Source organism: Natator depressus, chromosome 13 (genome assembly GCF_965152275.1).
Source record: "Natator depressus isolate rNatDep1 chromosome 13, rNatDep2.hap1, whole genome shotgun sequence".
In the NCBI taxonomy this organism is placed as follows: domain Eukaryota; kingdom Metazoa; phylum Chordata; order Testudines; family Cheloniidae; genus Natator; species Natator depressus.
In genome coordinates this window covers 10,797,273-10,869,361 of record NC_134246.1, presented here as the reverse complement: position 1 = coordinate 10,869,361, position 72,089 = coordinate 10,797,273, and the positions used below count along the sequence as shown (strand labels likewise).

At 41.6% G+C, this 72,089-nt stretch overlaps 1 protein-coding gene across 1 annotated transcript; it reads left to right on the top strand.

Moving 5' to 3' along the window:
* Positions 1 to 19,939: 19,939 nt before the first annotated feature.
* Positions 19,940 to 52,950, top strand: ZNF831 (zinc finger protein 831). The gene is made up of 6 exons (XM_074969765.1): positions 19,940 to 20,349; positions 34,239 to 38,593; positions 39,655 to 39,800; positions 45,174 to 45,346; positions 48,713 to 48,882; positions 49,877 to 52,950. Exons 2-6 carry the CDS (start codon positions 34,271 to 34,273, stop codon positions 50,726 to 50,728), a joined length of 5,664 nt encoding a protein of 1,887 aa, XP_074825866.1. The 5' UTR covers positions 19,940 to 20,349; positions 34,239 to 34,270; the 3' UTR covers positions 50,729 to 52,950.
* The last annotated feature ends 19,139 nt before the right edge of the window (positions 52,951 to 72,089 follow it).

Sequence of the window (72,089 nt, the reverse complement as noted above, 5' to 3'; positions counted from 1 at the left end):
TACTAACATTGGAACCACTCTACTTCACTCCCGTGCAGGACACAAAACATTACTGGTGGCTTTCAGCCTCAGATTGCTCCCTCAAGGCATCCCTAATCCTTGCAGCCCCGTGCTGGGCCCCTCTAATAGCCCTGTTCTCTGGCTGTTCAAATTCAGCCTCCAGGTGTTGAACCTCCGAGTTCCAGGCCTGAGTGAATCTTTCACCTTTCCCTTCACAAATGTTATGGATATAACCGCGGGGATGTTGTCATCGGCCAGGTCCAGCTTCCCAGACAGGAGCGCCAGCGGCCCATTGAACGGCCAAAAGCACACTCCATAGTCATTCTGCACCGGCTCAGCCTGTTGTTGAACCACTCCTTGAGGCTGTCAAGGCTCCCTGTGTTGGGTTTCATGAGCCACAGCATTAAAGGGTAAGCAAGGTCTCCAAGGATCACAATGGGCATTTCGACTTCCCCTGTGGTGATCTTCTGGTCTGGGAAAAAAGTCCCAGCTTGCAGCTTCCTGAACAGGCCAGTGTTCTGAAAGATGCGTGCGTAATGCACCTCTCCGGGCCAGCCTGCGTTATGTCAATGAAACGCTCACGGTGCTCCACAAGCGCTTGGAGGACCATCGAGAAATACCCCTTCCGATTAACGTACTTGGAGGCTAGGTGGTCTGGTGCCAGAATTGGAATATGCGTCCCATCTGTTGCCCCTCCGCAGTTAGGAAAACCCATTTGTGCAAGGCCAGCCACGTCATGCATGTTACCCAGAGTCACGGTTCTTCTGAGCAGGATGCGATTAACGGCCCTGCAAACTTGCATCAACATGATTCCAGTGCTCAATTTTCCCACTGCAAACTGGTTAGTGACTGATCGGTAGCTGTCTGGAGTTGCCAGCTTCCAGTAGCCACCCGCTTCTCCACCATCAGGGAAGCTCTCAGTGTTATGTCCTTGTGCCGCAGGGTGGGGGCGAGCTCCTCACACAGTCCCATGAAAGTGGCTTTTCTCATCCGAAAGTTCTGCAGCCACTGATTGTCATCCCAGACTTTGCATCATGATGTGATCCCACCACTCAGTGCTTGTTTCCTGAGCCCAAAAGCAGCGTTCCACGGTGGTGAGCATGTCCGTGAATGCCACAAACAATCTCATGTTGTATGCATTACTCGAGTCGATATCATCATCGGAGTCCTCACTGTCATTTTGATCTTGAGTAACTCGACTGCCAAACGTCAGCATATTCCTCAGCAGTTCGGGCTCCATTCCTGCAGACTGAAAGGGAAGACAGAGCGCGCAATACAAAAAACATTGAAAGATGGTGCCAAATGTGGACGGAAGCACAGGGATTGCTGGGATGCGAACCGCTGCATCACGGGGCATTGGGACAGGACCCAGAATGCCTCCCATCCCCAACCCACAGCGCCAGAATGGGAAGAGGTGCTCTGTGGGATAGTTGCCCATAATGCACTGCTCCCAATGCCACTGCAAGTGCCGCAAATGTGGCCATGCCAGTACGCTTGCAGCTATCAGCGTGGTCACACTGCAGCGTTTTCCCTACTGCGCTCTCTGAAGGCTGGTTTAACTCAAAGCGCTCTACATCTGCAAGTGTAGCCAGGCCCTAAGTTCCCGCTCTCTGGACAATTAAAGACATTATACTTGAACAGTTGCAGTTCTTTTTAAAGCAAAGTTAGCCATTATTTGGATGTAACTGTTTTACATTTGCATTGCCTTTATGTATGGTATAAAATTCTTTAAGTGCATTGCAATTACTGTTACTGTGGTGAACAATAGAAGACAATTAAATATGTTAATACGTTGCCTTACTGGCATACTCAGTTAGCGTCTGAATTTTTTTTTCTGTCTCTGATACAGTACTTCACACTAGTCCTGAACAGCAAAATTGCCCTAGCAAGATGCCAGTCATAGCTGAATGTTTTCTACACAGCCAACACAGTTCAGTGAAATTCTGTTAAGCAAAACAGCAGGAGGCTTTTCATGTGCATTGCTTGCATTCTTTTTTTCACAATTTCCCCCTAAATATAGTATTTGGCCCGCCAAACACAAAGGGCTTTGTTGTGCCTTAATTAGGCAGAGCTGCAGAGAGAGGGAAGGGACACCACACAAGTATCAGTTCCTAGTAATAGCCTCAGAGAAGCACATAAATACAGAATGCTTCTGGTGACATTGGGGGAGTATATTCAGAGGCAGTTTTTCCTCCCCACAGGAGCCAGTTGCAGTGCCAGCTGGGGTGAAAGTTTGTCACGGCTATGGCATAACCATTTTAGGATGTCTGTCTGTTTTCAGTTTTAATGCCCCTGGTTCCTAACACTAAGGGGACACACAGATCAGGATCAGGCCCATCCCTGTGTAGATGTTCCGGGGAGGTTCCTTTTGTTCTTCCCCACGTCACTCATCCAGCTAGGTCCAGCCGTCTCTGGATGTTAAAACAACAAAATAAAAATAGTATTTGTTCACATAGGGTCAGATTTTCAAAGGAGCTGTAATATCTTAAGATACCTATAGTTTCCTAATCAGGACTTTAGGACAACTAAAGAGACTGTTTCTAGAGAATCCAACTCAGATTTTTCATAGAGACCAGTTTTATACTGGAACAGGACTTTGAGAGTTTAGTCAGTGCTATGTGGCACTCACGCAATACACACATGATCAGTAAAGCTCAAAGAAAATGCATCTGTCACATCTCATTGTAGTAATATAAGGAGCCATGAGTAACTTGTGAAGATCAAGGGCACATAAAATTGTCCCCACAGTTTTTGCATGCACTAATTTTTAGCATATGCAGAAACCTAAATTTAAAAGTGAAAACAGAGTGCTTTCTCCTGTAAGTGTTAACTGATTTCAGAGAGGGTTTGATGTACAGAGCCTGGGTAGCTAGCCAGATTTCTTAGCATGTGCAAATATGGGATCATGCATGTACAAACACATGTAGCTGCAAAACTACGGATGTAATTTTCAGTAGCTGGGTTGTAATAACTAATAAGTGCTGATAAATTAATGTCATGATACTGTTACCTTAAAATACTAAGGTTTCATTGTAGCTATGGAAATGAAAATCTGGACATTAATGCACAACGGGGAGAAACCCAGTGTTTCCTTGACAACTGATGAAAGCACAACTGCATGAAACCTAGGGAGACTGACATTTACAATCACATTTATTGAAACATAACCCCTGTGCAGTATCATATTTCAGTGACTTGCGAGATACCGTATAAAGCATAAATAGGTGAAAATACTCTACCTGCAAATTATCAAATGTTTTTATTCACATGATCACTTAAATTTTCTAATATTAAAATTATGCAGTGCTATTCTGTGCCATTGGTTGTGTTTCATAGGTCATCTTGGGGAAAAAGTAACATTGTAAATACAGTTAACATTTTAATATTAAGATTTATCACAATATATTTTCAGACTATTTGGCTTTGTGATGCTATCTAACAGACATTTTTCTCCCTTCGGAAGCCATTGACGTGTTAAGGGATATATGTTAAAAGAGGCACTCAGTGATTTCAATGCATGGCCACTTTTGGAATTTTACAGAGTGAGAACCAATGGTCATTTGAAGATGAGAGAATCACCAGTGTGAGAAGACAGGAATAACAGAACCTGGTGGATTAAGTCACTACTCTTCTATTTTTTTTTTTATTATTTGATGGTCTCTTCCCTACCAAAATATTGTAGCTTGCAGAACAACATGAGTTGAAGGGAGCTATAAGTGGAAATTTTCTGTCCCTTGGTTCCCTGCTGTGCACAGGTTGTCTGGCTGTATATAGTACTCTGCTAGAATTTAATCCAGTGTATTTGACTTAATCAGTCTCTGTCTTATTTCTCATCCCACTCAGCATCCCACATGCTGTTCTGCTCTGTTGTGACCTATTACCAGACACTCAAGGAGGGTCTAGTCCAGTTTTCATTGGCTGGAAGGAGGATAGTTGTAACATACTTGAGCCTTAAGAATAATGGGGTAAAAACTGGAGGGAATGGAGAGGTGAGTGTTCCACAGAGCTTTGTAAGGTACCAAGGGAGGGCAGCTATGGTGTAAGGGATTAATTGAAGGGCCAAGAGTCAAAGGTACCGAGGGAAGGCAGCTATGGTGTAAGGGATTAATTTAAGGGTGAAGAATCAGAGGCCTAGGTTTTATTCCTGATTCTGCTGTATGACTTTGGATAAATCTTTCTTGGCCAAATTATGGTTGTGCAATGGGGAGAGAAAAACAAAGAATCAAATAAATTTGTTAGTCTCTAAGGTGCCACAAGTACTCCTTTTCTTTTTGCAAATACAGACTAACACGGCTGCTACTCTGAAAAGAATCTTTTCTATGCCAAAATATTCCCGCACAGAAGGCAACTATGATTTGGCGGTCTGTGCTCTGTGAGCAGAAGGGAGGCTAGCTAGTGCCACCACCAGTATGCATCATTCAAGAGAGAGTTGTTTGCTTGGTTGGGGTGTAGCCAGGGCCTTACACAATGACCAGTTTCAAGGCTGGGAAGCACAGACTACACATGTCGTCGTATGGGTATCATAGGGGCCCTCATTGACCATGCTCTCCTCAGTGCTACAGGAAACATTATGCCTGCTCCTAATTTCAGCAAGCATAGTGTCTCCAAGGGCCCCTGCTTGAGCACTGCACTTTCCTAGTATACGCAAAAAGAAAAGGAGTACTTGTGGCACCTTAGAGACTAACCAATTTATTTGAGCATAAGCTTTCGTGAGCTACAGCTCAGATGCATCCGATGAAGTGAGCTGTAGCTCACGAAAGCTTATGCTCAAATAAATTGGTTAGTCTCTAAGGTGCCACAAGTACTCCTGTTCTTTTTGCGAATACAGACTAACACGGCTGTTACTCTGAAACTTTCCTAGTATGGCTCAATTTTTAATACATTTCATGGCAGAAAAGTCATGGAAAGCTCACCAAATAATGTAGTTTTTGCTACATCAACATAAATACACAACATACACAAGAGTATGGGGGGGTGCTGAAAGGTGAGACCTTAGCGGGTGTGGATGCTGGTGAGCAAACTCACTCCACAGCTGCAGCTCCTGTCCTACTGGGCTGGACTCCCCCTTCTAGGTGTTGTGACCTGGCGCACAGGGTTGCACCACCACTTAGATTTGGCCCATCCACCCATCTATGGGTAAACGGGCCAATTCGGAGTGACACTCTGATCCCATGTGCCCGCTCAGGACACCACTTGGTTTGGGGGCCTAATCAAATGTATTCTGATAGCCATTTCCAAGATTTCACAGACTTTATTCAAATTCACAATTTCCATGATAGAATCATAGCCCTAATTATAACAGAGCTTGTACTCTCTGTGCTTCAGCTGCCTGTAAAATGGAGCTAATGATTTTACCCAGCTTTGTAAGGCACTGTGAGATGTACAGATGAAAAGTGCTATATAAAGGCAAAATATTATGATGTAGTGCACAACTTGGGATTACTATGCAGCATGTGGCATTATTAATTGTGTGCTAGATGCTTCTCAATAGAGATAAAAAAAAATCCCTGTTACAGGAGAGCTGGCAGACTGATTTCAGATAGGACAAAATGAGGGAGGTAGTAGGATAGTATTGTGGGATGCAGACATAGGAGAGGGGCAATATCAATAAGATCACAGAGTTATTCATCAAAGATTAGTTCACAGCATGATGGAACAATGATTTAAAAAAAAAACAGACGAATGAATAAGTAGAAGACTTAACTGTATGCAGTATTGCAGCTATGTTGGTCCCAGGGTATTAGAGACAAGGTGGGTGAGGTAATACCTTTGATTGGATCAATTTCTGTTGGTGAGAGAGACAAGTTTTCAAGCTACACAGAGCTCTTCAGGTCTGGGAAATGTACTCAGTGTCACAGCTAAATACAGCATGGAACAGATTGTTTACCATAAGTAGTTAACACATATTTCAAGGGACCATATTTCTTGTAGGCCCCACAAAAGAAATGTCTTCAAAAAGTGTCATTCCTTGAGGCAAACCTGGGTCATAGTACTGAGGGCACCAAATCAGACTGTTGGGGAAGTAGATCAATTACCTTTAAATCCTAAATTGTCTTTGTGGCAGTATAGAGCTAAACATTAAATTGCAAGGGGAGAGGTTAAGTGTTTTCCTAACAACTGAGAAAAAAACAATGCATGAAAGTGAAGTGTAAAAGTAAAAGATGTAGCTCAGCTGGCTGGTCAGGGGTGGGAACCATGGATTGGCAGATTTATATAGGGTGGCTTGCACCACGAAGTCCTTGCCCTTAGGGAGAGCACAGTGATTATAAATCCTTGGTTCTTGCATGTGGGACACAACGAGGGAAATGCACCTCTCTGTGCAAGGTCCAGGCAAAATCTGTCCCTTTAATAAGTTTCAGTTATACATTTTTGTGTTTAAAAACAAAAAAACCCAACAACAACTGAAAATGAGCTTAAATCAAAACCCTGGATCTGAACATTGTGATTTTTGAATTCTAGATCTGGACTTTTCAACTTGGCCTCACCTATGTTAAAAATGGTTCAGGAAAAAGTATTGTCTGTGTATTGAACCTTTGTGTTTTTTAACACAACAAGAAAAGAACTTCTCGGTAGTAGAGAAAATGAAACGAGGGAAAGCTTTAAGATCAGCCTACTAGTGCCAAGTGACAGCAGCTCAAAAGCTGTAACAGAACGTGGCAACCCTTTGTTCTATAAATTACTACAAGATGAAGGAATAAAGCAAGTAGTAGTGATTTACATACATGATAAAAGCAATCAGACAGAAGGATTTAGTGACTGTGGGCTGTAGGACAGGTAGTTACCATAACAATGAACTTATGCACAAGAAAACCATCTTAAAATACCATAAGCAGCTGAGTCATGATAGTTACAGTTAGCTGCTCTGCTAATCTTTTATTATGAAGATGCCTCTGACACCATGAATCAGGTTCTGTATTTAGGGCTTGTGTATTCAGGTAAATTATTCCAGAGTAAAATAGGATGTGAATTTAAAGCGCTATAGCAATTCTGGAAAAACTCCCTGTGTGGACACTTTTATTCTGGAATAAGAGTTTCCACATGGAGAGTTATTATGCACTAGCTATTCCAATCAGTTTCCCCATGTAGACAAACCCTTACGAAGTTTTAAATCGGTGTACTTGAGTTAAATGGTGTTTCACTTGATTTATCTGAGGCACATTACTCATGTAGATTATTTAATATTATTTACACAATGCCATAGGTGTGAATGTGTGTTTGACTAAAAAAGACATAAAGATAAGGAGAATCCATCACATCTTTGAGTATCTGTATATGCAGATCCCATTCTTGGAGTCCATGGACCCCATGTGCAAGACTGGAATCTTTTGACCAGCATAGTTGTTTGGAGCTGCACATTGTGTCTTTACAGGTCTGCATGGGACCCCATGGTCTTAGTATCCAGGCCAATTTCTGGTTTCTCCATTAAGAACTGGGGACAAATCTTACTCCAGACAGAATTCTGCGCCCATTTGGGAGCGGAGAATTCATATGGCCTGCATATTTCTGTGCCCCCCATGCAGAAAAACGCAAAATAAATCTGGGGGGACACACGCCTTTCTTCCCCGGCAGCCTAGGCAGCACATCTGTTCCAGCGTACCTGGAGCAGCTTCAGAGATGCAAATGACTGCCATGGGAGGGGGGCTGGGCGTGCGTGCCTGTGGGGAGACACTGATCACCGTCAGGGGGCAGGGCTGTCCAACAAGGGAGAGAAACTCTGTCCCGCTCTCTTGATACTGCAGCTCAAGGGGTGTGGAGGAGGGTAGATCTTTTTGTTATGCGGGAGGAAGGCTCTGTCCCCAAGGCAGAAGTATAGCAGCCTACCTGCCTAGCAAAATGTAACTTCTTGAGAACTGAAAAAACACTTAATAAAATATTAGTATCATGTTACTGAAAATTGTTTGTTTTTAAGTTAAAGAAAATAGCTTATTTAAAAAAACCCACATTATGTGTTGCTGTTGATGTGTCACCAGCAGGAGAGTGGGGTGGGAGGAGGTATTGTTTCATGGTGTCTGTGTATATAATGTCTTCTGCAATTTCCACAGTATGCATCCGATGAAGTGAGCTGTAGCTCACGAAAGCTCATGCTCAGATAAATTGGTTAGTCTCTAAGATGCCACAAGTCCTCCTTTTCTTTTTGCGAATACAGACTAACACGGCTGTTACTCTGAATACTGAGTGAAAGTGATTTCACAGAGCATCAGGGGGACACCATAGTAGCTGTGGTATTTTCATCTTCTTTGAATGAAGCAGTGGTGATATCAGTCCCTGTTATGATTGATGACTTTAACGCAGTTCAGGACCTCATCAAAAGGATGACATAGACCCTTGAGATTCCTTTAGAACTCATTCAAGAGATGACATACAAATTATTTGATATTCTCTATCTGGTCTTTCAAGGTCAAGTTGCTATGCCTATAAACAAGGGAATTTTGGACCCAAAGATTTATGGGCTACCCCAGTTTTAACCTCTGCCACATCAAAGTGTGCAAACCACAGGTATCGAGTTCTGTTGAGGGAACGCAAGTATTTTTATATTCATCCTACTCCAGGCACCTTAGTTATGACAGCTGCTAATGAGAGGATGAGAAAATCTGACCCATCTAAATCTACCCTAAAGGATATACTGTCACAAAGACTGTAGCTTTCTGGTAGAAAAATCTACTCTTTGGCCGGTTTGCTGTTAGGAGAGCCAACTCCCAATCTCTCCTACCTAAATATGACTACTTTCAATGAGATAGAGTGGCTAAGTTTATGGACAAGATCAACCTCAGCAAGTCAAATCTACTTCCAGCCCAACTAGTAGAATTCATAGGGGCAATTCTCAACTCAAAGACAGTGAAAGACTTCTTGCCTCAAGAAAGGTTTTGTGCCATCCTTTGAATTAGAACAGATTTTCAAGATCACCCATTAACATCAATGAGAACATGCCTCAAGCTGGTTGGAGACATTTCAGGGATGGCTGAGGTCGGTCTATCAACCAAATAGGCAAAGCATGAAGTTGCCAGTATTTGTTCCAGGATTCTTACTTGCATTTTTTCATTGGTGGACAAATCAGAAAGATGTCTGTCAGGGAATGCCATTGCTACCCCAGTGCCAGCAAGACGCTGATAACAGATGCTTCCAGGAAGTGTTGGGAGTCCCCAAGTACATTGATACCTCCAGCAAGCCAATCTGCCTAAAGGCCAGCACCTGTGCCTTGCTTTATCTCTGAAGGCTCTGAACAGTGTACTGCAGTTGTTACCACACAGCTCTCTCTAAGCACGCAAATTTATTCCTAAAATAAAAGGATTATGGAGAAAATATTAAAAAAACCCAATAAATATCTTTATACACTCTCTAAATCAGGGGTGGGCAAACTACGGCCCGGGGGCTGCATTTGGCCCTCCAGAAGTTTTAATCCAACCCTCAAGCTCCTGCCGGAGAGCGGGGTCTGTGGCTTGCCCTGCTCTGGTGCTCCAGCTGGGGAGCGGGGTAGGGGGCTTGCCCCACTTCGTGCAGCTCCCAGAAGCAGTGACATGTCCCCCCTCTGGCTCCTACACGTAGGGGCAGCCAGGGGGCTCTGCATGCTGCCCCTGCCCCAAGCCCTGCCGCCACAGCTCCCATTGGCCGGGAACTGCGGCCAATGGGAGCTGCAGGGGCGGCGCCTGCGGACAGGGCAGCCCACAGAGCCACCTGGCCGCGCATCCACATAGGAGCCAGAGTGGGGACATACCGCTGCTTCTGGGAGCTGCTTGAGGTAAGCACCACCCAGTGCCTGCACCCCAATACCCTGTGCCCCAACCCCCCGCCTGCCCTCTGAACCCCTTGGTCCCAGCCTGGAGCACCCTCCTGCACCCCAAACCAGAGCCCACACCCCTGCTGGAGCCCTCACACTCCCCTGCCCCAGCCCTGATCCCCCTTCTGCCCTCCAAACCCCTTGGTCCCAGCCCAGAGCACCCTCCTGCACCCCAAACCCCTCATCCCCAGCCCCACCCCAGAGCCTGCACTCCCAGCCGGAGCCCTCCCTCCTGCACCCCAACCCCCTCCTGCACCCTGAACTCTTCATTTCTGGTGCCACCCCAGAGCCTGCACCCCAGAGCTGGAGCCATCAGCCCCTCCCGCACCCCAATCCCCAATTTTGTGAGCATTCATGGCCTGCCATACAATTTTCATACCCTGATGTGGCCCTCGGGCCAAAAAGTTTGCCCATCCCTGCTCCAAATATACCAGGAGTCACCAAGCACTCTTATGGGCCCTAGTAGGCCAAAGACTTTCCAACCCTTCCACAAAGGTCGGTGTACCCCTTGGACATTTGCTGGATCGGAAAGAAAGCTCTGCGTCAGTTTAAATACAGCATTTCTATATTAAAAGCCCTTTCCCTGCTGGTCTCTGGAAAACACAGTTTGAACCAGTATATAAAAGTCTTCCCATGGGATGGCACATTTCGGGAGCTGTTTACAACCTATGTGATTCACCTTAATCACCCCTCCACTGGTTTAGGTTCCGGGAGGAGTGGTGGTAACCTTTCCCTCTGGAGTTGCATACAAAGCCCTGCTCTCAGCCCCAGTTCAGCCAACAGCGGGAGCCCCCCGTCAGCCCAGTGTTCCCGCTGTCAGTCCAGGGCCCCCGCTGTCAGCTGTGGGCCCCCACTCTCAGGCGGGCCTATGGCGATTGAGAGCGGGAGCCCCCGCTCTTAGCCTTGGGCAGCTGACAGTGGAAAATCACAGAAAACTAATAATGGATTTCATTACCACAAATAATAAGGTCCATTATTACTTTTCCACAATTTTCCATGGTTTGTCTGCAACTCAGCTGCAATTATTTGACAATCATCCTGCAATTAAAGTAGGGACTTTTTAAATAATTTTTCAAAATGTAATTGACTGCATAAAGTTAGTCGAGTAACCATTTTTTTTTAAATCAGTGTTGTCGTCATCCTTCTTGTCCCATTTTCTTTGTTTGTTGCACTTGTTGTGTCTTCTCAGACTTGCTTGTAAACTTTTGGGGGAAACAACTATCTATTACAATGTCTTTGTATAACAACGTCTTACAAAATGGGGCCCTCAATTCTGGGCACTATCAAAAGACAATCTTGAGAAATGGGAGTGAGGGCTTTTTTGTAATATGTTTTTGATTATCTATAATTCCCGGTTGATAACAGTTCTTAAAAGCAGGTTAAAGTGCTATGTTCTGGTTGTTGTGTTTAATTGCCTTAATCTCTGATTTTATACATTGCTATATTGTAAAGTGCTCTGAACATTTTTGTTACACTATCCATCATTTTGTATTTCCTTCCAAGTGATAATAAGGGTACATAGTTTGTAAGTGATAGCACAGTTTGTTTTTTAGCTTCTTTATTTACAACACTCATATATGGACATTTTGTATTCACTCTGATTATTTGTCTAATGGTCAGTGATCTAAGAAGTGAAAGAAAGGAAATTCTTCTAACATTGGTCTCCGTGACCCTTGCTTTGCTTTCTTACTCCAAGTGACATATTGACCTTGAGCATCAGAATCAAAGAATGTTCTTAGTCTTCAGAGATTGACTTACTTTTTTTTTTTTTGGTAAACTGATAATCCTTCCTCAACACTATTTATTTGGATTATTTTCTCTTTGAGCAGTATCTGTCAAACTAAAATTAGCCTTGGTGATTCCCAGACACAGTGGTATAAAATGGACTCTGCTTTTGAGTTACCCAGATCCAGATCTCACTTTTTCATTACATGAGCGAGAAAGGCAAAATAAATTTGCTTTGGATATTCCATTTCTGAGGTCCCAGCCACAAATTTTATTTTAGAACTAAGCTTTTTTAAAAAAGAGTTAACACAATCTTTATGTTAGAACCTGATGCTGCATTTTTTGCTAATCCAAAAGTTAATTGGGCCTTTTTTTACACAATTTTACCTATATTTAGAGGGGTAATGTTCAGTGAAAATCAGATACTTGGTATCGAATTCTCTCTTTTGCACACTCCTTTCCCCCCATGATACTTCAGAACAGAAAAATCAAAACTTATTAGGGTACATACCCTGGAGTATTAACCTTTGTAGTGGATACAGCTGAGATTACTCAGTTTTGTGAAAGCATACATGCTCGAGAGAGGGAAATAGGACACAGAAATATAATTAGTAATACCAGTCCTATGTCCCCTTGAATTTTCATACCTTGCTAAATGGGTGATGATTCAGATAGGCCCAAATTTTCAGTGTCTCAAAATCAATTGTATCTGAGCCCTAATATTTCCCACTTTACAAGCTACTGTTAATCACCTCCTTTTTATCTTGTACCAATATCACCTCCTAACTTTGTCAAAAGAGAAGACGGTAGTTCTAAACAACCTCCTTCTCATTTATATCCCTTCTTTTAAAATATACTTCTGTCACAAAGGTCTTCAGTTCTGATCTCTCCATGAGATCTGCATTGCTTCTAGTCTAACCCATCATCCAGTATTTTTGTGTCTGTACTGAATTGTCTATATCTGAATTAGACTGTAGGACATGAACCGCAATTTCTGATATAGCAAAAAGAAAAGGAGGACTTGTGGTACCTTAAAGACTAACAAATTTATTTGAGCATAAGCTTTCGTGAGCTACAGCTTTTCTTTTTGCGGATACAGACTAACACGGCTGCTACTCTGAAACCTGAATTTCTGATACGTTTGTAAACCGCAGACATGTGGAAGATACTCAATACATGACAAACGATGCTCCAGTGAGTCTCCAAATACATACCACTAAGTTTCTGTAGCAGCAGTTTTCTAGCACAAGAGTACTTCAGAGTTAGTATGTGTCCCCAGTACCTCCCCCCTTCACAGTTTCAGTGTAGGGGTGGTTGGTGCAGAAAGGGGAGTTCTTCATTATAACCCACATCCTCTCTGCTCTACCACTGAAGCCAGCCTCAGCTCTCTGCTTCCTCCACTTATCTTCAGTTTTCCTCCATGTTGCCCTTTAGCCATGAAAAATTGATTTAGTCCATAAAGGTGTCCTTCTCCAGACCCTCTTGTACTGTGAGGTCTAAAGGAAAATGCAGCTAACAGTAGTTAAATTGGGAATTACAGATATGCATTTAATTATATATTTTTAAAAATTTAATGATTCAGAACCATTAAGTTATGCATATAGGGCCTCATCCTAAGGCCTACTGAAGTCAATTTAAAAACACCCATTGACTGTAATGGGAGTTGGATCAAGTCCACAGCTAGCCGATAGAAACACATCCTTCTTACTCTTCCCCTCCTCCTCCTTTCTTGTTTCACTCCTATTGTTTGTTACATACTTTTTTGTGTCTTGTTTTAAATTAGATTATAGACTCTTAACATTAGGGACTTTGTCTTCCTATATGTTCTCACAATGCTTAACACAAGGTGGCTTCAATTCTGATTGGGATGTTCAAACTCTACCTAAATACAAATAAGTCAGTAAATAATAGTAATTAATAATAATAAATTATTCAATGAAGAAAAATTACATTTTAATATTAAGGTTCTGACAAACCTAGAAAAGCAAGAACACGAGTGGTTAAGAATTAAACATCTAGTATGTAGGCAGTACAGACCTCAGCTAGGGATTTTAACAAGAGATTTGAATTTTGATCCTTAGAGCCTACGGATGAAAACTTGGCCCCCCTGAAGCAAAGAGAAGGTGTTCCAGTTACTTCAAAGTAGTAAGGATTTTAGCCTAAATTTTCAGGTTGGCCTCAACTGGGCCTTTACTTCTGAACCTGCAGTTATTGCAGGTGTGATTAGGATCACTTTGACATCCAAGCATCTCATTACACTGCAATGTGAACCCAGGTCTGTGGGACCCAGGCTTGTGGACTCAGTGTTTCTAAGGCTGCACTTCAGCATTCATGCTGCATTGTAAACCTGTGTTTACAATTGCTGGATCTGGGTCTCACAGCTGTACTAACACATTCATATAGCACTATGAAGATCTTCTGACTTGGGCCTGTGGCTTGAGCTGCTTCCACACTGCAAAATGATAGGGTTTGGACCCAAGTCACAGCAGAACTGGGGCTCTGACCCATCCCCCTTAGCAGGGTCCTAGGACCTGCATCCTAGGAGCTTGCTGAGCTGAGTCAGACTGATTTTTGTGTGGACAGAGCGGGAGCCTGGGCTTAAATCTGAGGCAGAGTCTGGGCTTAGAGTGCAGTGTAGACATACCCTAAGTGACCTTAATTGTGCCTGCAAATAATTTCTGGTGCAAAACTGTGTCCGCAGTTATTTGTGCAGGCACAAAAATGGAGGTTATTGTTGAAAAATGTGGCTCTGAGTGTGAATTTACTTTAGTTTTCGTAGATATAAGTGTAAACTTTTATATTATCTAAATATATATAATTTTCTTTTAAAATGATGAATGTACTGAATTGTTTAAAAATTTACATATTTTTCATAAAACACGAGGGCTTTTCCATTAAGCCCAAAGATTTATGGCTAGCCTCGTACATATTAGTTATTATTATTTACTCTTACAGGTCCCAAGATGAGGGCCTCTTTCAGAATAGCTTGAAAAAATCATGACTTTAGTATCCTTTTAGCAATGACAAATGAAAAATTAGTTTAGTAGAAATAATGAACTTTGAAACCCTTGTAGTTCCAATAAAATAATGTTAAAATAATAAGTAACTATAGCAGAAGAAATTTGTGAAAAGTGGTTTTGGCACAGTGAATATTCTAACAGAGAAGGCAATTGGAAATCAGGACTCCTGGTTTCTGGTCCCAGCATTGCCCCTGCCTCGTGGTTTTGGTTAAATCACATACTCTTTCTTCCAGTTAACTCAGTTTACACAGCTGTAAATTGGTATAATAGAACAAAGATGTGGGACATCCTTAATTTTTCTCTGTAAAGTGCTTTGAGACTCTTACAGGAGTGCATTAGAAGTGCAAAGAATTATGGTATTAATGGAAAAAAATGAAAACAATCAGAATTAAAGTGTAATAGAATAGCATTTGGTTTTGTAGTGTGCTCTTCCTATTCTCCCTCATCAGGTTACTTTGTTACCTAGTGGGATCCTAGAATAGTTTGAGTGAAATTAAATTTCAATGGTTAGAATAAGTTACCAAGTGGGGGAAAAAAAGAAGAAAACAACTTATTGCTATTTATATCTCTATGAGTTTTTGAATTCTAATCAGGAATAACTGAATCTAATCTCCAAATTTTTTACCTTTAAATTGTACTACTACTCAACATTTTTTTGTCATAAGCAATTAAAGTGCTAATTTACTAATTTTTTATATGTGGACAAAATATTAACAGCTTGGAAGTTTGTGCAAATGGAGGAGCTGTATTTAGTTCTTATTAAAGTTTAATATTAGTCTTTATTTGTTGCTATTATGTATTAGTAATATGAGGGTACAGATAGCTGTCAGTTTACTGGGGTATGTTCATTTCTCCTGCTTTGAATATCTATGACCTATTCAAATTCCTCCGTCTTCTTAATCCTTCCTTTAAAGGTTTTCAGTCAACTTACAAATGAGGCAGGGGCCATTTAGAAAAATAATACATAATCATGTAATATAAGACTGTATCATACTGTATATGCACAAGGAGGCTGAATTAAGGTTGCATGGGCATTTCCTAAGTTTTGTGTACCTGATTTTGCAACCATAATATTTTTTTAAATATGGTTTAACATCCATTTTAGTAGCATAATTTACCTAGCATTTTGAAACAGCAAACTGAAAAACAGAAATTACATCATATGGACTTATACTGAGTCCTATACAGTTCATTAGCAGGGTTGGATTCTTTAGATCAGGGATCAGCAACCTTTGGCACACAGCCCCTCAGGGAAATCCGCTGGTGGGCTGGGACGGTTTGTTTAGCTGCAGTGTCCGCAGGTTTGGCCGATCGCAGCTCCCACTGGCCACAGTTTGCCGTTCCAGGCCAACTGGGGCTGCGGGAAGCAGCGGCCAGCACATCCCTCAGCACACGCTTCTTCCCACAGCCTCCATTGGCCTGGAATGGCGAACCGTGGCCAGTGGGAGCTGTGATCAGCCGAAGCTGCGGATGCTGCATGTAAACAAACCGTCCCGGCCCCACCAGTGGATTTCCCTGACAGGTCACGTGCCAAAGTTTGCCAATCCCTGTTTTAGATCCACAACACAGACCTCTGCCACTTGAGCTAACAGAGTAACTGACAGAAGTAATAGGTTAGAGAGTCAAGGTGGATGAGGTAATGTCTTCTATTGGACCAACTTCTGTTGGTGAGAGAGACAAACTTTTGCAGGATCCCAGAGCTAACATCTACATAGCAATTAAACTGTCACCTAGCCTGAGCCCCATGAACCTGAGACAGCTGGCACTGGCCAGCAGTGGGTTTTTAATTATAGTGTTGAGATAACCTTACAGGTTCTGTAGGAGAATGTGCTGTTGTGGGCATGAACACTTCTGCCGCTGTTCTCCAAGCCTGACCTCTTTTGCCTGTGTCCCCTCCAGCCTGTCCTTGTGCTAGTCCTTTCTCTCCACACCACCCAGGTCCCCATCTTAGTCCCCTCCCCGACTCCTTGTCCCAGTCCCCTCACCCAGCCAGTACTTTTCTCCCCCCAAGTCCCAGTTTTGCTCCCATCTCAGTACTGTACCTGATGCAAGATTCCCTACTTGGGTTCCGCACACCAGTGTTCTTTCTTAACCAGTCTCTATTTCCCCTCAGAGCCATGTCCTAGCTCCTCCTCCCCAATCCCTCTGGCTCTGGCTCTGGCTCCCTTTCCCAATTTTTCCCCCCTCCAGGAGCTGCAGCACAGATTTTAACCTCAGAAATCCAAGTGGTTTTGTCATGTGAAATGTCATTAGAAGATGAGGACTTTTAGGACATGTCGTGAGGGCTGCAAGATCTCAAGGACCATGACACAAAAACTGCTTAATTGGTCAGGAGTTTCTGTGTTGAGCAGTCTGAGGCAGTCCCTTTATCTACACAAAGATTACATTAATGTTGAAAGGAACAGATAAGTTAAGAGATACGAGTCTGACTCGTTGCTTCTGCAACACACATGGAGTTAGAGCGCTAGGAAATCTACAATCTTAAGTGAATTGACTTAAGCAGTTTCAGTTCAGAGTCCATATTATACTGTATTATCACACACAAACTTGTCAGAGTCTACATGAATGTAACACTCTGCTGGGAACTCTGTATCTTTCACCTCTACACAGGGAACTTTTTTATTGTCAGTACTGACGCCACTGAGAGCTTTGTCTGGAACTGGCAGATTCATAACTATAAAGATTCATCAGCTATTCTGTCTGGAAAAGTTTCATTAGAGTTGGCTATAACCTGCTATCATCTGTCATTAGAAGAGTCTGAGCATCCATTGCTGCCAGACCCTACACCATCACAAGCACACTCAAGCTGGTTCTTTTATCAGCACTAGATATTTTATGGTATGTTCTACCAGGAAGATATGGAAATGAAAGTATTTTTAATACATCATAATGTAATTCATTTTTAATAAATGTATCTCATTCTGGCTTTCTATTTTAGAGGGGTGGGTTAGTAATCTGGCACCATAGGCCTAAACTTGCAATTTTTACTCATGCATTTACTTCTGTTGACTCAATAAGATTACTTGCAGGAGCAAGGAATAATCTTGCAGTATCAGATTATGAGGATATGTGTATTATTACGTTAAACCTGTAGCAAAAAGCCAGGCACGAAGAGGTCTGAGAAGCCTCCTAGACAGAATCTCAACTACGAAGCAGAGAGACAGAGTAGCTTTAGGGGTAATGATTTTGCCTTACTCCAACAAAGTCCCATGTTCTGTGTTAGAAGAAAACAACTCTTTCGGTGAGGCTTCACAATGGTCACATGAGTGAGGTTCTTGGTTTTCTTAGTGCCTGCTCTCAAGAGCTTACACCTTATCTTCCTGTACGTGGACATTGCTTAGCATGTGATGGGTGCTAATAAAATACAAACAATAAATAACAATAAGGTGTGAAAACACTGACTCCTTGGAACTATAGATTCCAACTCCAGTAGCAGTGAGTGAACTCCTTTGGAGGCAAATAAACTGAACTCCATAAGGTTTCTTTTTTGCCTGGGTCTTTTGATGAGACTTAAATCACCAGCATTTTGTCTGTTATGTGAACTTGAATGTTCCCACAGTTCTTAAGAGTAGGGGTCTTTGGTACCATTGGCCAAAATGTCCCCTCTCCACTACTGTTATGCAGTGTCAGGTAGCTGCATTTCTGTGGGGCTATATGAATATAATTTGTAAAGCACTTGGGGATCCTGTGATGGAGTGCCCCACTCATGGCTAGTGTAGCGCTTCTTCCTAGCTGCTCTGGGGATTAACTCCGTGAGGTCAACACCCCCTCTCGCCGTTGCCCATTGTTACTCTCTCTCTCTCTAGTCTGGAGCTCCTCTCTCACTCCAGGAACTGCAGTGTTCTCTTCATGACTCACCCTTCTCGCCAGGTCACTCAGTTTCTCCCCATTTTGGGGTATATTCAGTTCTTTCCTTCAGCAGTCCTAGGCAGTCTTCCCATTCACTGACTCAAGTAGGAGGTTGGCAGGGGAACTTGGGTCTGCTCTCTACTCTGTATTCAAGTAGAGGGACACACAACCCAGTAGTTCTGGGCTTTGCTCTCCCAGCTCTCACTGCTCCTTCCCTGGACTGCTGGTTCCCCCTTCCCTGGGAGTACCAGTTCCAAACCCTCCTCCCTCTTCCCAGAGAGTGTCTGCTCTTTCCCAGTAGCAACCCATCTGTTGCCAACTTCTTGGTTTTATAGGCCCCGCCTATTCCTGCACAGCTGAACCTTATTGCAATCAATTCCCTGCTCCTTGGCTTTTTTTCTGGTGCAGCCTGTGGAGTTAATAGGCCTACCTGGCCACCTTAACCCCCTCCCGTCTTGTGTGGGGTGGACACCCCAACACAGATTCTTTGGGATAAAAGCTACAGCACAGTATAGAGGGTGACAGGGTGATATAGTGGATAGGGCACTGGACTGGGAGTGAATAGATGTGGATTCTTAATTCAGTTCTGCCACTAATCTGCCATGTGATCGTGTACAAGTCACTTTGCCTCTATTCCCCCCTCTCCCCCCCGACCTTTGTCTATCCACTTAGATTGCAAGTTATTTGGGGGGAAAGAGACTGTATGTGCGTTTGTACAGAGCCTAGCACAATAGGCTCCATTCTTGGTAGCAGTCTCTAGGTGCTGCTGTAATACAAGCAATAAATAATAACAGTACGAAATCATGTTAACAGCACATGAAAATTGGGCTCACTGCATTGCATTTTTGTGTGCCAAATGCTTACATTTTTTCTAAAAATCTGGGTGTCATACTCACACATGTGATAGTGATGTGAAGTGATAAATTGCACTTTTGACTATCGGAATTAATCACTCTTTCTTGGAATATAGAGTAGTTCCAGTGGCTAGTGCACTCCCTCTCCTTGCAGAAGAATAGCTGATGAATCTTTATAGTTATGAATCTGCCAGTTCCACCCCTTCCATAGGGCACCTCTAAATCCCCCCTTCATGTTGAAGCGCAGGAAGCCTCAGATAAAGCAGAGCTCTATGTGTGAAGGCAGTTTGGATCTCCTGCACAGTGCTTAAATTCTGCCACCTATTTTCTACTTGTCTGACTGAATCAGGGGCCTCTGTGTCCCCAGAAGAGGGGGCAAAATTTGGCCCTTCAGAGTCCTGTTCAATCAAATCTCAAAGGGTTACTTTTATATTGAATAAAGCTCTGTATAATTTAAAACTCTGTATGATTAAGTCACTGAAGTGTTTTACAAGGCATATGTAAATGATGCTACAGAAAATAAAAATTATTCTGATAAGGAGTTTTAAAAAGACTAACTTCTTGTAATCCCTTGAAGAGTGGAAATAAAGATGATAGTGAAACATTTATTGCAAAACACAACCAAGAATCTTCCTAAATATTTCAGCTACATTCTTTATTTTATAGGCCCAGAAGGAGAACTGGATGGAATGAAAGGGCATTAGATCTATTAAGTCTTTAAGGTTAAAAAAGAAGGCTCCTTTAAAAACCAAGAGAGAATATAAGAAAGAAAAAAATAATTTTTCATTTGTACCCGATGGTTTTTTTTTTTTTAATCTGTTTGCAAATGTTCACTGTAATGGTTTGAAACCCAGTCGTGTCATTTCTTTACGCCCACACAGAGCTGCAGTAGTGCAGACACTGTAACAGGCAAACCATATTACCAGCAACAGCCATTAAAACTCTTCCCACGCCAAGCATGGGCTGAAATCACCCCCACCTCCACACACCCCACTGCAAAACCTTCAATGATCAGTTTAAAAAAAAAAAAGAAAATTGAAAAAGGAAACAGGATGCTTCTTTTGTTTCAACGCTATTCCAGAGAGACCTGTACCACTCCACCTGCCTATGGACTGACCGCCTAAAGGTTAGCAAGTGCTTTGTTGTTACTTTATGTGGATAGAAATTCTATGCAGAATGAGATAAATCATTAAGTTGTGCTTGTTTTAATGCAGTAATTATTTAAATTCGAGATGAGGGAAGCTTTTCTCCAAAACATAGAGCATTTTAGTACCAGTCCCACGTCTGTCTGAGACAGCTTTATAATCAGTATTTTTACATCTGTTAGTCCAGCCTCCAAAACTTTAAAAGCTGGATTAAGGTTATTATTTTACTCTTAGTGCAACCTGTTGATTGCAGACTCTTGGCTGAAGGTTGTTAACTCTTTCCTAGCATAGAAAATGCACAGTGAATTTGATGATGCGACAAAATAAAAATACAAACTCCCTTAATTTTTTTTGTTGTGCAACTAGAAACGTCCTATTTTTCTGGTCACTATAGAGCTGCCAACAATGTGCAGGAATAACAGATGTATTAAATGTGTTTCCCTTTTGAGAGAAATAAGCTAAGTTTAAAATAGAAGTACAGACGTAGAATAATCCAGAGAGTACTGTGTGATTCAACTGAGATGAGAAGTGGTATAGGAATTAGAGTGGAAAATATTTTGATGTACAAATTATACTGATTGAGAAAACTACAGGTCAAAAATAATGTTTTATGTACATATTAAAATATATTTTTAGCTTACAGAGTGTTTATACTGAGGTCAAACCTTTTGGAGGTTTCAAACTTAAAAATATCCAAGAGGAGAAAAAATGAAGAGCACAAATTGATGTACTTCTATTAACCATCAAGATAAATCCTAAATTCTTTGCTGTCGTAGGTGGTGTATATTTTTCAGTTGTTATAGAAACTTCAGTCAGCTGCTACATTTTATCTGGAATATTTTGATCTTACAGGTTTAATTTTCTCTCTTTCGTATACTCTGAAAGGATTATAATATTCTGGTGCAATATCCACAAAAAGAAACCACTTATTTAAAACTAAGAAATGGTAGGAGCATATTGTGGAATTAGTAAGGGTAAATTTCCCCCAAATATTCATACACAGTACCTGAAGAGAGACTCTTGCGGTCCCATGACTTCAAAATTAGATAAAGCACGTTTTGTAGCTGCTTTGTATATTACACAACAACTGAGGTAAGGTGTGTGATTTTCAGGGACTGTTGATATCACAATGAGCAGGCAGATGTCTCAGGGTCAGACTATGGTTAAAACTGATTCTCCTGGGAAAGATTATCAATATTCCCAAAGATGAGGAGGTTCTAAACCTGGATCCTGATCCTGCAACAGGCTGAGCACCCTCAACTCTATTAACTTTAGCAGAAGTGCGCAGTCAGCACCCTGGTGCAGGTACTCAGAACTTCACAGGATCAGATCTCTTGAAGAACAAGTGAAGAGCTGAAGTCAAATACGCACTTTTGTTACGAGGCATTGGGGGATGATTTCAGCTTCAGGGAATGAGGTAAGAATGAGAATAAATGCCAGACACAGAAACTGTTTACAGTGAAAAAAGGTATCTTGGGGGAGACTAGCAGTCACTTCTGGGCCAGTAAGAAAATTCATCAACACCACTGTTACTAATTAGAATTGAAGTGTAGAAGTATATGGAACTTCTGCACTCTAAAAACAATACAGAACCCCCTCCCAAAAAACACCCTTCTATTCTACCAAACAAAATGATATTTGTTGCACCATTAGTAATTAATGTATTACTAATGGTACAATTACTTTTTCATACTGTGTATGAAAATGTAATTGAATACAAGTGTGATCTATTCTCCAGGAAGTCCTTCCAATAAACATTGTCTGGCTATACCGAAAGAAGGATAGGAGGCACTTGATATGGATTTAATTAGGCCACAACTTTATTATATAGTTGTGTGGGACTATCCGGCAGATAAAGTGAACAGTGCAAGCAAATCCATGTTTATTCAGATAACTATTCAGGGCTTCCTCCAGCTGCCCTTCATTTTCCACCCAGGTCCCCTAGCCAACCTGCCCCAAGAACTTAAGGTGCTGGTTGTTGTAAATATAGGTATCATGTTTCACATATGGGACTGACTATGCTAAATACCTATCTGAAGTATCTGAACATGCCTAGTGGGAACTAGATGATGCCAGAGACTGAAACATTTCTGACTGAACTGGCTAAATGTGCAGTTAATAAAAGCTACCTTCCTCATAGGTGCTTACTAAATATGACAGTGCCAACTTTCAACTTATAAATCTACTGATGATTCGGTTTTATGTTTGTACAGTCTCTAGCACAATGGAGTGCCACTGCTGAATGGTTTCCTGCAGAGATGGGTTGGCCCTAACATTTCATAAGAGTACAGCTTGTCAGTGCCACTCAAGCAGTTGACATGGCATTTCCTTGTGAGAGACGCTGTCATTTATCTCTTATGTGGCCAGAAGTATCTGTGCTGGCAAGGACGAAAGTATAAATGTGCTTGTTGAACTGTGTCAGCATTTTGTTTTGTAAATAAATGTGCATTCTTTTAAAACTCAGAAGAGGAAATGTATGAGTTCTCAGAAGACAGATGTCCTTTGTCAGTACTAATGTAGAATTTAGCTTTTAAATCAACTCTCTTTGTTCCAAAGACCAGTGTTTTTTTTCCATTTGAAACATCTTGCAACCAGTTTAACTTTTCAAGAGGATTATACAAGGAGTAAAAACCAAAAACAAATAATCCCTTCCTGCCACTAAGTATAGCTGACCTGCAGTTATATGTTAGCCTGGTAAAAGGGTCTTTCATTCAGAACACCGAGGGATGGATTAAGGCCATAAGCAGCATAAAATGGCCTTTAAACAGCCAGAGATTGCAATTGTTTTTTGCAACAGTCAGAAGGCCACATTCTCAGCTGGTGTAAAATTGGTGCAGCTCTACTGAAGACAGGGCATGAGAATCCTTGGCCAGGAGTATCCCAAATGATTTGTGTTCTGATTTTAGACTAAGGTACATCTTGGGGATGAGCTTTTACATGTTCTTATTGCTCTGGAAGAAGCCAAGATAGTTGGGCGCCATACTTTCAAAACACTATAAATGCAAGGGTTTTTCTGGTGTCTTCCAAGAAACCAGGTAAATTAGTCTTGGTCGCAACAAACTGTATATTTCACTAATTAAATTTGAGGTAGCAGAACAAGCCACATGGTGGCTAAGAAATTAGATGAACTTTTTGTTTCAGTTTGTATATAGGTGGTGCCATTCAGTTGAAAAAAATAAATATGAAAAAAGTAAATCACAGGGAATAAGGGACTGAAGCATGATATGTAACCCTCAGTCCAAGATTTTTCTTTTGTCTGATGTATAGTTTTTCAAGTTTGAAATTAAAAGTGTATACAGACCACTGGTTTATATTTACAAACACTAAAATATGGGCCACAGTGAAGTACCAGGAATTGCCCTGGTGTATTAGAGAACAGGATTTAGCCCCATCACTTCTAGTGTACATGTAAAAATGTCCATGGATAATAAATGATGAACAAAAATCATAGAAAGCTAATTATGCATCTGAAAATAACTAGAAGTACAGTTTTTCCTATTCAACTCATTTTCTCTAAACAATTATATGAATAATTTAAAAACCCCTCTTTCTTACTTATTTTTTATATTAACAAGATCTAATGCTTTGTTATGTGCAGGCTTCTTGTATTTGAGAACAGTGACTCAGTGGAATAATTTGGATAGGCATACTGAAAATGACAAATATGAAGTCGGTGTAGTCCGAGGCATTTTCAAGATGGATTTCTGCTTCTGCAGGTTAGAATGAATATTCAGAATTCCATAGTCTTACTCACGTGAAGTGAGTTTGGTAGCACCAGATATTCCTTGGTGGATAACACATTATTTTTATTATTATTTCTATTATGCTATGTTCATCATTATGAATTATTATAAAAATCATGCTGCCAAACCGTGGACCAGTTAGTGGGAGCTTTGCCACTGACTTCAGTGGGACCAGGATTTGGTCTGAAATGCACATAACTGATCTTGCCTAAAGATTCCTATACAGGCAGTGGAGGGTTGGTGACATCTAAAAATAGATTGGCTTTTAAAACAAACCAACCAGTCTCTTGCATTTCAAACAGAAAACTAGTGCACTATGCTACGGTGTTCTGGAGAGTGGAATGGGTCAACATGTACATAGGTGTAATGTGCATTGTACCCTTGCTAGCACACTCAGCCATACAGATGGGATAGAATCATAACATTGTAGGAATGGAAGGGACCTCAGGAGGTCATCTAGTCCAGTCTTCTGCACTCATGGCAGGCCTAAAGTATTATCTAGACCATCACTGACAGATGTTTGTCTAACCTGCTCTTAAAAATCTCCAATACTGATGATTCCACAACCTCCATGTGCAATTTATTCCAGAGCTTAACCACCCTGATAGTTAGGAAGTTTTTCCTAATGTCCAACCTAATGCCGTTGCTGCAATTTAAGCCCATTGCTTCTTGTCCTGTCCTCAGAGGTTAAGGAGAACAATTTTTCGCCCTGCTCGTACTAAATTCTGCACTATGAGCCTGATCCACAGCACAGGGAAGACAGTGGGAGCCTGTCCCTTCATTTTGATCAGGTCTTTGCTGAAGCTTCAGAGTGCTCTGCATGCCTGGGCATGAAGCCTGTATATTTTAATCTTACCCTCAAACACACATTAACAAACATAAGAAGTACCATACAAAATGTGTAGCTAATGATACGTGCTAAACAACTGGTCATTCCATTGCTTTTACTTGTACCCCATCCCCAATCTGTACAATGTTAATTTAAATTGTAAGCTCCTCAGGGATGGCACCTTGCATTTATGTTTATTTTTAAAGGATCTAGCATAATGCTAGCACTATATCAAACTACAAACTATAGACTATCATAAATAATGATGGTTTTAGAGATATTTCCAGTTCCAGCAGTATTTTCCATTTTAAAGATAGGGAATATTGCTGGAGTTGGTAATATTTCTAAAACTGGAATATTCATTAAATGTACTCAGTGAGAGTAATAATGATAATCACAGTCCCAAGCAGAAGCTTAAATCATCTTAGAGACAGTTTTTGCCTTTTAAGAGAAACCATTTGTAATTGCTTGTGAGATGCCCATAACTGTGCGTGTGGCTCATTTAAGTTAAGGGCAGAACCCCTGTTTTAAAATTAATATCTTCTTTTACATCAGTTTGTTGGCCTTAGCACATGATAGTCCTTCAGAAGTTCTCACTTACACGTACGGAATTGGGATAGATTCAGTAAGGAGAGTATCCTCAGTGGAACTGGAACTCATTGCTGCATTGTAGTTATTCTTACACATATGCATAAAGCAAATGTGTGAACCCAAAGCAAGAATCATTGCTGGCACAAAGCATGTTTTTTTGTAGTTTCACTGATCTTGTTTTAACTGCATGCATTAATTTAATGTTTAACTATTGCTAAGAATATTCCTGTATACCACAGGAGTGGACGGCTCCCGTACTTTATACAGGGTATTAGTAAGAGCTTTTTTCTTCATAAATAAAAGCAGGAAAAAAATAAAGGAAAGAATTAGAGATTGGCTAACCCCAGAACCACTTATCTGGCTACCACCCGAGAATCTAGGGGTTTGGTAAATGGGACCAGGATGAAAGTCACTCTCAGTTGTGTGTGTGTGAGTGTGTGAGAGAGAGAGGGAATAAGTGAGTGAGAGAAAAAAAAACAAACAAACCCAGACCAATAAAGTTTTGCAAAACTAAAACCCACTTCCACCTGAAGAGATGATCCAAACTCTGAACCATTGATCTCAAAGACTCCAGTGGATACGCAGGGAATATGGACCAATCAATCAAAAGAAACATAACTTCTGTGTTTACCAAATGAGTCAGCACATGATGATATGATGATAGCCAAAGTAAAATTTGCATTATGAAGACATGACGTCTCCAAGGTATTAGTGATGAGCATGTACCATTTGCAAGCCAAGAAAGGGCTAATTTGCACAAGTTTGGGAAATGAAGTTCACGTGTTCCAGTTTGGCATGTACAATCCAATGATGTGGCACAGAGAATCACTCAAAGCAATAAAATTCGTGTTTCATCTAAGGGCTGCATCCATAAAAAAACAGTAAACATCACACTACAGAGCCTCCTAATATATGAGTCTACTGGCCACACTGATGCTTCTTCCCTGGCTTACGTCAAAGTCTTCCTCTGGGGATAATGTGGATCAAGCCTCAGTGGCACAAGGTGTGTGAACCCCCTACTAGGATTTTTCACAGCAAGTCATCTAGTGCAGTGAAACCACACTGGTTCTGTTACATTCATGGCTATCCACATCTATGGAGAGCAGGAGGGAAGACTGCTGAAAGTAAAACAGCTTTTAGAAGGGGTCAGGGCCTCTTTGCCCATGTCACTTAAGGGCTGGAAAGCTGTCATGTAGCAATGAACTTGAGTGGTAATGTGTCTGACCTGATGAAGTGAACTCCCACACTCAAGATCTGGACAATTAAGACTGTCTCTTCACTTGTGTTTGCAACTGGGCCTCACCGTATTTTCTGTGTAACTCTAAGCTGATTTTAGATGCCAAAGTCTCTTTTTCTCAGCCTACGCTAACTGCATTTTTCCAACATAGCTAAAGTATCTGTGTCCTATACCATTCCAGTTATCACTTGTTCCCTAACTGTGCTGCACTATCAGAAGCCCTTGGATCATACTCAGATTGGATAGATATTAGGATTCTTGTCTAACAAACATCTGTGTCTTTCACTGTTCATTTCCACTACAATTTTAAGAACTACCTGCTACAGTTGTACAAAAAGTATTTTAAGAAAATTAGCTTTAGTCACATATAATTGTAGGAGTTTTCTTTGTATCACATTAATATCTTTCACTTAACAATGTTACCAGTAATGCAATTTATAAAACACCTACATTTCGAGGCTGCTGATTCTGTTTATGGGCTGTTAGATGACTAATGATAATGATAGAAAAAGGTTGAAACGCTGTTTCATGTTCCTGTTTCATCTCTTCCTGTTTTTTGAAGGTTGTTACTATGACACTTACTAGTGTATACAGAAAAAAAAAATTACTTCCTACTTCTTATCTGTTTCAAGTCTGTCCGCATTTCTCTCTCTCTCTCTCTCTCTCTGATTGCATCAAATATTGACAGCAATGAGGCTTCTTTTGGTGAAATACTTAGTTATATGCAAGGTACGGTAAGCTAAAAAAATTCTCTCTTATTTCTATACAAAAGAGGATATCTTAATCTTTTCTATACTCTGCAGTATTATATTTGGAGTAGGAATGACTGGAAGCCTTTTAAAAGGCATCCTATCAGCCAGTATAGTACATTATGCATGTGTAGAATGTTCAACAGCTATGTCGGTGTGATAAAACACATCAGGCTTTTTGTGCCTATGGATAATACCCATAGGCCAAGTCAGGGGACTGAATATTGTGTTTATTTAAAAATTACTCTTCACAAAAGGTATGTGAGATACTGTGTAAAGAAATGTAAAGAAGAAATACCGGAAATAGATTGCATGCTGGACTGTTAGCAATATTTTTAAATATGTGATCGCAACTTTACAGCACAGTTTGTATGCGGTATTAGATACCCAGTGGGTAGAAAGAGTGTTTTGGTTGTATAATTCAGGATTACAATGGGGCTGTATTGTAGTGCTCAGAAACCCAAGGATATATAATATATATGACATAATAAAGAAGCAATTTATATAGGAAAATGTAGCTCTGTTATTCTCCCATGTTTTTATGTGTTTAATATTAATGTAACTGATATGTTCACACAGTGAGTTAAATGCCAATCTCTGCTACACTTAGGTTGCCAACTTTCTACTCGCACAAAACCGAACACCCTTCCCCCGTTTTACCCCTCCTCCGAGGCCCTGCCCCCTGCTCACTCCATCCCCACTCCCTCTGTCACTCACTCTCCCCACCCTCACTCATTTTCACTGGGCTGGCTTTAGGGGTTGGGGTGCAGGAGGGGGTGAGGGCTCCAGCTCGGGGTGTGGGCTCTGGGGTGGAGCCAGGGATGAGGGGTTTGGGGTGTAGGAGGGTGCTCTGGGCTGGGACCAAGGTGTTTGGAGGGCGAGAGGGGGATCAGGGCTGGGGCAGGGGGTGGGGCGCGGGGTGGTGATGAGAGCTTTGGCTGGGGGTACAGGCTCTGGGATGGGCTGGGGATGAGGGGTTTGGGGTGCAGAAGGGTGCTCTGGGCTGGGTCCGAGGGGTTTGGAGGGGTATCAGGGCTGGGGCAAGGGGTTAGGGCATGGGAGGGGGTGCAGGCTCTGGGCGGCACTTACCTCAGGTGGCTGCCAGAAGCAGCGGCATGTCCCCCCTCCAGCTCCTATGCGAAGGCGCGGCTAGGTGGCTCTGTGCACTGCCACATCCACAGGCATTGCCCGCACAGGCCACGGCTCCCAGCCAATGGGAGCTACAGAGTTGGCGCTTGGGGCAGGGGCAATATGTGGAGCCCCCTGGCTGCCCCTACACCTAAGAGCCAGAGCGGGGACATGCCGCTGCTTCCAGGAGCCACACGGAGCCATGGCAGGCAGGGTGCCTGCCTTAGCCCTGCTACACCGCCAACCGGACTTCTAACAGCCCAGTCAGCGGTGCTGACCAGAGCTGTTGGGATCCCTTTTCAACTGGGCGTTCCAGTCGAAAGCCGGACACCTGGCAACCCTGGCTACACTGGTGTCAATCTGGAGCTACTCGATTGACTTTATAGGATTTATTTACACTGGAGTAACTAGAATCATGATTTGGACCAGTGACTGAATTAATGTATTTTAATGGAATTACAGTGACCAGTTTTGTTAATGGCAATATAAAAGTAATACTTTTTAAACTTGAAGAATTGGCTGGAAAAATTCAGGATAAGCCAAATCCTGCTTCACTTTTGCCAGTCGCACAACTCCCATTAGCTTCAATGGGACCAGGTTTTGACCCTGTGGAGCCAGTCCCACAAGGTACCAAGTACCCCCTTGGAGGTGCTGAGCACTCTCCATTTCCCCAAATGTCAATAAGAGTTGAGGGCATTCAGTATTTTTCAGGATTGGATGCTTTTTGTAAAAATTGATTTGCTATATTAGATAAAGACTATCTAGAATTAACCTTGAGTTACAATGAGATTGTGATAAACTGTTGCTGCAGCAGCACAGCCTATGTGCAAAAGAATATTGTGGTTTTTTTCTGTAGAAGTATCTTTATACTATAAAGACATGAAAAGTGAGATCTTATGCACCACACTAAAATGTAAGCAACACAGGACATCACCTAGGAAGAAAGATAACATCAATTGGTACGGAAAACAGAGAACTGCCAGAATTGAATAGAAGTAATGTCACTTAATAACTATACATGCATCAGTTAAGCTGCATGTGTGTTACCATTTAATTCAAAAGTTTAGCATTACTTAAAACTTTCCCAAAAATTATATTGTGACCATATAGCTGATGATTAATGCTCGTCTTAGGCCTGGTCTACACTGCGGGGGGAATCGATCTAAGATATGCAACTTCAGCTACGAGAATAGCGTAGCTGAGGTCGACGTATCTTAGATCGATTTAGAATCACTTACTTCGCGTCCTCGCGGCGCGGGATCGACGGCCGCTGCTCCCCCGTCGACTCCGCTTCCGTCTCTCGCTGTGGTGGAGTTCCGAAGTCGACTGCAGAGCGATCCCCGATAGATTGATCACTACCCGCTACACTCTGGCGGGTAGTGTAGACATGGCCTTAAAAAAAGAAACAGGAGATGTCTGACTTTTCCTTTTTATTACATTGCAAAGTATTGGGGCTGTTCTCAGGAAAATATCCTCCACAAACTTTTCATGGTAACTGTGTACAGTACAAATTAGTCACACAGACATTTTTCTGAAAATGTAAACCTCTTATTGTCTATCTTTCTGAGGTAGCTAGTCATTTATTTAATTTACCTATCTGTGGTATTTCTGGGGTATCATGTCATCTACCTACCAGTGAAATTATTATTATAGGCATATTGCTGCATAAAAACTGAACTACTAGATATGTGTATCCACTGTCCCATTATTTTGCACACTAACAAATAAGTTGCTATTCTATAGTGCAGTTGGGTATTTCAGAGTAATGATCTTTTTAATAAATGTTTTGATAAATCCGAAGTAATCATGAAAACAGCTAGTCTGATTGGTCATTCTTATAGAAAGGCACAGTCTTACTTGGAAATTATTATGTCTTTGCTTTGTTACCTCATATTGCAGTGGGGCTGGGTACAGTTTATGTTCTACTTCCCATTTCTGTAAAACACCATACCACAGAATGATTGCTCCTTATAGAAACCTCTAACACGGAAAAGTGAAATTCATGCCTGGCAGCTGGGTTTAAACACACAAAAGCATTGGCCATGGAAAGGAGGTGAAAGGGCAGGGTATGTCAATGTATTCTGCGTTGACTCATGTCAAATGTTGGGTTTTCACAGATTCTAAGGCCAGAAGGGACCACTGTGATCATCTAGTCTGACTTCCTGTGTAACACAAGAACTTCCTTAAGTAGAGGTACACCGTACAGCAAGACAAGTTCATATGTACCATGCCCATTATCAGATGTGTGTCTACTTTGGGTCAGAATGTGGCCCAGTCTTACATGACTGTGCAAGTGTGAAAAGGGAAGCAAGACTCCCTCCCTGCCAATGCAACCTCCCAGATGGGCGAAGGAGAGAGAGAGGGTGCTTTGGGGCTTCTACTCCACTCCTTGTTTCTGCCTACTCCTCCCCAATTTGCCAACCAGTGGAGCTGAGCTGGTGCAGGGGTGAGGGAAGTAATTTGTATCTGCTAAGGAACTGAGGCAGATTGATTGGTCCCCCTTTGCTCAAGTGGAGAAGTACCGTTTGTTCCATGGGCTATGACTGGCTTGATGTAGCTGTACCTTTATAGATGGCTGACCTTTATAGAGGGCTATGCTGCTGTTGTGGTTCAATATCATAGCATAGAGGGGTCTCTAGAGGCTCTTTTAGTTTTATTCATGCTACCTCAGAACTCCTATTTTTAATTTGTAGTCTTGACCCTTATTCCTAGTCTACAGCCTAGAATTTCATCATGGATTTCATTATGATTGAGCAAGTAGCCCTAGCATGTTTGTGAACTGTGACTAGTTCCACCTGATCGCACATACAGGGTTATTCCCACAACTTCTCCATTTGTTCATGTGATATATTAGCTCAATTGAGTCCTGTGCTAACTTTCTCAGTCAACATAGTGGCTGAACCACTATTGGATCTTTGGTTTATCAGCTATTCCAACTGCAATTGAGTGAATAATTCAGATCAACTAATTTAGTTCAGAAGCACTGCCATTTTTCCTGATCATGAATTGTCTGAAAATAGATTGAAAAGTCCTCTAATGTAATTATTTAACATTATTCACAAATTTCTTCAGAGAGTATATCTTACAAAGAGTTTGTTGTGAATACCTGCAATGCATGCTGTATGGGTTAGCCATACAAGTCACATGGCATAGTTTCAAAATTCAGATTGTTATATTCGATTACAATATTTTCTGTTTATTCTGTGACAGTTCGCTACATAGATCATCCAATTAGGTAGCAGAAACTGTAACAGTGAATTATGTGAGACGCCAACACAGTGCACATTTCAAATGTCACTGTTGACTGTTATTAAAAAAATGTGCTTTTTGCGACTATTTGCTCTAGTAAACCTAAGTATTTGAATATTCAGAAAAACTAAACATGAAAGGGTTGTGAACATAGATGAATCACAATTTGAATGAATTTTCACAAGAAGTTTTCTACTGTTTATGCTGATATTATCCTGCTATTTCTGCTCTTCCTAATGGTAATTTTAAAGTAACTTATTTTTATGGCTTTCCAACTTGTTTTTACTTTTAGGAAGGGGAGGAGGGGAGAGAGAACAAACCACCAAGGCTAGCCAAATCAGGTGTGTGAAAATAAAAATTGCTCTGAACCTGATAACCAAATCTTGAACCAAAACAAGTATATTGGGACACATTTTCTTAAAGGGTAGCATCCTTTTTGAGTGTGCAAGCTGTACCTACATAATTTTTGCCCAGCTATTCTCTCTCTCTCTCTATATATATATAAACACAAGGCAACATGCCATCATGGTGTCTCTAATTCATTCAACACATACAAAGACAACTTTGTAAGCTATCTCCACTTTTTGCCTCCAACAGTGTGACCTCTAACATCTGTTATATCTTTTACATATATAAATTTGGATAGTAAAAAAAAGGAACCTTTTAAATCTACAGTTTCATTTTGTTTTCACCTTTTGATTCCTTGTTTAATTCTGACAGTGTCTTCAGCCTCACTTAAACAAGGTCATTGTATGGGGCCATGCATAACACTCATTGTTTGTAGCAGTGACTCTTTAATAACTGTCTGTGCAAATTTTCTTGTAATTGTGGCCTGTCTGCATCAGCTGTAGTTAAAAGTATCAAATGCAGATTAAACTGCAGTGCATCCATTACTTTGTATTGTCTCACACTGGAGAGTAGATCTGGACACCAGCTCTTTTTTAGGAATGTTTATGTTAGAAACAGAGACTTGTTATAATTAGAGAGGGACCTGACTGTAACCAAAGTTGGATATGAACTTTCTGAAATGGTAGGGGTACTAGATATGGGATTATGTGGCTCACACTCAATTCTTGTTAAAATGCTACATTAAACTCTAATTATGTTTTTTTTTCCAAACATCAGTGGCTTCCAGATTAGTTTCAAAAGACAGAACTAACACAATATATGGTGTCAATAAATTAGAACTTATTTATTTAAAACTATATTGAGAGTGATAGATATATAATGAATTTGTCAGTTGTATAGCATCTTCCATCTGAAAATCTCAAAGCCCTAATTCTCAACATCTATGTGAAGTTTGTGAGTAATTAATTGTTAAATCCATTTTACAGATGTGTAAATTTAGGCACTAAGGTTCTGATAGAATACCCAATAAAGTAAATGGAAAACATATCACTGACTTCAGTGGGTACTATCAGAACTGGTGTGATTAGGGTCACAACACAAATGAACGGAGGAGTGGGGAATACAATACAGAAGTTCTGATTCCCAATCTGCAGTTGTAACTAACAGGCTACACTGCCTCTTGTCAAAGCTTCATTAGGCATGTGTTTTATTTTAAACAGGGTATATTTGTATCCTTTAGTTACTGCATTAATTACAATCATTTATATTTTATATCTGATTAAATGTCCAAGCTTTGTTATTTTTTTTCTGAAGACTGATCTTCAAAAGTGCAGTTGTGTGTGCAACTGTGCATTTGTACCATGTTGGCAGTTGTACATGTGTAAATCAAGCGGGCACAAGAGTGTCCTGATGAAGACTTGGCCTACAAAGTTTAACATTGTATTTTATTAAGCATACTGTTCAGTGAGAATAAGTTAATCATGAATCTTTGGGAGCACTGAAAACTGCTCATCTAGAAAGTAATTTGGACAAAGATATAACATCAGACTAATGCAAAGTAATTCTATATTATTGTACTATACACTGTATCCTATCCTATACCATTTCCAATATGAAAGTGCTTTGATGTCAGTTTGAAGACTAAGATTTTTAATATCTGAGTACCACTTCAGGATAGATTTTAAAAGGAGTCTTTAGCAGTAGGTCTCCTTTGCACTATACTAAACTTTTGTGTAATGTTCCTGTGTTTTATTAGCTTCCATCCAACAAACCAGAGGTGACACTATTTTAGTGGTGAATAAACTGATTCCTGTACATGTAAAGTTTGTATAAAAAGTTTTGATATTCTTCAGTATGGAAGACCTTACAAAAATATAATTAAATTTTGCATCTACTACTATAGTAGATGCCGAATTTATATGGCATAATAAACAGCTGAAGAAAATCACGGTTTTTCATTTCAAACATAACTATATGTTGTATTTGTTTCCCATAGATAACTAAACTGGATAAGATATAACCTTTGAAATGGAGGCACAGAGGCAACCCCATTCCACAGTTGCACTAGTTGATCAACCAGTTAAAGTCTCATCTCTTCAGGCTGCACAGGGTTCATCAAGTATCAGACAGAGTCCTGTGATTTTTCAGCAGGAACAAGCCCTGCCTCAGACTATATACCTGAAAGCCCTTACCATACCACTGTATCATCCTATCCAGTCAGGATGCTATCAATCAAACAACCAGTTAGCAGCTGGTGGAAGCAGCATAAATCTAGACAGCAGTAATATGCCTTTAATCCTAAACCCACTTCTGCATTCAGAGAGGACAGATCAGCTTCAGTCAGTTGCTCAGAAACAAGCAGGGCAAACTTTGACATTAAACATAGTTAGTTCACTGGTTTTACCATCAAGTTCCTGTCCAAATGCACCTGTTGGAAGCCCAGGGAAATTCAAAAATGCCGGGAAGTACATCTGTAAACACTGTGGACGAGATTGCCTGAAGCCAAGTGTCCTTGAGAAACATATTCGCTCACACACAGGTGAGAGGCCCTTTCCCTGCACCACCTGTGGTATTGCATTTAAAACTCAAAGCAATTTGTATAAACACAGAAGAACCCAAACACATGTCAACAATACCAAGCTGCCCTCAGGGTCTGACAACAGTGGCATATTAGAGGAGAATGAGAAGGCAACAGACAGCATCATGTCACATCAGGGTGCAAAACGAGACAACAATGTCTGTGAAAAGCAGGGGCCAGGGATTAAACAAATAATTTCAGAAACCAGTACCACAGTGGACACTAAAAAATTTCCATCCATTATTTCACTGCCAACACTGAACGCTTTATCGCTTACATCAGAAAGTCAGAAGATAACAACTGATGATTCCTATTGGCCAGAGGCAAGTCAGGGTGCTTCTGAAAGAGAACCAATGCAAGATCCCCAAAACCTATCTTCTCTAGTAGTTTTGCCAGACAGTGTACACCAGAGAAAGATGATACAGGAGCAAAGATTCTCAACAGCAAATAAACATATTCAGTTGCAAAGGCAGCAAGCAACTTATTCAGATAAGCAATGGGACTGCAAACCATCTGACTATAAGCTGAAGAAGTGTGAGAGCACTGATTCTGGATATCTGTCACGCTCTGATAGTACAGAACAACAGATGCTGACCTCCAGCCCCCTGCATAGTCTTTGTGAACAAAGCACAGAACTGGAAAATGAAACTGCCTTCAGTGGCTTAAGGTGCATGGCAGGAAGTAGTGCAAAACTGGATTCAGCTGAGAAAGCAACAGCCTTGATGCTAGAGAAAAAGAAGCTGGAAGAGCATATCTCAAAACTGATCTCTCATAACAAAGCTGTGGTGGATGATACCCAATTAGACAACGTTAGACCCAGAAAAACAGTGCTTTCCAAGCAGGGCAGTATTGATCTGCCAATGCCTTACACATACAAAGACTCCTTCCATTTTGACATCAGATCTCTTGATGTAAACAGGAAAAAGAATCTTTCCCTTTGTTCAGCAAAATCTACCTTTACACCCATAGAAAAATCCAAGCCATTGTTTTTTCATTCAGTCCCCACGCAATTCTCGACAACAATAGACTGTGTGCCTGTCACAAGAAGCAACTCTTTGCCATTTGTAGAGAGCACAAGAATGGCACACGACAGAGTGGGTAGCTCAAATCTACCATCTCTCACTAGGCAGCCCCTGAATACGAGCTCTTCTAGTTTGTTGCATAGCAACAACCTTGCTACAAGTTCAGTGGATTTTCCTAACAGCCATCCCCGTGCACTTGTCAGACAAACAGCAGTGGATGATTTGCCACTAAGTAATGCAGTCTATGATTATTCTCCCTTTGAGGAGATGAAAGAAACTAAAAAGCCTGGAGCTGGGGGAGAAGGAGTGAACGCTAAATGTAAGAAGTCAACTCAAAGGAAATTAAAAATGTTCTCTCAGGAAAAATGGCAGATGTATGGTGACGAAACATTCAAGAAAATCTACCAAAAAATGAAAAGCAGTCAAACTGCCAAGAAACTGAATCAAAGGGGGGAAAAGGCAACAGACAATATAGGCTTCACCCCTGATCCAAAGGAAGCAACCAATGGTGATGGAGTTATTCAGCCAAAAGATGGGAGGAGCTCTTTAAGCGGGAATCTTTCCTCCCCTGTGACCATTTCTAACACAGAATTAAACACTGTGAAATCAAAAACCTGTCCCATTGGTAATCGTGTACTGCATGGCGTTTCCTCAGAAGAGAATGCAGGCAGATTTACAGAACTAATGGAAATGGCACATTCAGTAAATGCTGGTGAACAGAGTGTAATATGCAAAACTTCCCCAAAACATGGCTGCAGTAACAAACATAGTTCAGATAAATATACAGGTGGCAATAACATGTTACTGGCTGTAAGCAGTCATGAAACGAGGCTTCAACTTAAGCAGAGAGCTAGTCAATTAAACTCTAACATGCTGAACACTGATAGTCTGCAAATGCATAATAGTCAATTGGAAGAGTCACATCCTGGGAGCGAATCCAATACCCTCATATTAGATAGTGAAAATATTTTTAAAAGTGATGGAGAAAACCACAGTAGTAAAGAATCTTCTCAACATGCACAGATGGCCTTAAGGGCACACAACTGCAGCAGTGGTGAATCTACACAGGAATTCCAAAAGCTACCATCAGAGAGAAAAAAACTGAAAGTCGATGAGCTGAAGAGCAGAGATAATGCAGCTCTAAAATCCAGTCCCAGCTCCAGTAGCGAAAATAACACAGTAGGTAAAACAGTGAAATTGATAGACTGTTATAGTGTACATGCCGTCTCCCTAGCATTAGTTAAACAGTCAGCTAAAGACGGAGAGCAGAATTCAAGCACAGACATGAATGAATCGATCAGCAGTGCTGAAGGCATGGAATATGAGAAAACAATGAAACTCCACATAGAACCCATATATGATAGTGATAATACTGCTAACCTTCTTCCACAATCAGCAAAGGTCTCAACAGCTTCACTTTCTGAATTTCTGGTGCCTGAGTTAAAGAGAGATAATTGTAGTTCTTTTGCCTTAAGTAAGGTGACAGATACAGGAGCCAAAACATGTCCTGTGACAGCAGGAGCAAGAGTGTCACTGCATAGTGGTGATGATGCTGGCATATCTTCCACTACTCAAAATCTGGAGTTTGGTCAGGTAACTCCATCTCTAAAGAAAAATGCATTTTCTCCAAAGTACATCCTTAAATTACCGCAAGAAGAGAGTACTACAGACCTGTCACTTTTAGTGGAACCAGGGCAGGAAAGCATGCCTGGTATTTCTCTACCAGTTCCGATAACCAAAACTTCCTGCACTATCAACAGTAGGACAGTCAGTGTTGATTCTGGTGATGTGTTTTTGTCCCCTTTAGAATTTGAACTGAGACACCAGGCCAGAGCAGTAGGGCTCAGATGGGGTGTACATACAAACTGGAAGGCTCTGGTACCTTGTTCACCAGTCAACTCAAGAACAACTAACATCCCAACCAAGATAGATGACAGCTTTCAGAACCAAAGCTGCAGGCAGAAGGAAATAATCAAAGACACCTGGAAAGAGACTAAGCATAAAGATAACTTAAGTGATCGAATGCAAGCAGACGAGAAGTGGATAAGTACAACTGTTTGCTCTGCACAAACCACAGAGAAGAAAGTATGCTTTACTTCTATGTATACAGGTGGCTTTTTCATATCTGCCGACATCAAAGGAGAGAATCAGGTCTTACGCCACCTTCACTCAGGAAATAACTCTTTAATAATGACATCTTCATCAGGCAAAGGGGCAACCTCTAGCGGGGACACTGAACAGACAATCATGGGATGGGACACAGATGGTAGCTCTTCAGGCATCCTTAAGGACACTTCACCAGGGTTGCAGGATTTACAGTATTCTGTGTGTTCAGTGGACAATTCAAATTATTTTTGCCATTCCTTTGGCACGTTTTATTGCCACACCCTCAGTACTCAATGTAAGGAACTCCCTGCACTGTCCCAAATCAGTTTGACTTGTCTCTCGGGAAACTCAAGGATCTCAAGCACAAAGGGCTCCTTCCCATCACTAAATGCTGAGCCTCAGTTAACTTGGTGTTGTTTAACCAGAAGCCTTCCTCTACCTGCTGAGCAAAAGGAGAAGGCCGACTCTGCTTACTCTTCCTTGCACATCTGTAAGAAAAATTCTGGTAGTGAAGGCACATTGTCAAAATGTGACTTTTCTTTTATCAAAATGAAAAATATTAGCAAGACTGTGTCCTATGGCTTGACCACTGGGAATTTAAAAACACTGGTTTCATCCTTTTCACAGGGAGAGCAGCTACAGAAGGTAATGTTGTGAATCCTATTTCCTATTTCAGAACAGAGGCACAGTTCTCCAAGATTACTCTTTAATTAGAAAGAATAGGAGAGTGAAGGTTAGGGGGCATATTATTCCAGCGTACATATAAATCCTATTCTGTCCCAGATTATTGAGAGCCTTGAATTAATCTACTTTAACAAAAAAGTGCCTAATTTTTTCTCCCAAAATATGCATGTGTGGGCACACACAGGTGACTATAGATATAAAATACAGAGGTACTTATGCAAACTGCACATAGCTGCTCATTTCATGCACAGGACTTGCATATTTTGTGGAAATAAGCATGTCCTATTGCATGGAAATTTGGCCAGAAAATTTGCTTAGCCAGAAAAGCATGCTTTAACTTTATTGTAACTTGAATTTTATAGTCTTTGGATTCCTCTATTCCAGCATGTGCTTTTTTCTGTTTTCATTTTAAATTATTATTTGTATTATAGTAGCCCTTAGGAGCCAGAGTTGAGGGTCAAGGGACCCATTGTGCTAGGTGCTTTACAAACAAGTAAAAAGGACAGCCCCTGTACCAGAATCTGTTTTGCTTTACACTTGAAGTAATAGTGAAAATCTTTCATGAGGATGGACTCACATCTTAACAGAGACACTTGTGTTCATACTTTATAAAATGTTTTTAAGATTTTGAAGGATATTTTTAGTTTAAGAGTAACTAATCAGTTCAAGAGATTTACAGCTCCTGGAACAATGTCTAAGGTGAACGTCAACCTCACACCCAGCAGGGCAGTACTGGAGCACATACATTATTTTTGCATGGGCCCAGAAAAATATTAAACTTGTTTTATTTTTAATTTTATGGTTAATATTCAGGTAGTGATGAATTTAAACACACAACATATAAATACTTTTTTAAATACAGAAGGAATTTGTTACCAAAGATCATTATTACACTGTTAAATGTAGGATTTACACTATTTGACAACATTCTGTTAATCTAATCAGTTAATTTCTGTAACTCACTCAGAAATGTTCATGTGCTTTGAAATGCACAAGTATAATCTTCTCACTATTCTCAACAGTCCAGTTCAAAGGCTGGAGGAAGTGGAGCTTCAGAAAATATTGCAGAGCGAGAGAAGAAAGAAATACTTTGCAGAAGGGAAACATTCACAACAAATAAATCCAAGAGGAGCCATAAACAGAAAAAAATGAAAATCAACCCAAAATGGTAAAGAATGTTGTTTTCAACCTCATCCAATATAGGTAGCATTTTACTAAGATAGGTATAAGATTCAGAAACTAAAAACGGGTGCCCCCAAAATGCTGATTAACCAAAACAGAGAAGCATGATGCTTTGGGAAAATGCATGATCATTAAAAAAATTATGTTATTTTATAAAGAAAGTGCAAAGCTTTCTAGGCACATCACAAATGTGTCAAAGGCAGAGGGAAACCTTGTCAGTTAATGCTCACAGTCGTCTGAAGTTTATAATTTCAAGAGGGAACAAAAGAATCAATTTTTTTTTTCCTGGAGGGACCCAAACTTTGAACCTTTAGTTCTCTAATTGCAGATGAAGTACAATGCAGAACTACGAAGAACTGTATTATTATTTAGGTCTTACTTGCTGTTTTTGTGGTATCCCAGTTTTTTTTGCTCTTGATAGATGTCACCCATAAAGCCATTGCATGGCCAAAAGCCATGCCTGGCCTGTGATCTGATAATCTGGGTCAAACTGCATTGAGCCAAAGCATTCCTGGTTACCGTAGAGACAAGAGAATTTCTCTTCTGGATCAAGAAAAGATCTTTTTACACAGCAGTTAGAACAGGATTTGCTGCTATGCTAAGGAAGACCGGGTTGGTGACTGGGAGACAAATTTAACCCTAGAGTAAGTGGGTAGAGCTCCAAAAACTTCAGTGTCTGCTTGCACTAAATTTAAATTTGCCCTGGCAGAATAACACTATCCTGGATAAACTGGGAGAACACTATAAAGACAGAGGGCCGTAATCAGAAGTGATGATAGTGACACCTCAGTAAACCGACAAGCCAGCATCAGTGAATCTGAATTGATGTAACATGTGTAACCCACACACCTCCTGTGTGTGGTGTTCTGTCCCATCTAGTGGCACGGAGACCACTGAGCCCTGGTCTACACTAGGACTTTAGGTCGAATTTAGCAGCGTTAAGTCGATGTAAACCTGCACCTGTCTACACGATGAAGCCCTTTATTTCGAATTAAAGGGCTCTTAAAATCGATTTCCTTACTCCACCCCTGACAAGTGGATTAGCGCTTAAATCGGCCTTGCCGGGTCGAATTTGGGGTACTGTGGACACAATTCGACGGTATTGGCCTCCGGGAGCTATCTCAGAGTGCTCCATTGTGACTGCTCTGGACAGCACTCTCAACTCAGATGCACGATTGTCTGCCATTGCTCTGACGCAGGGAGGGGCGACTGACGACATGGCTTACAGGGTTGGCTTACAGGGAGTTAAAATCAACAAAGGGGTGGCTTTACATCAAGGAGTATTTCAGGCAGGACTTCACGGAGGGTTCCAATAAGAAATGATGCACCAAAGTTATTGTTCTTATTGGAACAAGCAGGTTGGTCTGGCCTCTGATTGATACATGGCTAGATTTACCTCGCTGCACCTTCTCTGTGAGTGACTGCAGTGTGACATAGAGGAATGAGTCCCCTAGACGGGGGGTAGAGGAGGGGTTTGCAAATGAGTACAAAACAAATCTGGTCTATTTCTTGTTTTGATACACTCCATCTATCTTTTACATCTTTGACTGGCAGCAGACGGTGCAGAAGGACTACATGCCATCCACATCTCATGGCTGCTCGGCAGTAGATGGTACAATAGGACTGCTAGCCATCCTCATCTCTTGCCTGCCCGGCAGAAGATGGTACAAGAGGACTGCTAGCAATCCGTATCGCCTGCCTGCTCACCATAAGATGGTTCAATAGGACTGACTGCAGGACTAAAGATCAAGTCACTCCAAATTTAGTCACTGCGCCCATGTCTGCCCAGGCGCTCCTGATCGACCTCACAGAGGTGACCAGGAGCACCTCGGACATGACAATGACGTCTACCAGTCCTACTGTACCGTCTGCTGCCATAAGGCAAGGGGTTGCTGCTGCTGTGTAGCAATGCAGTACCACGTCTGCCAGCACCCAGGAGACATACGGTGACAGTTACCTGAGCGGGCTCCATGCTTGCCGTGGTATGGCATCTGCACAGGTAACTCAAGAAAAAAGGCGCAAAACGATTGTCTGCCCTTTCTTTCACGGAGGGAGGGAGGGAATGGGGGGCCTGACAATATGTACCCAGAACCACCCGCGACAATGTTTTAGCTCCATCAGGCATTGGGATCTCAACCCAGAATTCCAGTGGGCAGCGGAGACTGCGGGAACTGTGGGATAGCTACCCACAGTGCAACACTCCGGAAGTCGACGCTTGCCTCGGTACTGTGGAAGCACTCTGCCGAGTTAATGCACTTAATGCATTTAGAGCATTTTCTGTGGGGACAAACACACTCGAATATATAAAACCGATTTCTAAAAAACCGACTTCTATAAATTCGACCTAATTTCGTAGTGTAGACATACCCTTAGAGAGAGAGATTAATGAGTCTGCTCTACAGCCTTAGCTAACAGCCATGTGGCTTTTAGCTCATGCAGTAGAGGCTCATGCACTAAGCTCCAGAGGAGGTCCCAGCTTCAATCCTGCTCGCTGATGACCAGGGTCTGTCGGTGTTATACATGTATTGAGGGGGTAATGACAGGGTAGTAAATGATAGGGTAGTAACTGGAGGAGCATCCAACAGAAGGATATAAGAAGGTATAAATTGCAGGCATGAGGATTTTCCAGTACTGTTAACTGATGCTTATTTGAGAGGAATGAGTCAAAGCCTCTGAGCCACTGAGGCAAAGGCTGCCAATTTAATTTTTCTCCAATAGGACCACATCTAATCTGGACCTAATGTGAATGCATGTCCCCATCCTGATTTGTGTCAGTATATCTTTGATGACCGAGCTTTGCTATCAACTAAACTACTGCCATTAATGTGACTGTATCTATGGGCTCTGTCCTGTAATATGCTTTGTGCAGGCGGAGTCCTGCAACTGTGGAAAACCTCACTGAATTAAAATTAGTGGGCCCTATGTAGAAGTAAGGGTCTGTGCACACAAAGCTCAGTCCAGGATCAGGGCTTAAAGTGCTCAATTCTGCTGTCCTGAAACAGGAAAAATCTCTATTGACTTTAACAGAATTACAAGATCAGACCTTCAGGGCTGAATTGCCCTCTTTCTACTTGTCAGTTCTTTTCCTGGCAATCCCTGCCCCCCATACACATTTTCAGAAACTCTCACGTGACTGTTTTCAGTTCCTGTTTATCACACACTTTTCTGTTTTAGAGGAAATGAATTAAGAATGCTGCAAAGCTTTCCTGTAGCACTTGTACATTGTCACACATGTTTTTTTCTAGTTCATGCCTCTTGAACAATCGTAACATGGTAAGAAAAGGGATAGGATAAAAAAAACCACCACTAACCCTCTTAAGTGACAAGAAGTAGGGCTCTATATTGATAAATTAAAAAGAAAAAAAGAATGAATTTAGGCCAGAATTGAAATTAAAAGTTATGTTGTATTTCCGATAGATAAAACAAAGGTGTAATGAATTTATGCCAAGGGTGCAGCTGTGGGTCTCTTCTGCCTCCATAGTTCCACAAACTGTGGACTAGCTTCCGGGGTTCTCAAACTGGGGGTCAGGACCCCTCGGGGGTCGCAAGGTTATTACATGGGGGGGTCGCAAGCTGTCAGCCTCCACCCCAAACCCCAGCATTTGCCTCCAGCATTTATAATGGTGTTAAATATACAAAAACGTGTTTTTTAATTTATATGGGGGGTTGCACTCAGAGGCTTGCTATATGAAAGGGGTCACCAGTACGAAAGTTTGAGAACCAATGAGCTAGATCATGGTGGTTGGAAAGAATTTGCTGGGTTTTGTGTGTTCTCTCTCTCTCTCATTTCTCTTTCCCATGACTTAATCCTTTAGCTATTTTGGTCTATATAGAATATATTTAATGCACAAATAAGCTGTTTAAAACAATTTAGAAAACATGAGCTCAATCCTTTAGTCTCTACTTAGTCAATGGGCGTTTTGCCTGTCTCAGGTTTCCAGGACTGGACCCTAAGTCAGTAGTCTAACCCAAATCTGCCTTCAGATACCCATATGGGACTCCCAATTAAGTCATACATGGGCCAAATTCTCTCGTCTGAGGCCCAGTGATTCTGAAAAAAAGATTTCACTTGCTAAGCAAAAAAGCAGGCTGAGCACAGAGAAAGCAGCTCAATGAGCCAAATGCCTTAAAGAGACAAGCAAAAATGGGACCATATAGTGGCTTAAGCTACAGCCAAGGAGAGAATAATAAAAACAGAGAACTAAGAGCTGACCTGTGCCATCTAAATAGTCTAGTCACATTCCTTTAGGGCCAGACTTTTTGTCCTGACCTCTGAATCTGTGCACTTATTTTTCAAAAAATAACTGAGTGCCCTCATTTTACATGGCAGATAGTCATTTGAATGCATGGATCGCACATTTAGGGAGCTAGTTGCCCAAACCAGGCACACAAATGCAAGTTTGTTTGTTTTTACACACAGAAATGTTCATGTAAATCTATGGGCTGGCTAAAAATTTGGCACTTACAGAGCCTTGTTCTTGATGCTGAATCCCACGCAAGCCCAGACTCTGAGACCCTTCCGTTAGCCTGAGCCCAAACATCTACACTGCAATTTTATAGCCCGGCAGCCTGAACCTTGTGAGCCTGTCAGCTGAGATAGGCCAGCCATGGGTGTTTTACTACAGTGGAGCCAAACCTGAAGTGATTTAAGACCACATCTCCCACTGACTTTCAGTGACGTTCTAAGGTACATTTGAAAGTCCCACTCATTATGACTCACACAGATGTGAGGTGCTGTCATATTTTGGAAGCTAGGCGAGTATTTCTTCATCAGCATTCCCAAGGAGACATCTTCTGATGTGTAAACTTAACTAATAGGCTTTTGTCACTTCAAAGCAAAAACCAGAGAACTCAAACTCCTTGATCTAAGTCCTTGAAATATTTATGTTCTTTAGTAGTGATAAGCAAACAGTAGCACATAAGAAATTGAGCCAGTGGCCACTTGCAGACAAGTACAGGTGTCCTTGTGTGACCCTGGTCCTTGAGGTATGATCTTGTTTTGATATCTTGCCTGGTTGCAAAATCTGTGGATTTCCTTTCGATGGACCAAGGTTTGAAGTCTTTACTCAATTTTTACACAGTCCTACTCAGCCAAAGCTTCCACCAACTCCAGTAAAATTAAGAACTTCAGGATTTTGCCCATTGCTACTAAGGCTCTCTAATACAGGATTTTTTGTGGCATACATAAAAGTAACATTTCCTTTATTCATTATAGTCGTACCTTCTATAAGCCAGTTTCAGCCCCAGTGGAATTCCAGTGAAGTTGTGATAATACTCTACTAAGGCTACTTTTAAATAGCAACTACTTACAACATATCTGTTTGTGTTTTCACTGAAAATGATATATTTTACAATGCAGGTCCAAAGGGAACCACATGCACGGATACAGTCAGTTGAAAACTAACAAGCTGAGCAAGCAACGCTGGCTTCCAAACAGGACACTAGATTCTCTGAAAAAGCATCAGCTGCTCCACACACATGATAGCCTTAATCAATGCGAGAAATGCCGCTCTCCTGCGTCAAAATTGCAGGGTAAGGATAACTCGCCTATTCATGTTTGCAAGCGTGTAATATTCTTTTATTAATTTTTAATATAAACCAATTTATCTGATACATATTATGTTTCATATATGGCTGCAAATATTGTATTTCCTCCCTTCATAAGAACATCAAAGCAAATCAGGGCCCAACTTTTCAAAATCCCCATCTGCCTATACCTTTGTAAGAGAAGCTAGATACAGGGAAAATGTGTTATTTGATAATAAACATCTGGTGCCAGCCCTAGGGAAAAAAAACTGTGTTTATAGAACAGGTACAGTTGTAGACAGTGGGTCTCCTTTCACTGCCACCCATCTCCTGATGACTGGAACAACTGATGAGATCTCTGAGTCACTAGGTACAGCTATCCTTCATGGAAGTGCCCAAGTAGTCTACAGTTCTTCATAGGGGTGGACTGCACAAGAGTTAGTGGTATCCTCAAATACACAATAAGTTTATATTTGTACAATAATTTATATCAGTCAGTTTTATATTGTTATTCCTGAAATAAAGGAATTTATGATAGTTCAAATTAATAAATGAACATAACAATAACTTTGTTCTTCTATGGCAGTGTTCATTTGAAGTGCTTGACAAAAATTAATAATTCGGTTTCTTAATACATTGTGAGGTACAGAAAGAACCTGAAATGAAGCCACTTCTGGAGTGAAACACATCAACCTGTTTAGTGATAACATGAATCTTGATTTTACTTTTGATCTGAAAAAGGGGCCTCAGCATCCTGGTTCAGAACTTCAGTATTGATTCAGAAGAGTGCTTCCTCTTAAATCACCAGCCCTGCTGCCTGCAATATCTGGGCTCAGCAGACTGTAAATAAAGTGCTCTGAATTATCAAGTTATAAATAAAATACAAATTGTATATATCTATATATAGGAGACAGAGAAACTGTACAACTCAAATATGATTGAAAAAAATCACTAATTCTGTTATTAGAATCATAATCATGTCTAATTGTTGACACAGCAGATTTATAGTTTATTTGCTGTGCTGCACTGTTATATTTTGCAGTAAAAATATTTTTGAACATTTCTGCTTTTCTGCTAAAGGATTCTATAATTCTATTGCATAATAAATTAACCTTGTAGTACTTATTCAAATAAATAAAAACATGGATTGAGGGATTTTAGTAGCTTCTGTATTCTGGTTTAAGTGCCATATGTATATAAAGTAAAGAGAGTACTCCAGAAATTTGCTGGCATTCTGTGCTGAATTTTATGGATAAGCCGCACTGATGATTCTGGGCACAATTCCTCACAAGTCAAATACTATTTATGAACACAGAAAGAATGGAAGCAGAGACAAGGTTTTGATACAAGAAAAGTTGCACATGCAAACTGAACATAAACATAGAGAGAACTCCTTATTGTAAATGAGCCAATCTCTCTCTACTCATGGTTAGACTGTTCCCTCATGTTACACAGCTATGCAAGGGATAAGGCCCACATTTCCCACATGCACATTTGCCTAAGACCAAGCAAGATTATACTTCCAGCACAAGAGGCATGGAGGAATTGTGCCTTGTGGGTCTACTGCCTGGGTGGTATCTTGTTCAGGGCTCTGCCTTAAGGCACAAAATCCATATCTAAGTATAGCTCACAGGGTTGAAAATCTGGGCCATTATTTGTGATAAGTAGGTGTATGTCTCATTTGTAATAGGAAATTAGTGTTGACCATGGTGCTGAAATCAGGGAAGTTTATGAAGTTGATGTATGATCACGTTGGTAGGTAAACAGAGTGATCTGTAGTAAAACATTTTAAAACATTTCAAAATGATAGCTCCCCACAGCCTTCTTCCAACGTCTAGTCAATTTCATTTTCTCCCTGCAGGCAGAAAATGAAATGGACAAGAGCCTTGCAGGTAATCTGCCAGAGGCTGAGCACTGTGACTGCCTCCCCAGCTCTCAGCCTGCCCAGCTGCCAGTGGCGGAGAGCCCTGTGCTCAGCCTCCCTGTCTCCCCCCAGGCTAGGGCTGAGCACCCCAGCTCTCTCTCTCTCTGGCAGCCCACCCGGAAGGCTCTTGTCAAGCTCACTTTCTGAAAACAAAGTTTACAAGAGCCTTCCAGGCAGGTGCCAGCAAGCTGAAAAATTCCACTGTTGTTTTCCCCCAAATTGAGTTTGTCTAGAAATCCCTTTCTGTGAAAAATGTTCATTTTGAGTTTCATCATGATCTGGGACAAAACATTTTTTCAAAAATTGGAAACTTCTTGCAGGAAGGAATTCCAACTTCCAGCCAGCTCTACTGAGTTATCCCTTTTGTGATCAGCAATAGCACATAGCAGCAGTGTGCAGTGCAATAAAAGGCAAATTATCATATGATTCCAATCAACAGAAGAATCATTTGCTGTCTTTTTTGACTATTTGTACCTCACCCTGATCCTCTCCATTTATCTAATTTATCTAATTAGTTAGCTACTTAATGCTAGTAACCTGGGAGATATGAGCTGGTATAGTTGCAATATACAAGAGCTGAGCTGTTTCTTATGATGGATTCTGCCAGTACTACCTGAGGAAGAGCTCTGTGTAAGCTCAAAATCCTGTCTCTTTCACCAACAGAAGTTGGTCCAATAAAAGATATTACCTCACTCACCCAGCTTGTCTGTTTTATAGCCTGCGACCAACAGGGGTACAACAACACTGCAAATACTACTTGCCACTGCAATGTGGCAAAGCAACTTAACTGTAGTAGGTCCTTCTAGTTCTGTCCCTTTTCCATTCTGAATTTTGAAGTTCAGATACTTTCTGGCCATTCCCTTGACTTGCAGTTTTGTATCTCATTAACATTTCTTCCCTAACTTCTTTTCCTACTCCCTTGTTCTTATTAACACATCTCCTTCTACCCTTCTCCCCCACAACCCCACCCCCCGGCCTCTATCATTTAAATTTTTGTATAAAGATACATGAAGGATAGAAAGGTAAGCAAATTCTGAAGAAAAAAGTATTTAAGATCTTTTATTGGAATCAAAACTTCAAAATTTGCTTCACTGGTATTCACGAGACCTTTAAGTTGCTTCCAAAGAAGACATGTACATGCAAAATTTTGCTCACAAGAATGTTAATTGAAAAGAAGGGCTGAAGAAGATTCACTCAGGAATATTCATGAAAAGTCACTCAGCTTGAATAGCAGATTACAAATAGCAACTACTCAACACAACTGCTAACAGTTTGCAAGGAATCCAGAGGTGAAAGCACATTAGGATAAATCATGTTCAGAATTAATTCGATACAACAATTTAAGAAGTCAAAATCTGTCCATAGATATAAAAAAAAGGTTTATGGAAAACTCATTGAGCACTGTATCTAACCTTAAAAATCTCTCTAAATCATCTCTTTCCCAACAGATAATTATCTCCCCCAGCAGGAGGAGCTATCTTGCCCCACCTCAGACAAGCCAATGTCCAAAGGGAATATTCATAAGAAAGAAGACAGGAATCACAAAAATAACTCAGGAATATTTTCACCAGCTGGGCATCCAAGCAAATTCAGGCAAAAAGGCAAACTGGATGGAAAAGTAGGTGTTTTACCTGTAATTCTTTGTTAAATACACAGATGATGACACTGATTTTAGAAAACTTCAATTTCACCCTATTGTTATTTGAAAGCTTCTGCAGTTTAATTTTTTCCCATTTATTTGCTTCTCAGATTTTGTGTTTTTACAAATGCTGCAAAGATGGTAAGGTAACGTGGCTGCAAAAACATTCAAAATCACTGAATTTAGAATGTTTTTGCAATGAAAATAGCGTAACTTGAAATGGCATTTCTCTCACTGTCACAGCTACTATATGAGTTTTGAATATATTAGTATAAATTACTATTGTAAAATTACATTTTTATGAAAATTAGTTCTCATATTTAGGAATCTAACTCTTCAGATGCTCCTCAACAAACCAACTTTGCTGTAGATGCACACCCACCTTGGTATTTCTATACTGCTCACAAACAACATAATAAACCCTATGTTTTTAGCTCCTTAATGCCTCAGTTATACACACTCCCTTGCAATGTGTACATAGTATTTCAACATAAAGAAAATCAACCAGACACCTATGTAACCATGCAGTTAGTCAGCAACCCCCTATTTCAGCCATAAGCTATCACCTAGCTAAAAAGCAAAAAACAAAATACACACAGACACACCAACAACCAACAAAAAAACCTTCAACAACTAACAAACAGTGGAGAAATGCACAAGTAATTTACCTCATTTATTAGAAATTAGCAATCACTGGAGGGATGAATACTTTGTCTTGTAGTTATGACAAAAAGGAAAGCAAATATAATCACAATTGTAGAGATGAAGGACCACATTTATGCCTGTATAACTCAGTTGATCTCAACAGAGTTACACCCAATATAAACAGTCTTATAGTCATGGGGATATAGTCAACATAATTGTTATTTCATTATCTCTAAAAAGGATGAAATTGCTTTGGATTGAAAATTTTAATGTAAATTGAAATTCATTTCCTTCCTGATCCTTTCCCCCCTGCCCACATCTGCTGCAGGATGTTACTAGACCAACTGAGAAACACTCAAGAGGCAATTTCTTTCTTCAGAACTTTAATGCAACTCCAGGATTACCTATGGTAACATGCTCGTGTTCATCACCAGCTAAAGCAGCCATGCGAGAAACAAACAATGACCTGAACATCTGCTGTTTAATGGCTCAACCTCTCATGCTTCAGAAATCATTTCCAGTGGAGCCACAGCCAAATGCTCATTCTGACCCTGTGGAGTCCTCTTTTTGGTCTTTTCCTTTTGATTTTGTAGGCACTGGCACATGCTGCCAGCATGTGAGTATGGGTTCAGAGGTTACTGCTCCTTTTTTCTTATGTCCAGAAGCTAACCACAAAAATATACTCAATGTAGAGTCACAAGGTCAAACTTTTACTGCATTATACCCATTGGTCCAGACCTCAGGAAAGGAGGAACATCCAATGGAAGGAAATTCTTACTCAGCTCTGAAGGACAAACTTAATCCTAGTTCCAAAACTGTGTGTTCAGCTTCATTGGGATCAAAGGTAAACACCCTTCCTGAGACATCAATCGCAAGTACTAGCTTACCTAGCACAGCTAATATACAGGGGATAAACTCTTCTGATAGCAGTCCTCATGGATGCGTGGACAAGAATGGAGCCTACTTACAATCAGATGGCCATGGAACACTTAATGAAACTGGCACTAATACTTTTAAAGAGCCCTCATTTCCCTTCAGTCCCACAGAGTCCACAGCTAGCTCTGAAACACCTTCCAAAACGTACAAAAAAAGAGGTTTAGAGATGATAAGGAAACAAACCCGAGTGGAATACGCTGACACAAGCAGTGACGATGAAGACAGGCTAGTTATAGAAATATAGCAAACAGGACACTGCCACAGCAGATGGATGTATGATGGTGCATTATAGAGAGAAATGCCTTGGAAATTGCAGATCATTGATCTGCCTTTTTGAAGCACCTTAACATCAGAATAGCCATTCCTGCACAGTATAGGCAAAGTTCTCTTCTAAGAACAACCGTTCTTCTTTGCAAGGACTCAGGCTTCTTTTACATATTTTAATGCTTTTGTATGGAGCAAGGAAGCAGTTAAATTATATATTTAAATGCACAAGGTGGTTCCCAACTCCACTAAACCTCATCAATCCCACATAAAACCCACAATCCCCAGTTCACAGAGACTGTATTATAAAGACACTGCAGTGTATTTGTTTACCAATAATGATAAAACAGCTATCAGCCTCCTTAATGCATAAGTTGAGGTGTAGATTGTAACAAACCATTGGGTATATTTTCATCCCTGTGCTACCCTTTTTAGTAATTATTTCCAGCTTTCCTGGAAGTTATGTATGTACATTGGGAGGAAGATATATCCCCCATGTATCTATGATATTGAGAGATGTCACACAAATACTGACTTTTTCCATGTTGTACAATGGTCAATGCTTCTTTGTGACAAAATGACACAAGCATGCCCTGCTTTGTGTTTTGTGCCTTTTCTGCTGAGATCTACTGAAATATTTTATTCTTTAGCTCTACTTTGAGAAATTGGGGTGTAAATAGGTAACGTCAATGTTTCTTTGTAATGAGATTTTTAACACAGAGATTTTCTCTGATTCCGTTTTTCGGATTGTGCTCTAAAAGCAAGTTACACTGTTTTGTTTTATTTTGTTCTGAAGTTTAGCCCAAATGTAAATCAACTTCTGCTTTGAAACCCAAAATTTACTTTGTTTACATGAAAACATCTCCAGTCAGTAAAATACCAGATACACTTACCATTCACTAGAAAGCTAGTTTAAACTGACAGAGAAAGTTTGAAATCATTGCACTGCTGTACTAGAGTCAAATTTTATACTTAACCTTTGCTGTGAGTTTTTGTATGATTTGGACTCATATACAGGATTTTATGGATTAACTTTCATGTGATAGTCATAATTGCATGTACTTTAAGGAAAGAATAATCATGCAATCATGCACAAGTGAGGCTGTATGGGTCCTAGTCATAAATAGGTCTAGTGTACTATCTATGTCAGAGAAACATATGCATATTGTAAGAAGTGAATGAGAAGTGCCAGAATGACAACCCTTCTGTGGATACACACAAATGGAACCAAATGCTAAGCTCTATGTCATCCCTTTACACTCATATGCATTATGAAAGTGACCATAGTTCCAATTTGCCCTGCAGAGAGCTTTTTATTTAGCATCAAATTATGTTGGTATATATTTTTACTGTTAGGGAAATTGATATCATGATCAGAGTGCTATACTGATTTCTAATTATAAATGCTAGTGCCGTTGTGTTGAAAAAGGTTAATGGGGTTAGCAGGATTTTTTCTTTGTCAGCAGTAAAGCACACAGAATAAAGAATAACCTACAAAGTCTTTATTTGTTCCTTATAAAAATACTACGATATTCATTTCCAAAATCAGAGAGATATGTAGGGTTCCTACAGGATTTGGGATCATGATTGCATGGAAGAATGGATGTATTGCTTTACTAAAAATGAGCATTAGCTATCTTCCCCTTTTACTTCTGTGAAATCCTGGGACCTTATTCTGATCTCACTTCTTATATGCTGGTTTTATAACACTAGCATTAACTCCATACACTTTAGAAGAGTTAGTTTCTGATTTTCAGGAGTGTAAATGAAATCAGAATTATGCCTTTATAAGCTTATAGGTCAGAGACGAAGTGGATAGTGGAGCCCTATTCTGTAAATAAACTTTATGCAAAACTGCTCTTAATTTCAATGGGATTTCCATGTATGGAACAGGGACATGAGAAGGCCAAATAGTGTATTAAGTTGGGAAGGTTTATACTAAAGACTAGCAAATATGGGTATGAAATTCCTGTTTTGGGAAGTTAAGTAGCATGAAAGGTATGAACACTGGGGGACTTGCTGGCCATGTAAGTTGCATATTGTAATTGCATATTTTTGTTGAATATGCAATATATAGTACCTGAAATACTATTTGTTTGTTGAATGTTGATAAGAATGATACAACTGACTTATTTGTATATTTTTTAAAAAAAATTCTGTTCCTTTATATTCTTAACTTATTTTGTTTTAATAAAAATTAAACTTGAAGGTCACAATGACACTAAGAATGTGGTAGTTATTAGGGTTTGGTTTTTAAAAATGCAAGTGCACCATAGGGTGAATGTGGGAGGTAATCCAAGGGTGCTCACCAGATACAGTACAACCCTGTCATTCTGCAGTGATGCCTTTCCCTGAATTATACAATAGGAATACAGCAGATCAGCTGCAAATTTCTTTTGCTAGTAAATATAAAACAGGAAAATTTTCTATTCACCTATCAAGAAAAATATTATGATTGCATTAATTTTTAGATTAAACATAAAATGTGTTGTCCAGAGGAGTACATTTCCAGTCTCTAGAGTTAAACCAGTTACACCAGCAGTGAATTTGGGAACAGAATCCCATATTAAAAATAGTCATAAATATCACTGAAGTGATATAAAATAAAACTGAATTTACCTCTTAAAACAGATTCTTTAAATGACTGACAGGTTATAATGTATGCTCAGGACTCAGATCATATAAGATTTCTTCTGTGCATATAAACCAAGTAAGAGGAATGGAGACTTTCTACTCAATCTTAATACCCACTCAAGGTTTTAAAAGAACACCTTTAGGAAAGAAGCTATTATAGCGTGGGAAAGTTATGGCAAAACATGTATAAGGATAGGAATTGACAACAGTATTCTTGCACTGCAGTAACAGCTCCAACAGATCAAATAATTTATCACAGAGAGGCACTTTTCCTTAAGAATGAATTTTTTGTCCATGGTCTATGCACTACCAGCCTCTTGCTGCTACTTCTTATTGTAGCGGTGAAAGCTGAATCAGACAAATACAGGGTTGGAGGAAAGCTGTTTGAATATCAGAACTACCATATATTCCCATTGAACACCACCAGTCTGCTGGTGAAAACTATAGTGATAGCTGTTTAGTTTACACAGATGGGTGAAACTGAATGTTTTGGATAGAAGAGAAAGTCCACAAGGTAGTGATCATGTACTTCAGGAATTAATCAGGAACGTAATGGAAACTGATTAGATATAGGGAGCTATATTTTTGTCTGATTTACACTGGTGTAACTGCATTGTTGTCAGTGAACTTGCAGTGCTGTCTCTCAAAGGAGAATTTGACACTAGACATTGCTCTTGAAGAGAATATAAAGAAAGCCAATTAGTGCTAATTCGAGGTTACACCTGTGGAGGCAATGATTAATAAACAATTATAGTAAGGATTAGCAAGAGTTGACAGTATGGTTGGCACTATACTCAAAACAAATATCAAGGCTTGAAGGGTTTCAATTCAGGAAAACACCTGAGGAACATGTGTTGAACTTTAAGCATGTGCTGAACTTCCATCTACTTCAGTGGGATTTAAGCATGTGCTTAACTTTAACCACTTGCTTAAGTGCTGTCTGGAACAGAGATGCTTTCTTGATTCAAGGCCCAAAAGAGAGACAAGTACAATAGCTTAGATTGGGACAATATCCTTACAAAGAATAGTCAGACAGAATCCTACAAAGTTATGGCAAGCTCCTGAATATATAGGGAGAAAAATAAGATACACATATTTACATGACATACAGAGTAAACCAGATGGCTGGTTTGCGTATCAATGACACAAATAGAAAAGTTGGCCAGAGCCAGCCAGCCACTTGCAGTTTTGTTCTGAAGAGAATGAAACAGGTTTTTTTTTTTAAAAGAAAAGAATAGAGATATTACAGGGGAAAAAATTGTATTTCAGGGAGTGATACTTCAAGGATAGGCAAGCACTAGTTAAAATGTTCATTTTTCTTTAAATAGGCACTGATGGAACTTGGTAATTTTACAGGTGCCAGATGTCCAGATCACAGTTTATATTGACTGTCAGAAGAAAATCTGCCTATTTTGCAAAAAAAATTAGTTTAAGAATTTCCGTCATGAATTATGGCACTTCATGTTGAACTCTTGATCATTTTGGCTTGTCTAAAGTGGATGTTTGAATGCTACCAATGTCTGGGAAATCTGTGTAGTCTGAGCAGTGCTACCACCAGTGGAGAAAATCCCTGGAATGTCTTCAGAATCTTCCTCTAAATGGTATGTTCTCTGTGCTATTCTTGGACCGTGTTCCTTAACTTTGGAGGCAGTAGCCTGACATGCGGTGGCATTATTGTAGCTCAGGATTCTGTGCTAATAACTTAATTAGATGAAATGATCAGAAAATGTATACATGTTGGCAGTGCTTTAGTTTCAGTTCCAGTTCAATTTCCTTCTTCACTTTCAACACCACCTTGTAATCTAAACTAATGCTGGGCATGAGCGCTTCTTTTCTCTAGACTTTTATGATAACAGTTTCTTGCCATTCCATCTGATAACCTACTAAAGCAAAACTTTAACTGCTCATAGGTTTTATTTCTTAAGAGACTTTGCAGAAACAACAAATGTGTGGGCTTTCAAATGGGTAATGGAAAAATCCAGTGCCTACCTATTTCATCTGATCCAGCTGCATGGAAACCCCCTATCTGCATCTTAATGAAGCTGGAAGAGAAGATATCCTACCATCAGATCAGACTAGAGCCTCCAACACAGCTGTGTTCCAGCTGCTGATAGTGCTAGAGATTCCTTGGCATAAAATCAGTTATCTGGGTATAGGGAGTTTGTTAGATTAAAAAAGGGTTCATGTAATATTTGTTGTTAAATGATCAGTTTTAAAGCGTAATTTTAGATTATTTGCTTGGAAACATTCCAATGAGAGTGGATAACAAATGCTTTCAGAGGAACAGTTGTGCTATTGGAGTTTTATATTACAGCATCCAATTGCATTGCTGTACCACAGCTGGCTTTAAGACGAAACAGAAACAAGATGATTTTAAGCAAGCGAGATAAGGAAATGTACTTTTAAACTGATGATTAGCCATCAGTATTTTTTCTTTCTTTTGTAAATTTTCTGATTTCAATAATCCTTGATATTTAATGATGTTTTGTGTCAAACGTGATCTCACATCAAAACTGATACACGAATACTGATTACTGAAACAATGGTCCATTAGACACAATCATTGTTCTAACTTTTCTAACAGTGTGTTCACTTACTGTAAGACATCACTTATACAGCCTCCACTCGGAGTTCCCTTAGTTAGTAAACTGGACACCTTCCTACACTGTGTTTGTCAGAAAGTAATTTCATGTACCAGTCCCATTTATTATTAATAAAAAAATAAATTTACCATTCGCCACTGATCTGATTATTAGTCCCGTCATTATGAACAAGTAACCTCAACTCACATAAGAAATGATTGTACAAATTGTTTTTCATTGCAGACTAGTATTGCAAATAATGCATTCTAGCATTCAGAGGTCCAGACATCTCATTTACGCCAGTAAAAAGTGCAGTAACTTTACTGAAGACAGTGGAGTTACACTGGGATAAAAGTCTTCTACCCGAGATCAGAATCAGGCCCTTTGAATGTACTGCAACATTAGAAGATGTAGCAAGGCCGGAGACCCAAAACCTCATTCTGAGAAGTTTCCACCCATCTTTTTCGCTGCTGCCGCCTCACCATCTGGCTCACAGGAAGATTTGCATTGAGACAGTACATTGTTACTAACGTGGTTTTACCATGCCGAAAGTGTTTCAGTTTTTTGCAGCTGTTTGTGGCATTTTTTAACTTGTACCAGTGAAATCCCCCAAGTGGAATATGTAGATAGCTTCTGATGTATATCATCAGTAGCCACCGGTACGTTTTGTGGTTTCCTCTTTGCCTTTTATACTTAAACACACGCACATTCTTTAGCTTACATTCCCTGTTTAAATATCCACTCATCCTGGACAACAACACTATCAGTAAAGAAATGGGTTTGCAGGGCAGAGGGAAGGGACTGTAACCTTCAGACTATTGGCACTGGAATGTACAATGTTTCACCTGTGTGTGGGGTAGGAATCCATTCCACTGACCACAAGCTGTTATTCTCTCCTGGTAAGTGGCCTGTGAGAAAAGACTTGGGGGATTCAGTACAGTTTTTAGTGGTCAGTTGTTCACATTCCAGAGGCACAGCTGCAGTTTGTGGTGGTGTTTACGGTAGTGTTCAGGCTTGCGTACACAGTGCTTCAATCTGCAACAGAGTGGTGTAAAATTTAGTCCACATTAACATGTAGTGCACTAACTGGTCCATTTGAACCCTGCTGACATGCATTAAAAGTTCCATAGTGCACATTAACTATGGTTTGAAATGGGATTACATTAACACACATTAGAGAACTTTTAGTGCATGTCATGCAGTTAGTGTATGGCATGTGAGTGTGGACTACAATTTACATCCCAACAGTGGGGGATAAAGCACCATGGAAACAAGTTCTCAGAGAACCGAAAAATTGCAGCACACTCCTCTCTGCCACCTTTTGCCAACATAAAATTCATTTTTAAGATGAATTTTGCTGAGCTCTGTCTCAATTCAGGTCAAATCACAAATACAGTATTTTGGGTTTGATGAGGATGCTGGAGTTCCATCTGGGTTAACACATGGGGTTGTACTGGACAGTTCTTGCCGGAGTCTTAATGCAGCTACCACATCTGTCATATAATTATCATATAAAATTTAATGAATCTGCAAATGTAACTATACACTAAAATCCACATGAGGGCACTATGCACAGTGCAAATCTGTGACGCTTTATCCTGTCAAGTCAGTGCCTGCTCTGATGTACAGGTCCTATTTTGTAAACAAATCTGATTACAAATCTGTCCCTGCAAGTGACAGCAAATCTCACATTCTCTCCTTTTTTTCCTCAACCTTACAACAGAACACTACTACAACAAACAGTAACCACTGACAAAATCCATATTCTGCACCTACATTTACTGAGGTGGATGTTTCTTATCTTCCTCTTCAGACAGGAAGGAGATCTGTTTTCTTTTATATCAAATCCTGTGTATTACTTTCTTTAACTGTAGTTATTTCTGTCTAGATGTGGCTCCATGGGGCAAACCCCACTCGTGACTAGAGCCCGTGAGCTGCAGCATTTGGGGAGAGGGTGCACTGATGCGTCACATCCTGGGAGGGAGGATTAGTTCTTCATGGTCCCTGTGAAGATCCCCTGCCACAATCTGCTTACTTAACCTTTGTGCCAGGGCTTGGCCTCTGAAGAATAAATGAAATCTTTGCTTTGTACTGAAGCTAGTTACCTGGAATCCTGTGATCTGTATTAGTAACCTTAGCACAGGAAAATTATATTGCCCTGGAGAATGTGCAGTGTAGGGCAACAAAGGTCTCAAGAGGCTAAGTTAGGAGGAACTGAGGCTTTAACGTGATGCAACAGAGGTCTTTAAAATTATAGATACAAAATTATATTGTTTACATAGATTAAGACAGTCCAAAACTAGGGACCAATCAAAAAATCAGGAATGTTTATTGCAGTGCTTTGCTCGAGTATCGTTTGGTGTGTCCACTGCTGTTTACCAATTTGAGAGCAAGCAAAAAAAACCCCAAAAAACAAAAACAAAACAGATTGCCAAGTGTATCTGCCTGCACTGTGGTTGCTGCTGGCTCTATCGTCTTGTTGAACATAAACTATTTTCAAAAACGCATAATCAAGACCTGCTAAACCTCATACATTCACTGCTTCTAGACAAGGTATCTGAAAAAATGTCTCCACTTTTTCTTGTGTGTGAAATTAGCCCTGAAGCATTTAAAGTGCTCCTTAATTTACGTACTTATAAGTAGGAGCGCGATTGAGCATCAGCATTGGGGAAGACTTGAACTGCCAGAACATTTTGTTTGAGTGACTGTCCGCACAGATTCCACTATTGGTGCGTATATGGCCCATACACGCCAGAGCAGATTCTTTTGAAATAGCAGCATGCACTGGGGCCACACCTGTGCCTTGGGAGCCCTCGTAATGAGGGTGTCAGAGGTGAGGTGGCCTCAACTGCATTTCAGTTCCTTTTTACCACCTGTGGCTGAGACACAGAACCTGGCAGTTCACCACTTAGATCTGTAGACCTGTTGTTATTCTAGTCATTATAGTTCTTAGATCATTAAGAAAAAAGGATGGATTGAAAAACTAAGACTTCTCTGTTGTCATTTTAATAAGATTAATGGTTCTTGCCTCCACAATCCCATGTACAAGGTCCAAGATAGTCTCCTTCCTCCTCCTATACACAGCCTAAAATGGCCAAAAGCAAGTCTCCAGAATTTAAGATCTGCTCATTGTGTGATACCACAATGCCCATCAATGACGGCCACCTGAGATGCCTTCTCTGTCTAGGAGATGGCCACGTGCAGGACATTTTCCAAGCACACTTTGAGAGACAGAAGGGTGACTGAAGCTTCATCTTCCGGAGAGGTCTGTACAAGTTTCAACTGACCCTGTGAAACAAATGGAGAGATCACCACCTTCAGGTCACTTACACTCCTCCAGTGCCCTGGTGAGCCACGACACCATCCCAACCTCAAGGGACTACCAGAAACCTTGCTGTTCTGCTCTGCTCAGCAGAAGGTCCCAAGAAACCCTTCCCTTAAGTGCCTTCTCAGAGCCACAAAGCTGGCCTTGCTGAACTCCATGGTGAAACCAACACAGATCGCTTCTCACCGTAAGCACTACACTAATTCCAGTACTGCTTAGGGGACTGACGCATGTACGCCAGCCACAGACGACTTCAGGATGATGACTGCAGTGCTGAGGAAACCCAAACCAGGCTCATTGGCAGTGACCTCAGTGATGCCAGTCGCTCATTTGGCACTGACCAACTCTTCAGTACCAAAAGCTTTACTCACATCACCGCACTTCTTAGTGGCTGCAGACTTCGTGGTGGGGCCAGTATCAGAGTCTCTAATCGTGGACAAACTGAGGGAGGCAATAAATATAATGGGTCCCTCTTTCAACCTGGTGGTGGTGGGCATAGACTTGACAGGGGATGCCCTGTCTATGGAAGATGACTTCACCTTTTTGGCCTCCTTTGGGGAACACAGCAGATCATCTTCCCTGGAATGAGATTTATGTCTACCATGAATAACTCCCTGGACACAGACAATAGAAGATGGAATCCCTGAGACGCACCCATGAGTCCACAGGTTCCAGAAGGGAACCGTCAAGCTAGTGTGCCCTCCTTTCCCGCAGTATTCCTACTCGTCTTGGTCCCATGTCACCTTGAGGTATCAGTCCCTATGTCAAGAAACCACTTCTTCTGCTGTCTCCAGACCAAGGCAGCCTTCTCCAAAACAGGTACTACAGCTGGCTCTAGTATCAACCCTAATGTGTCAACAACATATGGAGGAAGAATAAGAACCCAGCAGAGATAACCTCTCCTCTGACTACTGGCCATCTCGTCCTCATCACCAAAGGAGACAACTAACTTTTCTTCCACTGCCTTCTCGGATGAATTAAGGCATTTTAAAATCTCTTGAGGAGACCTTGGGTATGCCTCTCAAGATAATTCAAGAAAAAAACAAACAACTGGATATCCTCCAACTCTCATCATCTGGTAGGACAGCCTTTCCTATTGACAAAGGGCTTTTGGAACCCACAAAGGTCATATGGCACACCCCGTATCCATCTCTAGGACCTTCACATATGCAGACAGGAGATATCAGGTGCTGGCTAAGGGTTACATGAACTTCTTCTAGCATTCCGCCCATGGATCCCAGGCAACAGGAAAGATCCACTTCCAGGTAAAAAGACCAAAGGCTAGATCTTTTTGGCATACAGGGTCAACAAGGACAAATCAACAATGACACCAAAAGCAAAGCATCAAATCCACATTGACACCAAACACACAGCATCAAATTGTTGGGAGCATACCTGTCTCAGAGGGGCTGCATTATGATAGGCATCACATGACAGTTTCAAGGGCAGCCTATCACGCAGGTGAGAACCTGTTTGAAGGTTCTGGGTCAAGTGCTGGCACATATATACACATCACACAGCTTGCCAAACTTTACCTTTCATTGCTGCAAAGGTGGTTGAGATCAGTTTATCTGAGACAACATGGACAAGAGGGTCTCCCTTGTAATCAGATGCAACAATTCTGTTCTCCATGTTTCTTCCATCGAAAACTAGTTATGCATGCCTCCACCCCATGGTAAGTAACCCACGTGGGTCACCTAAAAATTTGAGATAAGTGGTCAGCCCCCAAGGCCTCCCTTCATTTCCATGTCCCTGAACTTAGAGCATTTTTGCTGGCATCCAAGGCATCCCTACCCCTCTTTTGAGGCATTATCAGGCAAGAACTTCAGACAACACCATGGCAATACATTACATTGACAGACAAGGAGGAGCTCAATTGTTCTCTTTGTGCCAGGAGGCCATGTGTGAGGAACTGGAACACGTCACTCTGACAACTCTCCATCTCTCTGGCCTTCAGCCCACTATAGTGCATGAGCTCAGCAGGGATCTCCCAGAGTCACGAGTGGTCCCTCAAGTCCTCCTCATCATCTTCCTCTGATGGGGATATCCAACAATAGATCTGTTCATGATGCGCCACAACAACGAGTGTCAGAGATTCTGCTCCCAAGGAGGCAAGAACAGATGCCTCATGCATGCCTTTCTCATCCCTCAGAGTCCAGGTCCGAGGTAGGCCTTCCCATCAACACTTGTACTCCCTGGGGTATTGACAAAGCTAAGGCAAGACGCAGGGACTATCATCCTAATAGCCCCAGCTTGGGCCAGGCAGTTCTGGTACTCTGATCTACTGAGACTGTCCATTCAAAAGTTCATCCTTCTGTCTCAAGCAATGGTCAGGTCCTTCATCCAGCCCCAGAGTCCCTATACCTGACAGCTTGGATATCGGCTGGCTGACAGCTACCGCAAAAGACTGCTCTGCGGTGGTCCTGAACATCCTGTGTCACAACAGAAAGCCCTCAATGAGATGAACTTGCCAAGCCAACTAGAAAGAATTCTCTATTTGGCCCAAATGACAACACTGTGCTTCGCTGCAAGGGACAATCCCCAATATTTTGGGCTCTTAGTCAGGACGGTCTCAGCTCAATTAAGGTTAATGTGGCTGCAATCTCATTGAGCCATACCCTGGTGCAGGGCCACGTGGTATCCTTTCATTCTATCAGGAGGAAATTTCTCCACGGTCTTACGCATGCCTTTCTACCACTCATAGAACCCCATCTTCCATGGAATCTCAACCAGGTGCCAATTGATGAGACAGGATCTCCCTTTGAGCCCATGGCTATTTGGTCCCTCCACCATCTGTCCATGAAGATGGCCTTCCTGGTGACTATTACCTCATTCAAGAGAACAGGGGAGATTCAGGCGCTCCTGACAGCCCCTCCCCACCACAGCATCTTTCACAAGACAGGCCTCACCCAAAATACCTGTTCATGATTGCTTCATGTGAAATTCTGACAATCTATTCATCTACAGGTCTTTTTCCCGAAATGTTATTCTTTCCTGGCTGAGGCAAAACTCCACACGAGGGATATCATGAGAGCATTGTCTTTCTGCTGGGACAGGCGCAGATCAATCTCAGCATCACCAAGACTGTTTGTTCATTTGCTGTATGAATGAGAAGGCAACGAATATCCTTTCAGAGACTGCCTAAGTATATTTTGGACTGCATATTTACCCGCTATGTGCTACCTCAGAAAGCCTCCTGGGCGCATCAGATCTCACTCAACTAGAGCCCAAGCAGCTTCCACCACCTCTTTGAATATGTCCCATTGACTGAGATTTGTAGGGTAGTGACTTGAAGGTCAGTCCACACTTTTTCTATTCATTACACCTTGGTGCAAGCCTCTAGATCCGCTGCAGGCTTTGGTAGGGAGGTCCTTTGACTGATATGTAAACAGAACTCCTCTAACCCACCTCCACGAACAGAATACTGCTTGCTGGTCACCACGAGTGAAATCGATGTGGACAATCACTCAAAGAAGAATGAACAGTTGCTTACCCTGCTGTAGTTGTGGTTCTTAGAGATGCATTGCGCATTCAGATTCCACAACGTCCCTGCTTACTGGGAGTCCTGACAGCTGGGATTCTTTATTGGCAAAAGAACTGAGAAGTCATTGAGACTGCTCCATCCCTTATATCCTTGGTTACAGTGGCGGCAAGGACTCCCAGGTTGCAATGGAAATGGCTATTTCAACAGAATCTGATCCTGGTCATGCGCAGCATGTGTGCACCACGGGTGGAATCTGTGTGGACAACACAGTTCCAAGAATCACAGTCATTGAAAGGTAAGTAACCATTTGATATTAATTTTCACTTGTGATCTTTCACAACCTTTTCTTCTCACCAAGGAGATAAATAACTGAATTCTCTCTCTCTCCCGCACACGCAGCCACCACTCAGAATACAGGATTTCCAGTTTCTTCCAACTAGACATGCCAAACCCACATTCTTTCTATCCCACTTTCAGTTGAACCTTGGAATCCTAAATGTCATTGTTTACACCCATTCTGCCATCTTTAAATCTATACTACACCAGGGCTATTGTTTACATAGCCCTCTGCATGGATGGGGTGCTTTACAGAATGCAAACACAGGGCCCCTGCTCTATAGCACTTTCAACATAAAGGTGGCAGCGGGGGGTACGGGGGTAAGGGAGGGAGAAATGGAGCAGCATTCACATCACACTCCCAGTCAGTACCAGCCCAAGCCGGGGAAGCTAATGATCCAACCAGCGGACTAAATTTGGTGATGAAAACTGGTCACGTGCCACCCGAGGCACACTGCACATATGCTAAGAAGAAGAACATAAATGCCAGGTCCTGCTTTGACTTATATACCCCATGTGTTCCCCATTGACATCAGTGGTCTACCAGCTCTAGGCCCTATGGAATAAAGTTACATTAAAATGCGTAGCCCTAATGACAACAGGCCCTGCATGTGTAATTACAGATAGCACCATCACAGCTGCAACATATGTTCACCTGTACACCTTGGGCTTTGTTCCCCTTCCCTCCCCTCCAAAAAAAGAAAGGGGGGGGGAATCTGTTCCTATATCTCTTGATGCCTCTTACTCTGTCTATAAAGTAGAGATATTAATATCCATACAGTGCTTTGAGATCCTCAGATGGAAGGCATTACAGATGTGCGAAGTACATTGGCACATCTGCTGTAGCACACATTTATTCCAATTGCAGACATACCCAGTTTACGAAAGAGTTTTGCGTAACTTTGTTGACTGGGGTATTGTATAAACATTTTGGCTGCAAATGGAGCAAAACATTCAAACTGGAAATGTTATTCTGTTCATGAGACATTCTTCAGAAGCTGACCGTATCAGTGAAAGTAAACACAGTTAGCAAAGCACAAAAAAGCTACCTCATCCTGTGCAATATTATGAAGCTTATGGGATTATACAAAAGAGGATTTACCAACTTGGGTTGATCAAAATATATAGGCAAAGAAAAGCAGTCATTATCCTTGGAGGTCTGATGTGAAACACGTACAAATCAGATTTTTTTTTATTTGTACCAGATGTGCATATTTAGATGTGAATTGCTGGAAAATAGTCAAAAAAGAGGAATGATGGAATTATCCATAATTGATAACATGCTTGTGGAAACATGCTACATACTTCAAAAAGAATTCAGGTGCTAACTCTGGGCGTGCCTCTTTGCCCCCAAGATGTTGACAAAGTGAAAGGAATTCAGAGGAGAAAACAAAAAAATCTTTAAGGAAATGGATCATTTATGAGGAATGATTAAAAGAAACCATCTTCTGTTCTCAATTATATTAGTGCAGCTCCATTAAATTCAATGAAGATGTATATAACTGGGCGTAGAGCTTGGCTAAATACAGTGACTACAATACAAGGGTAATGAGAACTGTTCACAAAACATTTGGAGGGTGTATTCACCCAGGAGGGACAGGGACTGGTAAAGTGATTCAGGGAGGTACAGCATCACTAAAAGGAATGGGATTTAAACTGAACAGAGGAAGATTTAGACTGAAATCATGGAACACTTCCTCCCACAGTGAAGTCTATTAGCTACATTATTTGAGTGATTTAAAACTAGGCTGCACTAAACACGAACCCTAACTGGCTTTTGGCAACAAAACAGCGATAGTGTACATACTGCAATGTGCCTTTTTTCGAAAAAAAAAAAAAACAAACCCGCCTAGTTCTGGCAACAAAAAACTTCCATCCCTGAGAGATACTTTTGTCTTTCCCCCTCCCTTTATTGTCGACAAACCGCCAGTGTAGACACCACAGGTTTTTTTCCCCAATTTTATTGGCCTCCAGCAAGTATCCCACAATTCCCATGCTGCCGCTTTGGTCAGCGGTTTGAACTCCGCTCCCCTGCAGCCAACCCACCCCTCCCCCTTGCAAGCTCCGGGAATTTTAAATCTCATTTCCTGCTTGCTGGCTTCCCAGGTGAGCATGGCTGGCTATCACACCAAATGCGCTCCCGCTTGGACCGCCGCAGAGTTGTTGGATCTGATCAGTATATGGGGAGAGGAGCCCGTTCAGTCGCAGCTGCAAATGACCCATAGGAATCGGGACACATATGGGCAAATTTCTCAAGGCTTGTGCGAAAAGGGCTATGATCAGGACACGCAGCAGTGCACAGCGAAGATGAAGGAGCTGAGACAGGCGTACCATAAGGTACAGGAGGCGAACCATCACTCTGGTGGTGCACCTAGGACATGCCGCTTCTATAAGGAGCTGAATGCTGTCCTCAGTGGTGACCCCACCTCCATCGCTGGTTGCCCTGTGGAAACTTCGCATGCAGCTGAAAGGGAGTAACCCGGAGGCTGAAATTGTGGATGAAGAAGTCGAGCTAGAAGAGGATGTGGTGCTCCCAGTGGGGTCGCCCAGTGGGGCAGGCAGCCAGGAACTTTTCTCCACTCCAGAAGTGCTCAGTGGGGAGCAGGAAGCAGATGAGACTCTGGGTAAATTGCTTGGCTTGTGTAGGGCACCAAAAAGTGGGAGGCAGATAGTGTTTTCTGTGAGATGGACATTGCCCCGTGTAGCTAATCTACATGGCCAAGCAGGGTGTCAATGGACATCGAGACCTGCAGGGAATTCTCCAGAGAGAGGCTCTGGAAAGTTTCAAAGAGGTACTTGTTAATCCTCTGCCGCAGATTCCAAGGGATTGCAGCCTTGTTAGTTCCCCCATTGTAGGAAACTGTCCCATGCCATTTAGCAATCACTGGAGCTGGGACCAAAGCGGCACATAGCTGAGCTGCATATAGACCAGGGTGAAAGCTGCAAGCATGCAGCAGCTGAGCCCTGGTTTCTCTGCTCACCCTCAGCAGCGAGATGTCAGCCAGCAGGTTGGCCGCCTGTGAAAAAGTATGGGATAATTTTAGAATGAGTTCCCTGAAAAGCTGCCCTAAAAGCCGTGGCCTTTTTGTCCGTACGCACAACCGCCTTCCCCGCACTCCTGACACTCACCATGATTGGGGTGCTCGCGGAGCTGTGTGCCTGCCTAGAGTCTCAGAGAGAAAGTGATTTCTACTAGCAAAATGTCCTTTTTACTAAAATGTTTCAATCGTTTGCTGGAATGTAACAATCCCTCTTCTGTTCAGTATGGACCTATCGCCACGCACCCCCGCCGACCGGCTATGGCAGATAAGAAAAAAACCTAGGCACAGCAAAGAGGAGATGTTCCACAAGGTGCTGCAGTCCGATGAGAGACAGACCAGGGCATGCAAAGAGTGCTGGGAAGCCGAAAGGCAGGACAGAAAGGCAAGTGCTGCTTTTGCTAGGCAAGCGACAGAGCGGATGCTAAAAGTGATGGAGGATCAGACAGAGATGTTCAAGTCCCTGATCCAGCTGCAGACTGAGCAGATCCGTGGTCGAGCGCCACTGCAGCAGATGCACAATTCTTTGCCAACCCCCCCCCCCCATGCCCACACATTCCTTTTCACTCCACAGCACTCCTACGTTTCCCCATCGCTCCACCCCCACTCACAGCTGGCACAATGATAGCTGGAGCTACACACAGTTGTGAGGTTTTATCCTTTTTAACAATAAATAAAGGCTGAGGTATTTAATGGTACAGCGTTTTTATTCTGTGTTCTACAAAAGCATATAGCAAATCAATCCACTCTCGGGAACAGGCTTCTAAAGCATTGTGTTGCATGGATCTTGGGCCCCAAATTTGTACATGGACACAACAGGGAAGCAACTCCAAAGCAGACGTGTTAGTGCCCCTCATTTTCAAAGTGGTTCCTCAAAGCCTCTCTGATGTTAATAGCAGCCCTCTGGGCTCCTCTGACAGCCCCAGCATCTGGCTGTTCAAACTGTGCAGCCAAGCGTTCTGCCTCAGTGCTCCACACCTGAGCAAACATTTCACCCTTAGATTCACACAGATTATGGAAAGTGCAGCACGTGGCTATGACCATGGGAATATTATCCTCGGTAAGGTCTAGCCTGCTATTTAAACACCTCCAGCGAGCTTTCAAACGGCCAAAGGCACATTCGACTACCATGCAGCACCTGCTCAGCCTGTTATTAAAATGCTCCTTGCTGCTGTCCAGGTGCCCTGTGTAAGGTTTCATGAGCCAGGGCTGTAAGGGGTAAGCTGGGTCTCCCAGGATTACTATGGGTATTTCCACATCCCCCACTGAGAACTCGTGGTCTGGAAAGAAAGCCCCCGCCTACAGCTTTCTGTACAGGCCACTGTTCCTGAAGACGCACGTGCACCTTTCCAGACCAGCCTGCACTGATGTCCGTGAAATGCCCCCGGTGATCCACAAGCGCCAGCAACACCATGGAGAAGTATCCCTTCCTATTGATGTATTCAGAGGCAAGGTGGTCTGGTGCTAAAATTGGAATGTGTGTGCCATCAATCGCCCCGCCACAGTTAGGGAAACCCATCTCTGCAAAGCCACCCACTATGTCATGAACATTTTCCAGAGTCACGGTCCTATGCAGCAGGATGTGATTTATTGCCCTGCACACTTGGAGTAATACAGCCCCAACAGTGGACTTTCCTACTCCAAATCGATTTGCAACTGACCGGTAGCAGTCTGGATTCGCCAGCTTCCACACAGCGATTGCAACACGCTTCTCTACCAAAAGGGCAGCTCTCATTCTGGTGTCCTTACGCCGCAGGTCGGGGGACAACTCAGCACAAAGCTCCATGAAGGTTGCTTTACACATCCTAAAGTTCTGTACCCACTGGTCGTCTTCCCACACCTGCATGACAATGCGATCCCATCAATCAGTGCTTGTTTCCCTAGCCGAAAAGCAACTGTCTACCGTATGCAGCTGCTCTGTGAATAAACAAAGCACTGATAAGTTGCTGCCATCCATATGACACTTGGGTCCCTGTGATTCATCCTCGGCTAACTTTGCAAGTAACTCTGAGTAACTGTGCTGACATGCGTGATATCCTCATGACAGCTAACAGCACATAGGAGAGAAGTGCAGGATCCACCTCTCTCACTGCAGATGCTGGCGTGCACTACAAAAGAATGACAGCTGGAAAAATGGCACGAAAGGAAGCCAGAGACCTTTGGAGGAAAGGGACACAAAGCAGTGCATGATGGTACATTTTGCACATCCCAGGATGCACCGTACTCGGTTTCCGCATTCTCACAACACCTAGCGACGGATGGTGTTGCCAGGCACTGTGGGATACATACCCACTGTCCACTGCTCTCGCTGTCGACAAAGATGCCCCGAATGTGGACACGATCTGTTGACAGAGGGAGCAAATGTAGACATGCTTTGGCAACCTTGTTTTTGTCAATTTTTCCTTGGAGACATTAGTTTCATCGAAAAAACTTGCCAGTGTAGGTAAGTGTCAAGGTTCCTTCCCCACTCCGAACTCTAGGGTACAGATGTGGGGACCTGCATGAAAGACCCGCTAAACTTATTCTTACCAGCTTAGGTTAAAAAGTTCCCCCAGGTACAAATTTTGCCTTGTCCTTGAACCCTATGCTGCCACCACCTGTTGGATCATATTAAAGAAGTTCTGTATTAAAATCACAAATGAGTTTGATTCCCCATAGTTTAAATTCCAGGGTATTACTAATTAAGAGGTCTCTTGGGTTTTGGTACTGTTTCTCTCCCTCTATGTGTGAAACTTGCAAGCTGCTAATTGCGTTAGTACATTCTAAGACAGAGTCTGTTCTCAAAGCAATTCACAGAGACTCAAAGCAATACTCTAACAACAGAAACAGCACCCAGAGACTCCCCGCCCTTTTGTTGTATTAACAATTGTGATTAAAATAGAGATAGAGGATGTATGTGGATGGATGCTCGGTGTGGATAATAACGAATGATCAGGGAGGTGCCAGCCTAAGAATCCAGTGTCCATCGGCTGAAGAAGGCGTCAAGTGGAAATAACCAGAGGACCCCCGGAGGGCAGACTGGAATCCACCCAACAGCCTCAAGAATGGGAGAACCAAAGAACAAGATAACATCTGGCAGCACGGAGCCGTCAGGAATGTGCCATCTGCTGATTGATTCAGTAACAGCATGATGAAGCAATTCCCACAGACTGGCCTAGGAAGAAATTCCTATAAAAAGAGACTCTAAAAAGTGAGAACTTTGGGGTCTGATTCTGCAAACCAACTTCCAGGAGCATCAGATGAGCATCTGACAAGGCCCTGCTCCCTCCTCATGTCCAGGCCACCTGGCCAGTGGCTTGGCATGAGCAACTCTAAGGCTGGTAACTATGATAACAACCTTGCAGAACCTCTGTGTGTGTGTGTGTGTGTGATTAAATATGAGATTGAATGGAATGTTATAGCTGTAACTAACTGCTCACTATGATTCTTTCTGTATTCACAATAAATGTGGTATTTTGCCTTTTTCCCTTTAATAAGATCCTGCTGGTTTTTAATTTATTGGTATAACATTTTGGTGGAGAATTGCGAAAGGGGGAATATTGGTAAAAAACCTCAGTTATTGTAAATATTGGTGTGCACACCGCCAGCTCTAGTGAGCTAGGCATTTCTATTAGGTTAACCAGACCTGCTGGCCTCCGAGAAGGTAGCAGGGGACCTGCTGGCCTCCGAGAAGGTAGCAGGAAAAACAGATTAAACCAGACCTGCTGGCCTCCGAGAAGGTAGCAGGGGACCTGCTGGCCTCCGAGAAGGTAGCAGGAAAAACAGATTAAACCAGACCTGCTGGCCTCCGAGAAGGTAGCAGGGGACCTGCTGGCCTCCGAGAAGGTAGCAGGGAAGAACAGATTAAACTAGACCTGCTGGCCTCCGAGAAGGTAGCAGGGAAAACAGATTAAACCAGACCTGCTGGCCTCCGAGAAGGTAGCAGGGGACCTGCTGGCCTCCGAGAAGGTAGCAGGGAAGAACAGGTTAACCGGACCGGCTGGCCTCCGAGAAGGTAGCAGGGAGAAATAGGTTAACCAGACCTGCTGGCCTCCGGGAAGGTAGCAGGGGACCTGCTGGCCTCCGGGAAGGTAGCAGGGGAAAAACGCATAGATTAAGCTATGATTTCAGAATCTAGGCTGTGTCACTTGCTAAGTAATACCAGCAGTGACAAAGAGATTGAAATATCCATGTTAAGATGTTTAAAAGAAAACAGGGTAAGCCAGTACCAGAGGGAGGAATGGAGTCAGAAGGAACTCCAACCTCACCTTTTGTTAAAGAAATTACACCTTTTAAACAAAACCTTCAAAAATTTGGGCACAGTCCTTGGACTAAACAAGCCCTAGCTGATCTCTGCACTATTTCGGACCTAGAGGATAGATTGGCTCAGTATATCCTCATATACAAACCTTCTAGTGCTGCCAAAAGAGATGCAGCAGCAATTTGGTTGTTGTGGGAGGCATGTAAGGATTCTTCCCTCCGCTTGTCTTCATGTAAAGAGGAAAAGGCACAAACGGAAAAGGGAGCAGACAATTGGAAGGTGCTGGCTACAAATACCCAAAGCCAGCTGAAAATAGTGAAAGAGGCACTCCAGGAATACAAAAAGAGTGAAAAAGTTAACTCTGCAGAGGCTGGAGGGAGGCAGGTAAAGGGGGAGAAGGTCCTATGTATGGCACCCCCAGGCATAATTACAAAGAGAAAGAGTAAAAAAAAAAAGTTAACTCTGCAGAGGCTGGAGGGAATTAAGCAGCTAAACTTTGTGAAAATGTTAAAAAGGAAAAAAAAAAGTGTTAGAGAAAGAGCATTCTTGGTTTCTTTGCAGCCATTCTGAGGGAAAAATGGGCCCTTTTCCAAAGGAATGTCTGTAAATTAGCCAGGCAAAAGACACTGATTAAAATCATTTGACTGGACAATTTAGTCAAATTTGCTAAAAGAACATAAGGGGGTTCTATTGGAACTTAACTGCCTCAAATGTATAAAGGGAATGTAAGATGTAAAAAAACAGAGCAACGTGGAAGGGATGTTAAAGAAAAGAAAATGTGTATGTATCTGTCTGTGTGTGTGTAAATATGTAAAGTTCTAAGGACCAGTTGGTTTTGTTTTTGTTTTAAATAATGCCACTAAAAATCCATTTGACTCTTTAATTCAAAGTTGCAAAACTGACAGACCTTTTTGCTAGACACAGGTAATTAGTGTTGTTTGGCTTTGGGATTTGGCATTTAACCCTTAAAAGGTAACTCAATGCTTTACAAAATTTAAAATGTTTTTAAGTCGTGGCTGCAGCAGGGCAGTCAAAATCAGGAGAATATAAAAAAAAAATTCTGGATTCTTTTTGTTTGTTTGTTTTTTGTTTGTTTGTTTTTGTAACAAAATAGCAGATGAGAGTTGTAGAAAAAAAAATTTAAAAAAGACAGTTCCTCTCTGAAGCAACAGCAGGGGTGAGGTGCACAAAACAAAAAGAAGCAATGTTAGAAACACTGAGTCTTAAAATGGCTCTGAGTAATCAGACTGTCACTTTGATAAAGGTACATGAAAACTCTGTAAAAAAAAAAAAGAAATAGTTACACCTTATGTAAAAATTGATATGGATAATGTTATAGAAGTTAAACTATGGAAGGAATGTGCATTTGCCCCAGAACATGCGCAGGGTATATTGTAGAAGGGGCAAAAGAAATGCAAACGTACCATGCTACTTAATTAAAATGCTATTAGGGCTCCAAAGGGAGCCACAATAGGTTGGGTTTTCTTTTTCAGATTGCTGTGTGTTTTGGAAGCAGAAGTTAAAAGTAATCAAAACTCTGGTGAAAGCTGATTGTGTCCCTTTTAAGATAGAGTCTCTGAGCTGCTGATGGCTTTAAATCCAAAAGCAGGAAGCTTCTGTGAAAATGCAAATTACCTAAATGATAAAGGAAGGAAAGAACTAGCAGCACAAAGGAGCTGCAGATAAAGGACACACCTGGTCA

Excerpts from the sequence above, each read along its gene's own strand:
- ZNF831 (XM_074969765.1), top strand. The coding sequence starts at position 34,271 with ATGGAGGCACAGAGGCAACCCCATTCCACAGTTGCACTAGTTGATCAA. Across the intron at positions 45,347-48,712 it reads TCCTGCGTCAAAATTGCAGG|ATAATTATCTCCCCCAGCAG; the intron begins GTAAGGATAACT and ends CTTTCCCAACAG. Across the intron at positions 48,883-49,876 it reads AAGGCAAACTGGATGGAAAA|GATGTTACTAGACCAACTGA; the intron begins GTAGGTGTTTTA and ends CATCTGCTGCAG.